The sequence below is a fragment of the Aythya marila genome (genome assembly GCF_965140915.1).
Source record: "Aythya marila genome assembly, chromosome: 5".
Classification (NCBI taxonomy): Eukaryota; Metazoa; Chordata; class Aves; order Anseriformes; family Anatidae; genus Aythya; species Aythya marila.
This window is the reverse complement of record NC_139046.1, coordinates 38,048,361-38,119,969: the sequence shown is the minus strand read 5'-3', so window position 1 is coordinate 38,119,969 and position 71,609 is coordinate 38,048,361. Positions and strand designations below refer to the sequence as shown.

General features: G+C 45.4%; 1 protein-coding gene across 8 annotated transcripts; it reads right to left on the bottom strand.

Annotated features, from left to right (window-relative positions):
• Nucleotides 1-19,946: 19,946 nt before the first annotated feature.
• On the bottom strand, nucleotides 19,947-42,481 carry BMF (Bcl2 modifying factor). Of its 8 annotated transcripts, none has more exons than XM_082761449.1 (5): nucleotides 42,398-42,481; nucleotides 41,749-41,916; nucleotides 40,499-40,819; nucleotides 39,386-39,549; nucleotides 19,947-26,166 (listed from the first exon to the last, which is right to left on the bottom strand). In XM_082761449.1, exons 3-5 carry the CDS (start codon nucleotides 40,812-40,814, stop codon nucleotides 26,065-26,067), a joined length of 582 nt encoding a protein of 193 aa, XP_082617575.1. In that variant the 5' UTR covers nucleotides 40,815-40,819; nucleotides 41,749-41,916; nucleotides 42,398-42,481; the 3' UTR covers nucleotides 19,947-26,064. The 8 variants fall into 8 exon arrangements, with proteins under 8 accessions (XP_082617575.1, XP_082617580.1, XP_082617578.1 ...); XM_082761454.1 differs by having other exon boundaries at nucleotides 40,724-40,819; XM_082761452.1 differs by having other exon boundaries at nucleotides 40,499-40,723.
• Between the last annotated feature and the right edge of the window lie 29,128 nt (nucleotides 42,482-71,609).

Genomic DNA, 71,609 nt, shown 5'->3' with positions numbered 1-71,609 from the left:
AGCATTTACTGAAATACTCCTCTGGCTGATCCAACAATCACCTACTCACATCAGGTGCATTTGTAGTCTCATTTGTAGATAACAAAAAGTTACGTGGCAAGTCCACATGAAGTTGCATTTGTCATTTCAGCCTCTGAGGATGTGCGCTGAGTGGCAAGGGCACAGCAGTGTCCAGAGGAAGCCGTGTAGTGGAGGTGGCATGATAACAACCTGGCATTGAGCACAGCAGGGCTCAGGCTATGCCTCCATGACTGTGTTTCTCTGTGTGGAAAGACACAGAAAATGAGATTCCTCTCCATTGTAAAGGGCTTTCAAAGCTCCTGACAAAAGGCAGTATTCAGAGCTGGAAACTATTATTGTTTTTCTTTGGGGGCATTCAGTTCAGGACAGGTTTGGGATTCAGCAGTAAATGAGGATGAGAAATGCTTGTATTGCCATTTACTGTAGCATACATGTAAAATAAAAGACTTAATTCTCTTCATATTGGTAACTTTATTGACCCCTATGTATCTGGTCTCTTTAAACAATCCAGGTAGTTCCAGTTATGATAATGGCACTAAGAAACCCTGTTTTCTTCCTGTTTTTCATTCCCAGGGTTGCAGTCATTGCAATGTAAAAGTCATGGGCCACAAATAGAGATGTTCCTGCAGTTAGGGCCATCAGAATGGTCCCGTGGCCCTTTGGGACTGAATTCAGAATGTCTGTGAATGGGGGTGGTTTAGCATACAGTCCCCCTTCTTCTGAAGATGCTGAGAAAGCTGTAGTTTATCATTCATACTTCTAAAAATGCTTAACAGTGGGAGTAAGTATCACCTCTCCTTTCACCTGTACTCCAGTACACAAGTGCTAGGCCAATCTGATGCTGCTAACATGTTTACAGCTTATTGTGGCGATGTTGTGTGCAAACACAGGCGTGCCTGTGCGTGGCATTGAGCAGACCCATGCCAGAGATCCAAAAAGCAGGCCTAAATGAACCGAAACACCTGCAAAGCATAGTGTGACACTGGGTGCAGAAAGTAGTTCAGCTCATGGAAAGCTGGACAACTGTGTCAGCAGGGTGTCCGTGCTGGAGTTAGCCCCACTGATAAACCTGCTAACTGAAGCTACTTCTTACACTGAAACACTCACCCAGTGCAACTTCGGGGCTTCCAGGCTCCAAGGTGGTGGTGGTTCTGCACTGGGAGAGACCTCAGGGGTTCTTGTATCATAGTCCATGAAAACAATGCAGCTATAGGGTTTTTTTAGGTGTGGGAATGGGGGCTCACCCCATTTTACCAGCTGTTCACAGTCCTTTACTATTCACATCTCCTTCACTAATGTGTCTGAGTGACAACCTTTATCCAGCTCAGGAAATGGATGGGTTAGCAATGGCTCCTCACATGCATCGGCCTGCCCCCAGGACTTTCCCTCCTTAGCAGACCTCCTGCTTCCAGATTCAACCCCCAGCTGTGAAGAGAAGCCCAGGTAAGTCTTTTCTATACAGAAACAAATCTTGCTCCCTTGCCCAAAATAGCCCTGCCCAGCTTCCTGGCCCGGCCTGGCTGTCCCCTTGGAGTACTACCAGGCCCCATTTGACCCAAAGACACCAGAGTCTCCGGGTGGCTGGCATGGCGGGGAGGGTGCACAGTTGTCTACACAGACAGGCATTTTGGTCAACCACCTCGGTTTGAGATGACAATTTGGATTCTATGGAGCAAATTTAGGGGTTGCAAAGTGGAGTGGTGTGAGCCTGGCAGACAGGCACCCCGTGTGAATACGAGCCACAAAAACACAGCCCTGACCCTCTCCGCAGGCAGGGTGACCAACGCCCTGGCAGCTCGGCGAGCGCGTTGACTCTGTTACCTAATCTCCAGCTGTGGGCCCTGCGCCGTGCCAAGTCTCCTTTGGCTCTGTCTAGTAATAATCGTTTCTGGAGGCCCGCCAGGGCCCGCTGCCAGTTCCAGTCACACTCTGCTAATGCGAGAGGCAGAGTTTATTAATTCATCGCCAAGACCCATTGTCTGGGACGCTGCCTGGCTGTTTATTTACTCCAATATGGTCTGTATTTACTCAGACAGAGCAAGCGAGGGGACTTTGTTTAACTTTGCAAGACCTTCTGCTGGAGGAGACATGTGACCTTACGCAGAACTTCAGATAAATGCTCAGAGCTCGGGAAGGACTTTTTTTTTTTTTTTTTTTTTAAGTGTGGCCTCAAATAACACCGGTAGCCAGTATTGACAAACTGTAGCAAAGTGTAATAAAGGAAAGGAAAACATAACAGAGTTCTCATCTGAAATACTTTTGTGAGTGTTCTTAAGATAAAAGAAAAAAAAAAAAAAAAAAAAAACAAGCTCGTACCCTAGGCCTGAGGACACGAGACACAGACCTGCAGCAAGGGGAAGGGCTTTGCCCAGAGGGAGGGACATGTCGAGACATGTCAGCCTCAGCCCTGCTCCCCTCCTCACCCACCCCATAGCACCCGTGGGCGGCCGAGGGGCTGCTGCAGCGGGCATGGGGCTGGTGGGGTGCCCTCAGGGCCTGGCGGGGCGCCCTCGGGTGGGAGAGGCTGCCTGAGGAGACGGCTGCACAGCCCAGCGGGCCTTGGCCATCGGGAGATTGTTTTTGTTCCCAGCAGGGGATTGCCCTCAGTGGGAATTTCTGCTGGAGTAAAGGTGTCTTCTGCTACTGCACTTGCAGCTGAAGATTAAATGTTATGTTTTCTTCAGGAGTAAAGCCTATTTAAGGAATTCCTGCCTTCTTGCCCTTGCTCTCACCTTTGCACTGCTCTCAGTTGCACCTTCATTTGTTGTGAAATTGTGCTGTAGACAGAAGCTTTGCGAGGATCTCACTTTAAGAAAGAAAATAAAACAAACAAGCTTTTACTCCTAAGCATGTGGTATTTGCTGTCCTGACTAAAGCTCCCTCATGCACATGTACACTGCGTAAGCTCAGCCCACAGAAAGGCTACTGTACCATTTTAATTCTACTGTTTCATTTAATGTGGTAGAAATGATGCATGCATGTGTATGTGTATGTGCATACATGTATACACAAGCATACACCGCACGTGTGTATTTATGGACAATCCCTTTGGGAGTGGGGGTAGGGAAAATACAGCAATCTGTACAGTGCATGCTCTTGTCTGGCTTGTTTTAAGTCAGATCCTCTGTGCTATTGTAACACGGTTTTGTATTTAATTTCCTGTGTTTGTAACTCAAGCCAACTTCCAGTGTTGCTTGTGTGAGTGTTTGTTTGGGTTTCTCTGAGGGCCTTTCTTTTGTTGGAAAGTGTGAGGATTTTAACATAGCTGTTAACACCGCACTAAAACGCCTGATCTTGTTTTCATTGGGGCAACTGCTCCAACACCCTTCTGTTGGCAGCGGAGCAGCGCTGGTTCCTTCCTCCAGCCTCGGCGCGCTCCTGCTGGGGCCACCACAGGGCCCTGGGGAGGCTTCGCACCCGCGCTGCACCAGCACACGACCCACACATCTTCGGGGCAGCAGCGGGCAGGGCTGAGCAGGTGCATTCAGCTCCTGCAGCTCCAGAGGTGTTCTGGCCTCACCCTGGCACCACTTGTTTGCTGGGGAAGCTTCGCAATGGAGCGTGAGGAGAGGGCCGTAACTGTGAGGGTGCCGTGTGAGGGATGGCGCCAATGTGGCGGAGGGGCAAGGCACCCCGCGGCTGCCGTGGATGGGGGAGTGTCCCAGGCCAGAGCGCCTCATGCTGCCTCCTGCCGGAGTGGCTTTTCCAGGTGGTGGGAAGGGGGAAGGTGCAGCAAAAGCTCGGTAACCTCAGGTCTGTGACCTGCTCTGTGTCAAGCTTATCGTCCCTCAAGCTGCGCCTTCCCAAAACACACAGATGTGTGGGGATCAGACCCTTGGAGGTGGACACCTGGGCTGGGCAGAGCCCAGCACTTCTCTGTCACACCTCACTGTTGCCTGTGCTCCTCCTGAGGAGCACCTGCTGGGTCAGTCAGAAGCGTGGCCCAGTGCTGTCAGCAAAGGTCCCCATGTATGTTTTCTTTACCGGCCCACTGCAGTCCAGATGAGTGAATTTTCCATGCTTTTGGGTCCTGGGGGTGGTATTCCCCAGTGGTTTATTTTGAGTAGCATGCAAATCCTAGAGGATGTATAATCTCATGTTGACTATTAGGCCTCATTTGTGTATTTTATTAGTTAATTTTTAAACACTGACCTACAGCTCTGGATCCATTTTGAAATAATCCAAATTATAAATAAACAGACTGCCTAGCATGGTCTTGGAACAATAAATCAAGAGAAAAACAATTAAACACAACAGAAAAAAAATTGGTCTTGAGAGAAAACAGACACTGAAAGAAGAAAAGGCACACCAACATATATTCTAGAGGGAGAGGCAGAAATAGTACGAGACTGAAAGAAAAAGCAAGCTGAAGAAACTTCACGTGATTAAAAAAAAAAAAGTTTTTTTTTTTTTTTTTTTAAGAACAAAAAGAAGGATTGCATTCAGGCAATAAATAACACAGCATTAGCACGTATGCCTCTGTTAGACTTAATTACAACCAATTCATCTTAATGAAAAATCAATACCGTGAGCAGCTCTTAATATTCACCTTCACTGCTTGTGCCTGCTAACAAAGCCCAAGCTGTTTGCTGCAGATAGTGGAGGAAAATGTAAAGGTGGCGTTTCACATGGCCAACTGATCTTTATGACTGCTGAGTTTGGTGACACAGATGGGGGTATTTTGTTTTCCCTTCAGGAAACATGTTTATCAGTGCAGTGGGCAACAGCAATTTGTTGCCATTGTGTCACATTCCGTCACAGACGTGAAAAGTTATACCTACAGACCGTCTGTTTACTTCAGTATCATCTCCTGGCCGTAGCCAATACTTCTTTTTCCAGACAATGCAAGAAGTCTTCTGCAATAACCTGTGCTGAGGAATACTAGTTCTCAATTGCCAATAGCAAGAGTTTGATTTATGCTCTTCATATCACCTCTCTTTAATCTAATGTTAAAAGTCAATGTTCTTGCACAAAACCGCTGAGTTTCATTTACTCAGTCTTGGACTCAGCGATGTGGTAGTGATTCCACAGACTAATTACATACCGCAGCTAACAAACAAAGACAGTGCTTGGCTGGACCAGCAGTGGACTGGTGAAAATGGACTGCTACCAGCAGCAATGAAGGGGAAAAAGTCACCACCATCCCCTTCTGAGATATGTGCACTCACCACTGATCTGAAAACACCACGACAAACTCTAGGTCTTTTTCTAGACCAGTTGGATCAACAAGCAGAGGACATCCCTCCTTTCCCCTCTGCTTTCCCCAGCAGTACTGGCATTTTCAAAGCACCCAACAAGCTCCTTGTAAAAGAGCATCGAGGACTCACTCCTCTTGAACAGGACCTACTTGGTGTTTGCTGCCACAGCAGTTCTGCAGTAGAATTTGTACTGCTGAGACCAGAAGGGGGCCTGGTAGTTGTATTAGTTCTTAATCCACTAAAATCACATATTCCTTGATGTAAGTGGAATACAGCACTGTGTCTTCCCTCAGTTTTCCATCCCTTTCCCTCTCACAGGATGAAAGCCTGACACATCCAGCTGCACTAAGCTCCATGGACAAGCCCAACTCTTCAGATATCCACAGCAGCTTCAGCTCACCCTGTCCCAAAAGCTCCACACTTGCATCAGGGAACGATTTATATCTTCATGGGGCCCACACTGGGTACAGCACATAACACACAGGCTTTGGCAAGGCCCTTGAAACAAGTAATCCTCAATAGCACAGTGAGCAGACTTAGGCAAAAGCGATGATTATCACCCACATTTGCCAAACCCATCTCCTGAGTGCTCCAGAAAAAGCCTTGATCTGGTCTCAGGAAGTAGGAGGGGGGCTCAGGACCCTTTTCCAGCAGTTCATAGCTTGTCCTATGAATCACTGAGCCTTTCAGTGTTGCTGGTCCCACAGCTAAATGTGCTTAGAAACATGTTCGTCTCTTCCTGACTCATTTTCCTAACCTTCCTGCATGAGTCTGTGGGTTTACCTGGCCCACCCTCATCCCTGTACCTTCCAGCAGCTGCACCTCAGTGCCTGCACTCTGCAGTCAGGAGTTTCCACTCAGCTTTCTGAGAAGGAGCAGCTTGTTCTCCAAGCTCTGGCTAAGCAAACCTTTTTCCCAGAATGTCCACCTGTAAGAACAGCTATTTCAGGAGAACGCCATGCTATTGTGTGCCAGACCACACCTGACAGGGACGTGAAGCAGTCAAGGACAGCAAACAGAGTTGTTTCCCCATGTCCTGGGCACTTCATGAGACAACACTTCCCGCACTGCCTGCAAGCAGGGGAATTCCCAGTGGGACAAAGATGGTTATCTCCAAGTCCCAGTGCCTTAACACACAATAGAAGTGGTGCTGCAGGCGGGGGAAGCAGCACCTCAGTGATGGATATGGGATCGGTAGGAGCTAGTCTGCTTGCTCTGGGTTATAGGAACTGAACTGAAGCACCAAAGCCTCAATTTCGGTATTCCAACTGAACACCCTAAATTATATGTGTTGAATAATGAGTTAAATACCATTTGCAAACCACTTTGGGATCCCTCCTGCAATGCAGTGAGCTGTATGGTGCAGCTGGTTTTCCCAAATGTTTAACCAACAGGACTGATAGGAGCAAATACAAATAGGATTTACTTATGTGAAGTCTGCAATTGTGAGGCTACCAAAGCACTTGGCAAGCTGAAGGGCGAAAGAAAGGATAAATCAGTGTGTACGATGGATTCGTGGTTGTTTCCTTCTGAGAAGCAATGGCCTGCCTGTCTTGGCACAGTGCAGCATCTTGGAGCATTGTATCCCAAAGCATGCAGCTATTTCCCTCAAAGAATGCTCTCCAGTGTTAATATCTGTGACAGACTATACAAGGTTTGTCCCTGAGCCCCACAATACAATGCATTTAGCATATTAAATAATTACAAAGAGAGGCTTGAATGCAGAATTAAATGTTCTTAGACACCCAAGGCATGCCTACTCTGCAACCCAAAGGCATGACCAGAGGTTTTGTAGCTGTGCGAGAGCTAGCTTTAATTACCTGGCTCAGGTACTGATAATGCAGCACAGATTAGCTGCTCAAATATTTACAGGTTTCTCAGGCCAGTTTTCCATCCTCTGCTGAGTCCCACATCGCTACCGGTTAGCCTGCTAGTTCTGGCAGCGCCTGCCGAAACAAGCCGTACTCCACCACTCTCCTGAAGCAGAAATGTGTACTCAGGCTTTCGCTTCTAGGTCAATGATTAGAATTTAGTATAACGCGGCATCAAGTACAAAATCATCCGAAAATCCAATCTGCATGCCACTGAGCTCTTCCCATTATCGGTTTTCTCCTTAGTCCTCTCCAGAAGAACTCGGGGTGAAGTTTCTCGAAAGGCAACCACAGGCTTGGCCTTGTGGCTAATGTGATGGCTCTGCCCCTGGCGTGATGCAGCTGGTGCCTTCCACGAGCGCTGCAGTTATGGTCAGCATGTTGTTGGCAGATGTATGTGCAGGCCAGATGGTGCTGGATCCACAGCCCTGTAGCCTGCGTAATACAACCAAAGCATCTCTCACATTGGGCTGTAGTCAGACAAGAGCCTCCCTAAGTCACGCCAGAGTGAAGCAACATTTTCAGCTAGGAGATAACTGCTTAGGAAGCCATTTCAACACCAGTGTCCACACAGCTGGATGCTGAAGGTGCTTCCTGTCCTGACACCTGACAAGGACAAGGCCAAGGGTGTTGTGGGTGGCAAAGGCATTGAGTGCAGCTCTGCAGCGGTGCAGCTGGTGAGGAAAAAGTGCTTCTCGAGCATTCAAGGACCAAACCAGAATAATAAATAACTGCTATAAAGGGCTGAACTGGGGACTCCAAGTACCTGTAACACAATAATGCTTGGAAATGAATGGCCTCTGGAAGCACTGAGTAAACAGGTCAGAAGGTTCAGTGACTTCACGCATTGGAGAGAATAAAAATTGCACATTAAAGAACGAGGAGGAGCCAGATAGCTCTCCTTGCTGACAACCAGACAAAGGCCAAAATGGCAGCACCAGCTTCACGCTATTGGGGATTCAACACCAGGCCTTTCACAGAGGCCCCTGAGCACCTGCTTTGGTATCTTCTAGGGACAGGACTGGTGCTCATTTTCTGTATTTCCAGCTACCTCTGCCGAGGTTCCAACTGCCTCACTTTTCTTGCACAAGCAGCGAGAAGCAGTTATTTGCTGGGTCAGCTTTAGATCCCTGGCTTCTCTATGAATCTCTCACTGGGCTACTTCTATTCTCAAAGAGCCTTCTAAATAACATATACAGTTTCAAGCCAAAAGGGAATTATGCTGTCCAGGCAGCTGTGGTTTATTTGTGTCAAGGTGGGGGCACTAATGTGTATTTGGCCATTCGGAATCACAATTCTTTCAACGTCTTCTAAATCTCAGCTTCATCATTCCTACAGAAACAGTGTCTGGTAACTATTCCAGCAGCTTAACTATTAAACTGCTGGATTCGCTTTCCTCTTTCTCTGCCTTTGTGTACATGTTTTTTTCTCCCAACAGGTAAAAAAAAACCTTGTATGTAATTTCCCCCCCCTAGGATCAATGTGGTAAAACTTACCATTTTCATGCAGCGAGGGACTTTGATGTTAAAAAGTTGTGTGTAAGATTATTTCTTTGAAAAGCTGAAGTTTTTATGCTGCTATCACTTCTCCAACTAATATTTCCTTCTGTTCTCTAAATTTTCTTTCCTTAAAGCCTTCATTTTGTGGCCCTGCCAAGCTGTCTATATTTTCTTAAATTCTCATTTCCTCTGGCACTCATTTCTTGCTTATAGTTACAGTAACTTAAAAAAAAAAAAAAAAGAAAAAGAAAAAAAAATTTGCACTGAGCCCAATTTCCAGTCTGTAATCTTCTTTTTTAATATTGCTTTACCACCCTCTTTATTCTCATGTTTCTGCCTGCTGCAAATTTACCTGATAGGTTTGGAAACTATTAATTCTCTTCATTTTCAGAGCCGTTCAAAAAGAACTAAAGAAGAAACATCCTGGTCAGAGTCCCTTTATTAATTTCTGGTTTCGGTGCAAAGTCTGTTCGTGCTTTGCTCTTGCTGGCTGCTCAGGGTACCCCATCTCTTCTCTCTTTTGCCTTGCTGTGTTTTCCACAGCACCAGCATTTCTGTGCTACTCTGTGTCTTACTTCCTCGCTGCCTCCCCCGGTATAAGCAGGGTGTGTGTGTGTCTCACCAACGCTTAGGGCCAGCTCCTGCAATGGACGGGAGCTTTCTGGGAGAAGTGATCACCTCGTAGCACAGTGCTGAATGAGGTGCTCAGTGCGCCAGGATGGATGGAAAGATCCTTTGTGGCTCAAGATTTTTCTGGGCTACATGAGCATTCCCTGCTCATGCAGGAAGTCGCAGAAAAACAGTGTTAGAAAAGAGCCATGAGAGTAGCACTCTTTTCTTATGGGGCATTAGCAATGTAAATTAGGTCCAAAGATTTCATTTGTAATAGTACTGGTAGCATCAATTTTCTCCTTTAGTCCTAGAAACCTAAAACACTGTTCGAAGTATTCTGTATTTTCACAATACAGTGAAGAAATGACTATACTTCGGTCATTATTTACAGAGATAAGTGAGTCATCAGACGTTATTGCTCGGACTTTCAAAACAACGAGTTCATACTTTGTGCATTGAGTTCTCCGTGTGCTTACCATAATTGCAGACTTAATCACAGCAAGGATACGCGTAAGCAGGAGGCAGAGTCTGGGACACTCCCATTCTCCGAAAACAGGGAGCCCATGGTGCTGGGGGGCTGGGGAGGACCTGGGCATCCAGCTCCCTCGGGGCTCACAAAAGACCTGCACTGCCTTCATTAACGTAATTCTGTGGCCAGCACTTGTGGAAGAGTAGTTTTGCTTTTTCAGTTTGCAGAAAAAAATAGCACCAAGAGTGTGTTATTTTCCCATGAAGAGTAAGAGAAGGAACATAAGGAATCTTGCAGTTTGGCTGCACCAAACCAAAATTACCTGTGACAGATCTGAGGGTGGAGAAGGACACCCCTGAGGGAGAGCAGAGAGGCAAGAAATCGGAGCAGAAATAGGAGATCATCATCTTTACTCTTTGCCCAGAATTGTATCTCTCCCTTCTTTAACATTAGAAATGTCTGGCATCTGCAATACACTTCATCCAGACAAAGGAGCTTATCCTCCACAATGCCTGAGTGGTCCCACCACAGGCAGTAAGAAAACTCTGAAGCAACTCCAGGGAAACTGAGATGTGGGACACAGAAAGGCTGAAGAACTGGAACTGGGTGAGCAAGCAACAGAGATGTACTCTGGTGGGGGAGTAGAGGGGAGGAGAGGCAGAGCAGAGAAAATCCTAATTGCAGAGCTGAAAGGCTGGCCTCCTAGGGCTGTCCTGAGCAAAATAAGAAGCAGGAAATGACCAAGGTGTAACCTTGGAGACCTCAGTGCAAGCAAGAGCAGGTGGCAAGAGGCTGCAGGGTGCCACCACCAGCATGAGACTTTGCTGCCCCATCCGAGGAACATCCCTCTGCTCCTGAGAGCTTGTAGATTTACATACAGCAACTGAAACTCCAGAGCTGCTTGCCTTCAGCTGTTGTGTTTTCACTTCTAGCGGGAGAAGTGGTACTCATAAAGCACGCTGCAGCTTTGTTTACTTCTGACAGTAAGAACGGCTTCTGTTTGGAAAGTCCACCCCAACCAGCCATCCCGTGTATTTTCAGTAAGCTTTTCTGATCAAGAAGTATTAGCAAACAGGTCCAAAAGCCAGAGGTAAATCACGCTGCTCTACATAAAAGAAAAGGACATTCATTTTTGTCTCCATTTTAATATCTTCTGCTCTGGCGATGAAGGAGCCGATTCTGTTTTCAATTTTACATGTACTTATCATCTTGCTGACTTGAACTGTTGCAGAGAGAAAGAGAGTCTAAGCTCCAAGCAGGGAATTACTTAGCAATAGCATCTCCTTTTGGAGACAAATCAGGAAGTCTCTTTAGGGTTGGGTTAGGAAAAGGTGGTCAAGCATAAAGAGAAGGCAAACATATCCAGCAAAGACCCCCAAGGTGAATCCTCCTTGGCTCCCAGCCTAAGTCACAGTGCTGTGCTCTGATGAAGATCTATTACTTTATAAGCACAGTACATTGAAGTTTTCTGAGTCAAACACCCTCAAGCCATCTTCCTGTAACTTCATGATTTTTCTGTGTATATTCTACGTACTGCAAAGAAAGCCAAAAAGCACAGTGTGTAAGAGACTTGTAGGGGCACCCACAAGCTGGTGACAGGAGACACTGCTGGGAGCTGCAGTGCACACTCCTGGGCAGAAATGTTTGGGTGGCTCTCCCAGAAAGGGCTACGGGGACTGTGCAGAGCTGTTCCCGAGAGAGCAGATTTCTGGGATATTCACAGATCTTGATGGGGAGTGAAAGCTTTTGATAACTCTATAGGAACTTGGCCTCTGTGCATTTTTTTTTTTCTCTCTCTCTGGATAAAGTCTTGGCAGCGACTCGGAGTCTATTTTAAACAAAGCCAGTGATTTCTGGAGAGATGGAAAACACATGAAGGGCACAATGGAAAACAAGCAGAAAACCTGACTGCAGGACAGAGGGAAACGAGAGTGATGAAGAACACTGCTTCCTCCTCTGGCAGCAGGGCAGGATGAAGTCCCCTGCACCACACACCACCCCTCGGGGGCTTCTCACCATGCTGCCTTCATGGGTCCTGCTCAAAGTTCAAAGCTTTCCCTGTGGAGCTGCCCTCCCCGTGCTGGGGACCCATGCTGCACATCCCTATTTGCTGCTGGCTGCAAGTGGTGGCAGTCCTGACAGAAAAAGGGAGCACGAGTCACATACAGCAATGCAAAGGTCAGGTCCATTGCAAAAGCTCTGGTACCCCAAACAAAAATATGTTATCTACAGAGAATGTAATTATGGTCAGAGCCATACATCCGACCTAGCGCCAGGAAAGTGCTGTTTATAACTGTCAGTGTGTAGAGAGATGAACCTGTAATTTATGTATGTGAAACGTTATAATTTCTGATCCAGAAGCCTCCTTTCCCGTTGAAAAGCTTCGTCACTTGGATCATGTGGGATATCCACACAGATCCTTTTCCTGAGCTCAGTTTAAAAACATGATGTACGTGAACAGCACAGCCAGTGGGACACACTCGGTGGCCTGTCCTGAGCAGCATCCCTCCTGTCCCTGACACAAAGAGCTCCCAGGTCCCTCCCTGCAGAGCCCAGTGGGTCACCAGGCTGGCCCCAGGACCAGGTGGTGCATCCTCTGAGCCTCCCTTGCCCTCACCTGGGACCTCCAGCAGGCAAATAGTGTGGATAAGCAACTCACAGAGCCTCACGGCTGTCTGTAGGTCCTGTCTACATGATCCATATGGTCAACTGCCTCCGTTGCTTCCCTTACATGCAAAACATTGCTGTTACATGCCGGGTAATTTCTGCCTGCACTGTAACCTCTCTGGGACAGGGAGGCTATCTTTGCTTTGTTTTGGAAAGCACCCAACTTACTTTCAAGCATTCAACAAGCAGTCAAGAAATGATTCAGATGGAGGAGCAGAAACATAACTTGCCCAGGCTTGACAGCGTTTCTTTATCAGTTCCCTGTTCAAATCAGCTTGGGCTGGCAATGACTGAAAGTACTGACTGTCTGGATAGTGTTTGGTAGCCCGCAAAAACTGTTGCTGTTTTGTTATTTTGGTGCAATCCTTTCAGGAGGTGTCCACAATACAAAAAATCCTATCACATCTGCTACTGGTTGGTGTCCACAGACACCATTCCAAAAGGCAGATCAAGGACTGAATAAGCACGAAAACTTTGGAGAGAAGAGCAGATGAAGGATAAGATATATTGGGTTTGGCAACACTATAACCTACCACAAATTTAAAAATTATGAGTCAGACTCAAAAACAAAACAAACAAAACAAAAACAAAAACCACTAAAAAACAAGACTAGAAAATGCTTTTAAGGATCCTTTTTTTTTTTCTTTTTTGTACTGCTTTCCCATTTCCAGTTCTACCTGCCTACTCCTAGGGTCCCTGTCCGTTTACTAACAGTGCCAACTCTCCAGAATTTCTTGCAAGTGAGACAGCTTTGTTGAAAGTCAAACATCAGAAACCTTCCTGCTATTCTTGGCTCCGGGAGCAGATTGTGGTCTAGTGGTTACAAGCACCATGGCCAGCTGAAACACACCCATGTTTGGGTCATCTGCAAGACACGAACCATGGATGTCTGGTTGCAAGAGCACAAATTTCCAATCCTAGGGCTAACAAATCAGTTGCTAGCACAGAAGTAGGAACAAGGTCAAATTGCTTCACAAGGTTTTCTTGCAGAAGGGTGACAACACGGATCGTAGAAGGCCCTAATTTGGGATTTCCTTTTAAAAGGCTATGTAGCAAATAGCTGAGATGCAGTTTGGGGACACAGAGATCTGTATCCTGTTCCAAGTCTTGCTCAAAGTATTCTCAAGTCTCTTAGCAGTCAAGTGGACTGTTGGCCCCCCAAAGCCTTAACACATGGCTCAGCATGCTGAAAGGTGTCTCATGCAGCACAGGTGCTGTAAATGAAACTACGGCTGATGCGGCTCTGCCTGGGCCTACCTCTTTCAATAGTTTGTTCCCCTGCCTGGACTGTGGGAAGGTAAAGATTTTATATTATCATCAAGAAAATTCCTGCAGCAAAGAACAAAACCACACTCTTTATGACAACTGACAACACTGGGGTAGCACAAGGATGTTTGTGCTTGGACTGTCTGCAGTGTGTTTACCTGAAGATAAACAGAAGTCTCCATACTTCCCACCAAGATTGCCACCCATTATTAAGTTGAAAAAAATTACAATACCAAAAGGTAGGGCATCTTTCCTAATGTGTTTTAAGGGCACAGATTCTTAAATGAGGATTTGATGACCCGTTTTTAAACCCACTTAGGACATGTTTTTACTCCATATAGAGCACACATTCCTCTACCTCCTCTGGTAAGCATACAGAAAAGTGTTGAACCTTTCAGTACAGCCAATTAATCACTAGCTGGCAAGATGAAGAAGTGCTCTGGACAAGTACCAACTCAAAAAAAAAAAAAAAAGAGACATTAGAAACCATATCTTATCACAGACAAAGAAGTGCAATGTACAGCAGTAACGTCCCATTATAGAACACTGTCTGTTCCGAGATTAACTAAATCCACTGCCCTATTTTACACAGTGATGAAACGGCAGAAGCACCAAGACAAAGGGAAGTTAATATCCTAACTGTGAACCTTCCAACACTCAACGTTCAGGTGCCCAGCCAGTCCTTCAGCTCCACTGCCCTGGACTGGGCACCTGAGCTGCCCCTCGGGCAATGTAGGGAGCAGCCGATGCCCAAGAGCAGAGGCCACCCCAGCTGGTGTCCTCAGTGGGGAGCCACCTGGGAGTGCCCTGAGGCACAAAGAAAACGTGGATGGTGTCCAATAAAACATTTCTCTCTAGGCTTTGAATACCTCAGGAGGGAGCCTCCCTTGATCAGCGTTCAAAGACTTGAAGCCTCAAATTCAACTGACAGTAAACAGTAACTGGAACATGGATTTCTGTCATGCTTTCCTGGCCTTAAGGTGGTCATATTCACTTTCTTTCCCTGGTCACTGGCCCCAGAAATATCCAAGTGTTACAGCTTCAGCAGGAGAAGTTCAGAGCAACCCAGCCTGACCGGTTGCATGTGTAGGGCGCTCTTCTGGGAGCAGAGAGCACCAGGCTCAGATCCTGTTTGGCAACAGATCACAGCTCCAAATGAGTTATTGGCTGACAGAAGAGAAAAAATCATTGTCCCCTGCATCTTTCCTGAAGATGGTGTACTCTAAAACAGTCAACACTGGCAGATATCTCAGCTGAGAGAGGCAGAGCAGCACAGGCTTGCTAGACCATACAAGACTTCGGCATGAGATTGGTCCTGAGAGGCTCAGTGCTTCCAGCAGAATTTTAGGCATTTGGGGAACTTGAATATAAAATCCAGGGTTAGGCAGCAGCTGAATGAGGCCATGGATGTGGACTTCAGTACCAAAAGGGACAGCTAGGCACCTATGCCACTTGCTGGACCTAATTCTGTCTTCTGTTACAAGAGAGCTTAATAACCAGGGATAATAATTCCTTTCCCCGTCTTCCTTGTTTGTTTGTCATAACCACCCCAATAAAGTGCCAAATAGATTGGCTGGCTCCAGGCACCATTAACTAAAGACCACAATCCAGTGGGGTACCAGCAATTGTAAGCCACATCTAAGCAAGGGGGGTGGGCGGGTTACTCACCTAGACCAGCTTCTTTGGTGGCTGGTGCAAAGCCACGAGCTCTGTTTTGGTTCCTCTTTCCAAGGGTAAGTGGGAGTGAGGATAGAGTTACTGTGGGTGATGCTGCATGAAGGACCTGTGCCTAGTTCATGTGGAAGCATAAGGACCATGGAATGTCAGACCAGCATAACAGCTAACATCATTAAACTTTGCTCCCTCTGGTAAATCCCCAATTGATTTAACATTTATTCATGTTTGGGAAACAAACAGCTCAAGGAACTGTTTGATTTCCCCAGTTATCTGCTCCCAGGAACCATGACTCATGATCATACAGGGAAGAAAATGAAGGGAAATGTTTTACTACATCCAACATTGCAGCAAGGAATGTCACGTTGCTGTTATCGGCATAACCCCGGGCAGGGATGTTGCTGTGCAGGAGCACGGCTGTGGCTGCTGGGCCTGCGGTGCTTGGTGGTGGAGCCAGGTTGCTGAACTGCTCCCAGGGCCTGTGTGCCAGACCTTGCTGATGGAGCATCATCCCTCAGCCTGTGCTGGTCCCTGTAGAGCTCAGCCCTTGCTCCCTGCCCCTTTGGACACTGTTGGTGGCCCTTGTTGGGGTGCCTGGGGCTAAAGAGGTGGAGAAGTTCTCCTGAGGTCTCTAACATGTACGATGGGCCCAAGACTAAGGCAAAGGAAACACAGCCTATGTGAAACACAGCACTTTCCTAAAGTAGTGAGCACCCTCAGGACAGCCCTTCTCCTGCTGGTTTCAGAGTTCCTGGGGCTTGATCCACTGCCTGGCACAGCTCCAGGGCCACTCAGCTCCTCACAGCCCAGCTCTGTGGCCAGCAGCTAAAACAGCAGCGCTGAGGCTCTCCTTGGGGCAAAATGGCCCAGGGCATCCCCTCAGGGACCACTGTCCTCGTGGGGTCACTGCTGACCCTGCTGGGGCAGCCAGCAGGTGTGGTGCTGTGCACCCCCAAAATTCTGCATTTGCCAGAAAAGCTGGCTGCAAGCACACTGAAGACAACAGGAGGCTTTGTCGAGGAGTTCAGTGAGCCCTGAGGAGCACCAGCTATGGAAATGACTTTAGTAAGGCTTCCTTGCAAGGTGACACAAGGACATAAAACTGGGGTATTGGAGTATAATTAAGAGAAAGGTGTTAGGGTGGATATTGGTGAGATACCTCCTGTCAGAGAGATTTATTAGGAGGTACAACAGTATCCTGAGGGAAATAGTAGAAAGGCATTCACTCGGGATATTTAAAATTAGATTAATGGAAGTGCTCAGAAACCCGCCGTAGGGAAGATGCTCATGGTGACAGGCAGGGTGAGCTCTGTGCCCCACTCCTGCTGGAGGGGGCTGTGGGAGTGCCAGGGGAACCGAGCGAGGCAAATGTTGGCTGAGGAGCTCCAGGAGGTGCAGGACGAGCCATCGGGAAGGCACTGAAATCATTTCTATAAAAGCAGTGTCACCGCACCTTCTGCTTTTAACCTCTACAAAACAGTGAAAGGAAAGCGGGCGGACAGCAGCAGGGCAGGGGGGTACAGAGTGGCCCAGCCCTTCTTTGGGGTGGCCGTGCCTCCTGCAGCACCCGCAGGGACCTGCAAATGGGTGGTGAGATGGGAAGGTCTCACAGGCGCGGGTGGGCCTGCTGCTGGGCACCTGCACGTGGTGTGGGCTGCAGGACGGCCCAGCAGTGCTTCAGGCCTGCCCGCCGGCCTGTCCCCAACTTCTGGGGCCTGTCCCGAACCTCTGAGCCCCTCTCACCCTGCCTGTCTCAGGCTGGGCTCATGTGGTCCCACACCACCGAGGGCTGTTCTGATGAATCGCCTACACTAATTAAAGAAAAGGTGAAGTGAAATGCTGGAAAGGAGTTATTTCTTTACAGATTCCATTAACCATTTCCGGCTATTTATTCCTGTCGAATTTTTTTGCAAAAACTCATAATGTTATAAAAAGCCAAGACTCATTGTCCACTTATCAAGAGCTAACTGTCTCCATGAAACATACTTTCATGACTGTTGCTGTCGTGATTTGAGCAGCAGACGTAAACAGGGTCATCTCCAGCCATAGTGGGTGGATGTTTAGTTTATAGCGCTGAGGTTAAGAGTGAAAGCGTGTGACTAAGAGCAGAAAACAGAGGAGCCTTTGTATACATCAAGAGCCCTGAGGCAAAACACAGAGAAGGAGAATGCTGACACAGACTCTAATGGAGAAAGAAAAGAGTCCATTATAAATGTTACAGAGAACATAATTCATTTAAGAGAAATCAAGATTTAAAGGACTTATGCAGGGGAATATGAATATTGACGTCAATGTGTTATGCCTGTCAGTTTGTTGTCTGACTCTGTACGTGTATCGGAGCACTGTGCATCACGTCAGGTGGAAGACAACTCACTGCCAGAAAGTATCGCCCACTCTTTGTTAGGTTCCTGTTGGAAGCAGGTTTCTTTCAATCCAGACTCCGGCCTTGCACCAGGAAGCACCAATATGCACAATGAGGCAATTGCATCTCTTGCATTTTAACACCCATCCATCACCCGAGCGGTCAAAAGTCACTCTAAGGACACTTTTTCTTTCCCAAACCCCATCTCTCCGTAAATAGAAATGGGAGAAGAGGGCAAAGGGAGGAAGTGGGCTGGATTATTCAGAACTACTCGGGTAAAAGAGTACAATGGCAGAGCTGGTTAGTAGAGCTGATTCCAAGCTTGTATATATATTACAAAGTAAGGACCGGCACATTTACTGCACCATAAAACAATGGCTTGAGTGCTTGAAAAATATTCCCCAAACCATATGCTATAGTGGCTTCTAAACTTCAGCAGCCAGAGTCATGAAAATAGAGTGCTTTGTGCAGTAGCTTGCGCAACCGAAGAACTTTCTCGTCCTCGGAGTGCTTTATTATTTTTAACGAGACAGGCTGAGCACTTCTTGATAAACATTTTTTCCTTGAAGCAGTAATCCTACTTAAACTTTTTACCTTGTCCCTACAGCATACCACTAGGAAGTTCGTAACAAAACTCATTTTCTCTTAAAGTGCTAGTCATGGCAGTACATATAGCAAGGGGTGCACTGTGATTGCTGTGACTGGAAATAAACTGGAAGTGCCATGTTAATATGCAGGCTTAGGATTTTAAGAAGAAAACTTTTCAAAAGTATTTTCTGGGATGTCTAATTTCTTTCAAACTAAAATAATTGTATGTATTAATGTCTGTTGTAATGGAAATGTTAGTAGTGTTTGGTCCTGCTGCCTACCCCTGACAATGTTTCCATGCAGCAACTCTACTTTGCCATGGCCAGGTGACAGGCAGCAGGTTGTAACAGATATAAACAAAAAAGCCAAGATTAATCCAGGAGATCTCAGAAGGAGAGCAGTCTGTGCAACTGTGCACTTGCCTTTGTTTTGAGCAAGGTGCAATGCATTCTACTGCCTTGGCAAATCCTTCTGGGGTAGCATTACAACAGCTCATTTGTAAAGGCGATTATTTTCTTTGATACAAGAATTACTAAAGATTTTAAGAGTGAGAGTTTGATTAATGGTAAGAATTTAATGAGAATCAGCAAATTCAGAGCCAACACTCCCATCTAAGTCAAACTCAGTGCTGTCCACGCGTATCAGTGTGCTACAACAGGCTCTTTCATAGTCACATGATACTGGCCAGGGGACACACTTTCAGTAGATCTAATACAATGAAAAGAAAAACTGTCTTTTTCCCCCTGTGGTCTTAGATGCACATGTGGCTTTTCATACCACACACATCATGTGTTTCTGGGAATGAAAGACCCTTTGTGATGGGCACACACCAACAGAGGCAACTTAACATCGATTAGGATTGTTAACTCAGTTTCCTAAAGCCTCCCAATGAACACTGTACAAAAAAAAAAAAAAAGATCACGTTGATGGAGGCATGTGGTTGAAGGAATTGGATCAATGATATTATAAATAATTTGCAATACATACCTCTCATTTCCGCTCTGCCCAGTTTAACTGTCATTATTTAATAGACATACTTTTTCTCTTTCTCTATAGAATGCAGTAAAACTTCAGGAGAGGCCTGATGATTACCAAAACATGTATCTTGCTGTGTATCTTGGATGGCCAAGGCATTCACAGTTTTGTATTTGGAGGAGTCATCACGAGCCCTCTGAAAGCTGCAGCTATCTTTGTCCACTGCCTTTACATCAGAAGCAAGAACTGTACCTCCCTGGTAAGACTACCAAGCAATGTGTGTCTTTATCCTCAAGGCCTGAGGTGCCTCTGAATGTACCTGCCCAGGCAGAAGGTAAGCAGCCATCAATCGAAGGTTACACTTTACAGATTTGGAGAATGCATCCTATGCATGTTCTCAAGAGAAAGAAATTCTCAGGCTCCTGATTTGAAGTGGCAGTGCAGCTCCAAGTTGACTGCACAGCTTCAACTAGCAGCAGTTCTCTATCTAAGCACGGGAATATCCCTCCTTGAAAAAGTATTTAATGACTTGAATTGTGCCCAAGGACAACTGTCCAGTTTGGAAACAAAAACGTGTCTTTGCTGCAGGGCGTGGTTTTAGGATACACATGAAAGGATCAACCAGATATTTTCAAAGTTGAACAACCAAAACTGTATCACCAATTTGGGTAACCCAAGAACTGGCCAGCTGTGGGAATGCCCTCCCATCCCTTAAAAATAAAACAAATAACACAGAGAAAGAATTTAACAATTTTATTAAAAACTGTACCAGTTATTAGAAAAAAAAATCCAAGTATTAAAGTATTAAAAAGCACCAAAGAAAGAAAGCACAAAGCAAATATACTGCACAGATACAAAAAAAAAAAAAAAAAAAGGAGCACTGCCCAGTCACCATTGGTACAGGCAGGAGTCCTGGAGGCACACAACCAGGATAAACAAAATGCTACATTCTCACTGGGTCTCAGTCCATGGCAAAGAAGGTGTGTGCACTTCAGGACTAATCCAGACAGAAATCTCACAGGAGAGCATCAGATTTACTTCTGCAGCAGGACAGTATAATATTCTGGTGAACATTAGAAACCATGGGGAAACCCTCCACTGAGGGTAATAGAAAGTATTAAATACACTGCAAATTCTAGCTCGTTTTACCCTTTTGGTTTTCCAGATGAAGGACTCTGAAGTTTTAAAAAAGAAAAACAAAATGTATCCCATAAAAGTACAAAAGTCATGCAGGAGGAGAAGGGAGAAAATGCGAATCCACATTTCACAGTATTCTCATCAGTGAATTTTACCTAGAAACATGGGAGACTGTACTTCATACCATTGAAGAGAATGGAAGAAGAGATACATGATTAGTTTTACCAAAAACAATACAAAACAACATTCTAGACACCCAAACTCAAATTTAGTGGCAGGTTTTTAAATATACCCAGTGGAAACAGACATTCAAATCCCCTGGGCTGTTTTGAAATTTCCTGATTAGAAGCCTAGCTTCTGACTTTTATTGAAGAAGATACTGACAGTGTTGTCTTCACGTCACACCAGTCTCTCCCCCCTTTGCCATTAAAATTGCCTTTTATAATAGTCTGATAAAAAATGGAGCTGAGGAATCTGTGACGATGCTCTCCTGGAGCTGTGTCTACAAATTAGGGAGACTCCTTTAGATTTAAGAATAACTTTATACATGCAAAATTTTCATAATAGATTTTAAAAACAGTTTAAGAATCTACCCTTCCCACCCCTCCATTCCCCAAAGGCAGCTAAGAGTCTGAAGACAGAACTGAAACATGGCTTTAAAAAACAGCCCACAGACATTAGGTTTCGCTTCCCAGAAACCAACTTCCAGCATGGGATTCACAGGAAGAGACCCTCCTTTCTGTGGCTAGGGGGAAGGTGAGGCACATGGAAGAAAGAAGGGGTAGGGGATGTCAGACTGCATTCAATTTAAGAACACACACATGCACACGCACGCGCACACACACAGGCACACACACACAATTACATTCCAGTGCATTTGATGTGTTTGGTCTTTTCTGCTTTTCCTGGTGGAGAAGAACCGAGCTGTGTAACACCTGCGTGAACACATGCAAACCAAAGAAACAGAGACCACTGAAGTCTATAGGAACTGTAAAAGATTGTTCTGTGATCTTTTATCAATTCCTTGAGGTATTTCTTCTTGCTAAAACAATCAAAGGCAACAGGTAGGCATTTTTGTAAATGATCATAAATGCCAGTTTGAAAGACAGACTCTTTTCAATGACATAATTAAAACCTTTGTTGTCAAATTATGCTAATACTCTATAGTGCTTGGTCCATGTGCAGAGCTCCCATGAATATGGATGAGCAATCCATGGTCCTTTTACTTATAATCCTGAAGTAAATATAGCTGGTAAAATAAGGCAAGACCTCCACATTTCTGCATTCTTGTTTGGCTTCTAGCACATATGTTATGTGCTGTCTGTATTTTTCCCTTTAAAAATACCCTCAATAGCACACCATCCAGCCTGTCACAGTCTCACCATTCCCACAGCTTCAGCAGAGATATTGGTCAGGACCAGTAGCAGAAGGATGAAATTAATTTTAGAGAGTTGAGGGGGTCACAATGCAACAACTGCCTCAAGTCATTTTCCTTTTCCTTAACAAAGAAACTCCCAGGCCTACTAATGGGCAGAATCTGCAGTTTCCCAGAAGAGTGCCAAACCCCAAGCTGAATGAAGTTCAGTCTTGGGTACAGCTCCAGTGACTGCTATGGAGCAACTGCTATGGAGGACTGTAGTAACCTCACGTGCACACATCTCATATAACTTTAATCCACATTTGGGGGGACAAAGCAAACAGCCAGTAGAAAGAAGTTTCTGCAATCACCCTTTCTTTATCAAGAAGGACTGGGTTCCTCTCCTCTCGTCTCTTGTTGATACCTGTCTCCCAAGCAAAGGCTGATAGGGATGTTTCTTTCAGGCCTCTTCTACGGAAAGTTTAGCCAACAACCATCTAATACCAACCAGCTATTTATACTGAGATATGTTATGCAGGAGTTCAGCACTACCAGAGATTATCAGCACGTTGGGAGAAGTCTGCAGCCCCACATACAAATCTAATGGCAACCCCTTCTATGCAAATTCATTGCCTCTTCTGCCTCTGTTGTATCCTACTTATGGCAGTTTGCAGCTATCCCTGGGCAATCACTTTGTGATTAGTGGCTCAGCTTTCAAGAATTGCAGGAAACAAAAGTTAAACTAACTATTCCCTACTAGCACCAGGCCTACCGGATCCCAGGATGGCCAGGGTTACAAGATACTCATAAGGGTAGGAAGCTGGGAAGGGATGCTAAGACCTTCCATCCATCTCTCAAGGAGAAAGAGCTGAGGTCTGAAGCTGTTCTGGAGATGTGTGAAAGGCAAGCAAGACACTTCAACACTGCTGGTATCATCATCAGCAGCTCAAGCTTTTTCTTAAGAACTGCTTGTTAAAATTAGGAATCTGTTTTAGAAGGAAGATCCGACTGTTCTCTCTGAATTGTTAGACTGTGGTTTTACAACAGAGAGAAACAGTATCCCAGTCCTTTTGCCAAGACAACCTACTATCAGAAAATTCTAGCGTACTCCTTCTCCAACAGGACTTAGTCCACATTCCTTGGAAGTGGCTCCCCAAACAATCGGCCTATGTCTGCGCTCACACTATAAGAGGCTCTCTGAGGGGAAGATCTCAGTGCACGCTGAATGGTGCTCACTAACATGGAATGGGTGACAAACAAAAGGGTGATCACATGAGGGATGTGCATCTGTGTATTTGTTGATAAACATGTGAAATCTCCCCACCCTCCAGAGAAGACAGAATCATCTGACCAGGCCAGAAGGAAAAACGAAATAACAAATACCCACTATTTCCTCAAGTAGGTGAGACTATAAGCATGAAGCAGCTCCTTTTCCTCAAGTAAATAGCCAGCCTGCCCCTCAAAATCTACATAAAGCAAAATAAGACTTTTGGGTTGACAGAGCATATTTCCTTTCTCCAAGATATGCAGATATGGAATATAATTAAAATATATTATCAGTGGTTGCAAATCTCTGGCAACAGTAACCACCATGCATATTGCAGGAAGTCAGCTTTTGTCTAGGATTAGCCCTATGTCTCCAATGAAGTATTGTTGTTCAAGGAGGGTTTAACTTAAAACCCTGGCATGACCAGTTTTGATAAGTTTGTTGTTACACTGGGAAATATGGACTGGCAAAGATGTGTCTTTCCCTGAGCCAAATGATTCTATTCAGGCAGTCGGCCTGACTGCGGAACAGTTCCAGGTATTTGTTTCTCCACCTTGAGAACGGTCTTATCCTAGATAAGCTGGTAGGGTTGCACCACCAGAAAGTGCCAACACCAGATCTATCTTTCCAGCTTATGTATCCAGAGCAGACACTGGCATTATTGGCCTGTTTGGTAATCAAGTCAAGGCAGAAGGGAAGGAGAAAGCTCATGATGGTTTTTATCTGTCAAGATGCACTTGCTGAGTCTTTCCTAGTTTGCAGGGCTGTTAGGATGAAGCTTTGATCTACTGGTCTGTGACTGTGCCTGATAAAGAGGCCCTGGCATCCAGTGAGAAAATGCAAGCATCATGTCCTAGAGCATGCTGGCAGGCAGCACTGCCGTGTTGCTACCTGAGCCTCAGCGCTTCCACTCCAGCCTCCTTAAGACCTTCCATTTTCAGAGTCCTCTCCTTAGCATCCAGCTTCCCAGGGGGCCCCAATTCAGTCTGTGCTTGCACTACTCCTCAGGCTTTCCCCCATCAAAGTTCTCGTTCTCCAGTGACCAGCGTTTACTCCAAGCAGACTGTGCAAGGCAAGGCATGGAAAGCCTCATCTCTGCAAAACGTGGGTCGAGAGCGGCTTCCATGCTGCCGCAGCATAGTCGGCAAAAGGTATCACTTGTATCCCTCTGGGTAACTCTGTAGTGCACATGCTTAAAGAAACAATACAAAAACAAAAACAACCCCTCTCCCCCCAAGAACCTCCCGCCCTCCTAAAACCCACCCCCTAAAATATTACTTGAGATTCATTTGTATGAATTATTAATCATCCTGGACAAACATATTACTCTAGCACTAGCTAGAAAAATAACATAAGAGGAGAGAAAAGCTTTTCTCACACAAACTCTCATTATGTTAAAAGAGAGTGATTGGGAATATATAAAAGTGAAAAAGGCTTTGGGACCTCTCTCATGGAGCTAAAGCACATTTTGCCACAGCAAAGCAGGATGCAAATCAAGAAAACGGGGCTGGGAAAGAGGGAGAAAGTCCAAATTTAACTGTGTTCAGCAAATTGTTACCAGACACGACAGTGCAATGATGAGATTATACAAAATACCAGAGAAAGCATGAATTAGAGAAGGATATGCAGAGAGGGGTGGAGAAGAAAGTGTATGTGCAAGTAAACTACTCTTCCCGTACAGTAATGCTTATTTTTCAGAGTGGACCAAGAGCAGAGGAATTTCTCAGTATCTGAAATTAACAGTTGTAACAGGGCTGAAGAACAATTCTCTGGACAGATCTTCCTCAAGCTAGTTTTATAATTTCAGATCTACAACAAGTTGCAGTGGAAATATGGAAATGGTCTGAAAAAAATAAAGTCTGTATTGGTTTTCTGTTAATATTTTACCGTAGTTACCAGTGGGCTTGTGAATTAATGATACTTAAGGCTACACAGAAGTAGCCTTAGATCTTTACGGTTACTTCCTTTTGGTAGGGAAATTTCCCTGCACTGGTCCAACAATGTCAGTCATACGGACAAACTTCTGAGTGCATACAAACCAGGAACTGCAAGGAGATCTCCCTTGAAGTAATATTATTGCTGCTAGTCAGTATATGCTTACAGCAGCCTTCAAACATTACTTAGTGGAGTAATGGATAGACTGTACAGTGTATGTGTCAAACTAGCTGCTAATTAATTTCCCTGCCAAATCCTGAAGCAATTTTACCAGATGCCTGGGACCTAAGCCTTCCTGACCAACCACATTATGGTAAGAGGAAAGAAAAGAACAAAACAAACACCCATCATAACACTAATAAAAGCATATACATTAGCACTGTAGAAGAATGATGCTTGTGTCATATTCCACGGTTTTCAGTTTCTTGCTGGCTTATGGGCATTGTGAAAACTCAACTGGAAGTACACAGTGGTGGAAATTAATAGCCAGCACTAAGTTCAGAAAGGCTTTTAAGAATGTTGTACTGAAACAGTTTGGTCTATCAGTGGCCACGACAAAGAACGACTTCATGTGAGAGAGCTGGAACTGCTGCCCAATGGAAAGATTTAAGAGATTAGATTTCATTGTGATTTTCTCTCACATAAGATACAAAGAAATAAACCCACTCAGAAAACAAGTAAGCTGCTGGATATAAGCTACTTGAATGCTTCATTGCTAAAAAGAACTTTCTTCGTGGAGGAATCAAGCACCTCTGCTCGTGAAAACACCCACAGTGTGTTTAGAGTCATCAATTCCGACATCACCTTTAACTAGCAGCCAAAATGACACTCCTGCACTCTATCACTGACTAACGAACAGGGCAGAGGAAGCTGTTAGCCTAATACCTGCCTCTCCTGCACAGAGGTTACCGGTGCGGGGACCCAGCAGCAAGCTTTACCAAACACACCCACATTCTGGCTTTCCTTCGACAGTGTTGGACAAGAGCTCCCTGCCTCGCAGGGCAGGGAGCAGCAAAGAGGAGTCCATAAAACCTCAAACTTGAAGACGAGTAGAAGAATTTCAGAGTCCTCACATCCGGCCGGCGGTGTGCATGTCTCTCCCCCGAACCAGTGTTTGTTCAGTGCTCCCTGCAGACTGGATGTGGCCTGAAACAGGTGGGTGAAGCTCACCTCTGCCCAGTGTGGTTCCTGTTCGCCTCCACGTTTAAGGCCAAGTTGTGTAGAAAGAGAAAAAGCTGCCACCACACTTGATTTCTGTTCTGCTGATGCTGTAGAGAAGAACAGTTGAAACGAAGTTATTTATATTTCTAAAATTGCAACATACCACTTCTCTTTTCCAATAACAACTCAGTTACACTTTTCAAGAGCAGACACTTTAATCCCATCAGCATAACAAGGGGGTGCAGCAAGGGATGAGGGGAGAGAGGGAAATGATAAGTTCTCCAGAAATAATTGTAGCTCTAACATTACAAAAAGAAAAGAGCAGACCCTTTATGCATTGTGCACAAGAGGATTAAACTTTTTTTTTTGCTTGTAGGATTTTGCAGAGTTTAGCCAAGTGCTGTTTTTAATCAGATTGGCTTCTGAGCCTTTCAAAAGCCCCAGCTGCATGAACAAACAACCTTTTTTTTTTTTTTTTTTTTAAAAAAAAGCCCCCCTTCACCCCAAAAGTAAAAAAAAATAAAAAAATATAACTGGTGATCCATCTGTAAGTGATTTGACACCGTGAAGGTCAAAGGGTTAATCTTCAATTTAAACCACACTGCTGAGACAGCAAAACTCTGATTTCATCTAGTACAAGAAAACACATTCGTGCACACACACACTCCCCCGCCCTCCCCCCACCACATTTTCCTTCCCAGCATCTCCAAGATAATACTGCCCTTTTTATAGCCACTTTTGACAGTAAGCCATAAATAATCAGCCTTGGAGCCCTTTCCTACTGACTGGAGCCAATTAAACCTTAAGCAAGAACATACTTGAAAACACACAAAAAACCCAAACCAAGAGGTTATTTCAGGTCCCATTGTCAGGGAAGAAACATGGGAGTTGAGTTTCAGGGGGACACCAGGCTCCATAATGCAGCTTTGGGGCAGGGACACTGTTCCTTCTTTTGTTGTGTGTAATCGCCCTGCAAAAGTGGCTCCTATTATCCCCCCACCTTCCCGCACTTTAATGGCATCTCACACAAACAGGTGGGTTTCTCTTTACATTGCCCAGCCTGGGATACTATTTCACCTCAATAACCACCCCTCTATTAGAAGTCGGGCTTTGTTTTCTCCTCCAGAATTCCATATTTGCTAAGCAGGACCGATCATTTCTGGAAAACAAAACAAACCAGCCCCAGCCCCAGTCCCCCCACCCCCATCCCCAGCAGACAAGGAAACAGAAGACTGGCTTCCAACAACTCTGCCTCAGTACACAGGAGTTCACGAGAGCACTGAAGCACATTATATGAACAAGATGTTTCAACTTAGAGTAGCCCAACAGGGCAGAACAACACGGTTGCAAGGCTTTCTTTATGTAATCACAAATAAGAGAGAGTTGCAACTGGAGTTAGCATACTGGAGACGTGTCAATAGGCAGTTCTTCAAAGCCCTCCCCAGTATTGGTCATGTTCATATCTCAGCATGGGCAGATCCGTGCCCACACATCACAAGCACACACCAGACAGGCTTCAGAAAACCTGTGCTCACCTTGCATCTTAGCAGTGGTTCGTTCTGCTTACCCTCAAGACCGAATGGTTGTCTCCTGGATTTAGAAGAGCTCACACAGCTCTAATCACACATTTCGACACCCGCCTGTTTGGAGCATAGCCCACAGATGGGAACTCTAGAGCCTGGTATCACTTATTTCAAAGTAACCGGCCCCGATTGTCCAGACATGGCTAGGTTTAGACGAAAACAAGTCTTTCATAAACTGTCCTCTGGGGCTGGGTTACCAACGCCCGAGTTGTTCTCAAAAAGCAAGATGCTTGTTGTTTTGCCGCTCACCTCTCAGTTTGACCAGGCTTGTCCTCCCTTGTCAAACTCAGAGATTTTTCTCACCCTCTTCCACACTTCCAAGCCTGCTCAAACACGCATGTGGAACCACAATGTTCTGATGACATCTAGATACCATGTTTTTACCAAGCTATTGTGGCTTAAGCTGAATAATCCTTAAAGGGAGATCTTTGGTGTAGCATGTCAATGAAGCAGCCCGCAAGCACAGTAACTTCTGCTGCAGTTTCCACAAACAGCGAACTATGCTAGGAGAACAGGATGGACAAACATACTATAGGTGCTCTGAAGGCAATACCGTCACTGTGGCAGATAATTTCATTCCATTGGCAGCCAAAAGGGTAAAGAAGGGTCTTATAGGGAGCTAATATAGGAAACGTAAAAGGAAGTTTAAAAATTGGTATCTAAATCCCTGAACTTGAAATACATCTCAGCTGATCTGGCATGCACAATTTCAACTACCCTGTCAGAAGGACAACTATGTGCAGGAATCCCTGTATTTAATGTCCCACTTCACGCAGGAGGCTGCTTTGGGCTTCTCACACACCTTAATACCCTCTCTACTCCTTAAGTTCTAAGTGTCACAATGTCACCTTAAAAGCAATGATTCTTTGTTCTTCGCTGTGATAGCTTAAAAAAAAAAAAAAAAAAAGAAAGAAAAAAAAAAAAAGAAGAAAAAGGTCGTGTTCGGGGAAAAACAGTGGAAGGAGAGAGCTCATCCTCCTTTTTATTATTTATTTATTTATGTAAGAGGAAAAGGACTTTGAAAGAGCATTGGATTTTGGTTTTGTTTGGTAAATATGACTTAGATATTTACTTTCAGAAGGGCTACAGACTTGCAAGAGAACCAGTGGGATGTGGTATCACAAGCAGTAATTCTGAAATTCTTTTTTTTTTTTTTTTTAAATATTCATACTCTACCATGTTAATTTCACTGCCTATTTAAGCTACTTTTTGGGTACAGCATTTTCTTCTTTCTCCAGTTAAAAATGCTTCCTACTATTTACCTGAGACAGTCAATGAGATTTCCATGCAAGGAAGAGCTGAGTACGAATTACTTCAGCCTTGTTTTCCCTTCCTTATAAAAGCTTAAGATCTCAAATCACTTTGTGAAGGACATTCATACCATTAATTCTGTTTTGAAGTTAAAAAATGGAGCACTAGGCAACCTATTGCCTACAGACTCTAAGCAGGCCGAGGGCAGCTTTCTAGGTTTTATTCTTAGACTGCAGGGCTTCTATTTTCCTGGGTCCATATTTAGCCGGCATTTCCTTCCATGGGGTTGCAGTTCACACACACTTTCACTGGCTTGCAGACTGCAGTAGCCTGCTTGCACTGTCCTCTCCTTGCACTGGTGCTGGGAAGTGAACCAGAGCAGGAAGGTGATTAAGACCAGCACTAACCTGGCAAAAAAGCTACCTCTACTATTGATCAGCTCATCCCCAATCCATCTGATCCACATCACCATGTAGTCAAACTGATGCTTGTGCCAGCACAACAGAAAGGCAGCCTGAGAAAAGAGGAGCAAGCTGGACTGCTTCCATCAGTGGCAAGCCTAGCTACCACGGCTTACAAAACTACGGCTTCACTGCTGGGCTGAGCTGCTTTCTGCGGCACCAGTTCAGTGTGGGACAGGAGCCGCAGATATTCTTTGCAATAGAGATAGAGAAACCAATTTATAGAAAGATCTGTCTGAGCCTAAAAAAAGTACTTTTTGCAAGTTTCAGTAGCTTTTCCCTAGATATGCCTCTGCCAAGACCAAAATACTCAAATATCTCAGGACTGTTTTCTTTTTTTTGAGGGGGGGTGTTTGGATTTTTTTTATTATTTTTTATTTTTGTTTTTGGTGTTTGTGGTATAGTTCAGCTGCCAGGAAGGACAGAAAGCCCAGGAGAATGACTCCATGAATTCAACATCTGATTTTTTTCAGTGGTATGTTTCAAGTCAACTCTTACAGACTCAAGGCTATTGTGGCACAGGTTTATGTTTTTCCTAAGCTTTGCTATGCTGACTGCACCCTCACCAAAGCATTTCAATCCTCAGACTCACTACTGCAGTAAGGTATCAAGGATGAACTCTTTGCTACCTCCTTGTAGTAGTAACACAAGGAACATTTCAAACCTCCTTTTCCAAGATGGAAAGAAACCCCTTTTGCCCTCTATACTACTTGAGACTGAAGAAGACTAGAGTTGTGAATACAGTAAGTCAACACAAAGCTGGAAACACATAAAAACATTTCCTATCACAGCTGCGGCTTTTTAAAGGGGATATCCTTAAGAGACTGTCTGTCTGAGATGTTAACATGAATGCTTCAGTGAGTCACAAGGAAAGGAAAGGGCATTTTACAGGAAAAGTGTACTATGCAGAGAAGTAACAGTACATTAGCAAAGCCTACTCCATGAACTGTGCTGGTAAAAGCCAGAAAACTGGTAAACAAACACATAAAAATTGCAAGAACCTTCCTGGAAACAAACAAACAAAAAAAGAGACAGAACTGACCTGACATTTGTTCCTTCCCCATAATTATTACTCCTAATACATGTTTAACACTGTCAGTATACAAATATACATCTGTCAAAAACCACCCCAGATATCAAAAGCTTTTTGCTCCTTTCAAGCCCTTGAACATGGTGCTTAAGGGAAGAATAGCATGGCTAATACACCTAAAAGAAAGTTCTGTCCCTCTGCCAGCTCCTTGAGTCCTTAGGCATAAAGATTTAATAAATGAATAGGATTCACATTTCCCTCTGACGGACGTGCCATTATATCTTTGAAAAATAAAGAATACGTTCATCATATACACCTATTGTATGTGGGTATGGCACATTTCTATCACACATACTGAAGCATGCACCTGTCTTCCCTCTTCAGCATACGGGCGGTTTTTGACTTCGCTTCATGATTTACAGATCATTAAGGGTCAAAGTCCGATCCTGTCCTAACTGGAAAGTTTAAAATATGGACGTAAATGGCAATATTATAGCAAAAGAAGAATACTGGCATATGTGCACATAAAAACATCATTCTTCCTTTAATGACTAATACAAGCATTAGCAGTAAGTTGTTGGGGTTTTATTTATTCACTGAAAACAAAAATACTCGCACACCGGGAGCAGTTGCTGACTCATCGCTGAAGGCTGTTTTGGCTGCCAGGTGGCTGGAGGCGCATTGTGCTACCACAAAATATGCTGCAGCTCAGAAAGACTAGAAAGTCACAGTCCCCAAGGCAACAGAGGTTACAGGAGGTGTCCCCAGTTGGAGAGAGAAACGCAGGCCCGTAGAAGTCAAATCCAGATCTTTCCAGCTGTGATTCCGAATGACTGAAGAATAATGCATGCTTAAAAAGTGAAAAAAAGGAAAAGGAGACAGCAACAGAGAACACATGAAAGAGGAGCTTGGCAGCACAAGGCCCTTCCCGCCTCGCAGAGCCCCTGGCTTGGCTGCGATGGGCAACATTTGTGGTGGAGGGAGACTTCTCCCAGGAACAGCTCCCTTGGCCACAGCCCCAGCTGGGCTTTGTGAGGTGAGGTAAGCAACACGTGCCTGTGAGGAGAAGGATGCGCAGGAGTGTGTGCAGGGAAACCTGGAGGGGAGGGACCCAGTGCAGGGCAGAGACCCACCCAGGCGGGGCGCAGCAGACCTCAGATGGGCCCTGGGCACAGTGGGGCAGGTGAGCCCTTCCCGGGCCGTCTCGCAGCTCAAAAACAAGCAGGCAGCCACTCGCTCGCGCCTTCCTCTTGTGCCGAGGCTGCAGGAAGTGGAAGCAGACAGGCGCCATGGCAACAGGCAGCTGACTGCGAGCTGGGAAGGGCAGCCACCGGCCAGCGCTTTCCCAGGCCCGCTGCACCGGCCGGGGGCACGGCGAGTTATTTTCCACCGCAGGGATGGGAAGGGGGAGGCAAATAAGGGTCCTGCACTTCCACAGGCCACACCTGGGACTGCCTCACCGCAGGACACTGCCTGAGGAGGGTTTGATCCTCATCATTGCAGAGGCGAGGGCACAGCAGAGACGCCCAGGCCATCCCTCCACTTCCGCAAGGGCTGCAGAGAGCAGCGCAGCACCCAGCCGGGCAGCAGAGGCACATTTATTTACTCAGCGTTTACCCCAACTCCAAGGCACCATCCTGCATGGGGGTGATCCCCCTAGTGACTACAGCATACCTCAGGGTTTCGGTCAAAGTAAAACTTGGGAAGTTTTGCAGGACAACACCCCGGCGGGGCGAGCGCGCCGGGGGAGCCGCGGGCAGGCAGGTGCAGCGCCAGAGCCTGCGGGCACAGCCGCCTCTCGTCAGCAGCTCGGATGACTCACAGGCTAAATTTAGCGAGCGATATAAACACGGCAGCCGCAGCGCAAACACTGCCCGGCAGATCCCTTCTCACGCACGGCGCCCTCAGCCCACGTCTCCTCGCTCGCCGAGGTCAGCGCGGCCTCCGGGGGCTTGGGGCTGCTCGGAGGGCCCTGCCGAGGGCGGCTGCAGCTCCCCAGCACCAGCCAGGGGTAAGGGGTTACATCAGAAGGCCTCATTAGGGTTAAAGGAGTTGCCTCACCACTTTATTTTTAGATTGCTATTCTTTCGGCTGCGGTGCGGTCCTCAGAAAGATTACTTTGCCATTGGCGAGGGTAGCTACCAAGGGGAAAAAAAAAAAAAAAAAACACAAAACAACAAAACAGAGACTATAAAAGGCTAGCAGGACATTCCTCTTCAATGGCTTGAAACAAAGGAGGACTCTGCAGTTGGGCCCTTGCTTCCCTGCCTTTCCACCATAAAACTTAATTGAGTAAAATACAAACATACACACTCCTACCATAAATAATCAGTCCCAGCATCTCATCATCCCCCTAAGAGATGGCAGTATCTTAATAAGATCAACCAATCTGAGCGTGGACTGGAGGCAGAACTACTGGGTTCCAGTCAGTGATCACTGCATGATCTCAGACAAGTTATAACCTGCGTTTCCTACTCTCCCACACTAAAAAATAAGTGGGATATTACCACAATTATTTCTTAATTGAAAAATAATTTCTCAACTGTCTGACTGCTCTGAGTAGAGAGCACATCACCGCTGCTGTGGTTCACGTGGTACTGTGAGAACTGAAGAAATGTAGCACAGCCTGCAAAGAACACTGGGATTTTACAGGAGAACAAGAAGTACTGTATGTTATTTAAAGCACACCATGAGACTGCAGGTGATGTCAGAAATACTGTAAAATAGTTCACTATATATCACTCGTACTGCCCCAAAGGATTATTCCATATCCTTTAGTAGCAGCAGTTGTGATGTTTTAAGATTGTAGCCCCACTGCCTGAAAACACACCATGTGAAGGATTCACAGCAGTCTGTTACAGAGTCCTCATTTCTCTCCTGTCACCAGGCTCCCTTATCCTCTGCCCACTTCCTCTACCAGAGTTAGGCAGGAAGTTTTGCTTTTTAACATTATCCACTTTTTCAAGCAGGAACAAAAACCATAATATATTTAAATCTTTTGTCAGATGAAAGCACAGAGAAAAAGAATAGATTATGCTGATGCAAAAGTTCTGTTTTTTATTAAACTAATGCATAATGGTTGTATGCAACTACCACATCAGGAGTTCATACAGCCCAGCCTCCAACAGCAGCCTTTTGTGGCTGCCTGAGGAAAAGCAGAGGGCAACTATACGCAATAGCTCCCCCTAATACTCTGTCAGCATCTAACTATTTTGAGCTTACGACTTCCTGAGTCAGATCTGGTTTCTGTTTACCTAGTGACCCTTTCTATGGCCATAAACTTGTGCTAGTTCCCCCTGAACCCAGGTAAAGAACTGTGATGCACAATGTCTCTTGAAAAAGAGCTCCAGAGCTATTTATTGCATGGAAAACAAAACATCTTATTTACTTTGTGCTGGCTCCTACTAGGTTGATTTGATTTTGCCTTTGTACTGGGATAAGCAGGTTTATCCATTCCTTCACATCAGTTTTGATTTCTGTTTAATATTGCTGCCATATCCCCCTTGCTTTCTGTCTCTCTTAGCCTTATCAGTCCTAGGCCATTTTTTCTTTACACATCTGGAAATTTCATCTTGCCTTTCTCTGAACCTTCTACAGTTCTGCTGTATCATTTTTAGAGACAGAAAGGAAACCAAAAGTGCATGCAACATTCAAAATGTAGGAGAAACATGGATTTATGTTCTTGCTCTTCATTTCCTTTCTTAACACGCCAAAGAATTTTATTTCATGTCAGAACTGAAAAGGTCAGGCAAGTTTCTTTTAACCTAATGTCAAGTAATCAGCTCCACTGGCAGCAGGATTTGGGAAACATCAGAACAGGTGCAAGGCAAGGGCCAACAGGTTGCAGTGTCACTTACAGACATGAGGGAAGGTGCACTTCTGAGCCCACCACTTCCTTCACTGTCATTTGTCGAAATGGAAAAAAAATTTAACAAAATTAAGAAAATATCTGTCCCCACTTTCCCTTATCTAGATTCTGATTCCACTAACTGCATGAACGCCTCTTCCCCACTACAGCATACTCAATTCCTCAAGCCTAGTATCCCAGTTCTACAGCTTTGCCTCTCAGTCTTCCCAGCCTCATACCCAGCCTCTCCCCTGCCCTCTAAACTGGGCTCACCCACATAGGGAGTTCTCAGCCTGGTTCTTTCCCATGCCACACTCCTGCATCCTGAGCCAGAAGCTCAAGTTCTGCACCAACTGGCATCCCACAGCCAGCAGAGCTGAACAGAAGATCCCCTGCTTTGCACAGCAACACGGACCAGCCAGAAGCAGAGATCTTGAGATGCACTAACCTACTCTGGAAACAAATGAAAGAAAGCACTTACCCCAAGCCTCAAAGAGACTGCAGGTACAAGTAAGGAGTTGCTGGTGCTACAGGCTGAGCTGCAGGACAGTTTGGGAATCTCTGCATTACATTATTATAAGTTTTTTTTTTTTTCTTTTAGTGTATAGTCGTCATAACAGACAGTTTCTTGTAAATAATTTCAGTTAAAAAATTTAAAAAGTAACCATTAAAAATTCCCTGAATGTCCTCAGTAGACAATGGAGAAAGCCTGGTGGAGTTTGGGATGAGCATTGCACATGTAATGCCTTGCGCCCATCATCCTGCAGTGACGAGTTTCTGACAGGACACTCAGACTCCCTGTTGCATAAGCAGAAGTGTCTCAGAGGATGCCTCAATAATTCTCATGAGACACAGAGGGGGAAAAATATGCAAAACATAACAAGTTTCACTTTCAAAGGAAAATAACATTTCCTCCCGGACATTTTCAGTGTCATTAACTTGAGGCAATTGGGTATATGTCTGGTAGCTTGTCCATAACTGGTGGTTATAGGCATCCAGACTCCACAGGCTGCTCGGGCCCACGGCACAGTGACAGCACGAGTTATTTGCTGAACCAAGTGGGGAATATTCAAAAACAAAGTTTTCTATAGCGAGATTCATGGAGGCTATTTGAGCATGGTCAGCATATCTAAATCAACTGCAGGATTCCTGATGTGTTGGAAAGGGGCTTTGTTGTTGTTTGTAATGCACTTATTTACTCAAGAAAGCTCAGCTCTGATTCAGCATCTGGTTCTCATTGAGGCTCAGCTTTTTTTAAACCAAGCTTTCCAGATGGGTTGACTGAAGCACAAGGAGGTCAAGAGACTTGTCTGAGGTCATACAGCAAGTCAGTGGCTCTGCTTGGACTGGAGCCCAGAACTGTTCAAGGCTACCACTCCTTGGCTCTTAAAGAGACAATTTTATCCCCTGTGAAGTGATCTTATCACCATGAAGAAGAAACGTGAAAAAACAGTCCCCTCAAAGCTGCAGCCTGCTTCAAAAGAGTTATTCTATTTGGAAGAAGCTGTAGCGTTCCAATGCCTTGATGGACCAGGTCAAACCAGAGGGGTGTGATACTGATGTACGGTGTCACCCATCTCACGCTTATGTAACCCACATGCTCCTGTAGGGTGGCTCTGCACCACTGCTGCTGCCTCTAGCTTTCTACTCGCATTCCTTCCAGCAGTGCATCAGATCACAAAATTCACTGTCAATTGAAGCTGAAACCTCTCCTCAAGGCACGAGAGGTCAAGTGCAGTGAGGACCTGAGGAAGAGCCCAAGCACTTGCTGCCATGGCCTGGACAAGGCAGCCCAGGCAGCACATCTCTGCTGACTGAGCAGCAGGCACACAGAGCCCAGCTCTGCTCTCCACAGCGCTGAGTGTACCCTTCGAGCTCAGTCACAGGCTGGGTTAGAGTGAGCAATTCAGACAGAAGGCACACAGATCCCATGGCAGAGGCACGCTTGCTCCAAAGCAAGAAAGATGGGACAGGTACTGAGGTCTCCCTCAGAAAGCATGATTTGGCTCTGTGTTTGTTTTCCAAGGGCAGAGTGAGAAACGCATAATGGAGGAAGCATTGCCAGGGGCTACACAGCCTCAGACAGGTAAAAGGTACTGAAGAACTTCAGAATACATAGGTGGTCTCACGCATCATCCAAAGAGCTCTGTGGAAACTGAATCAACTGCTGCTACTTTAGGAACACTGAGCTTTGCTCAATCCTTTCCTAATAAATTAGGATCTTAAAAAGATTAAAGTCACAGAGTGCTAGGAACATTGTGTTATTGCTCTAGCACTGTTCTAAGGATGAAAAGCCAGGTTTTAAACTACCATATTCTGTTGAATATATTAATAGGAAATAAAACCCTGAAAATGGTGCACATGCCAAAAGCAAGCATAGGTGCAGCCAATTTTCTTATTCTTACAAGATGCATACCCAAAAATCTTTTGTATAGCCAAGAACCACAAAACGAATACCACATAGCTCAGGGAGCCCAGGGAAGAGATAACAGTGACTCCCCAGGGTTCCCAGTGTGGGATGGGGTTAGGCAGTGTGTGTTGCCGAGTCCAATGACAATTCAATGACGTCAACCTCAGCAGCTATTGCCCATTCAGTTCCCTCTCGCAGCCAGGGATGTACAATAACCAGCAGCCTTTGTGTCAACACAGCCTTTCTGCTGCAGTAGCAAAATGAGAGCCATACCTGAACTGCTGGAATGTTTCACAAAACTCAAGAGCCACGTGAGGACAACTCTTCAGCTGGCCAGATGATTTACTCCAACACCAGAAGTCTCTCCTAACTCCTCCTGAAGGAGCATGTACTCCTTCTTTTCACAGGTTTTCAGATAAGATGTTTTGTAGTCTCCAAGAAGGGGCACAGCTTGTTGAAAAACAGACTCGCTCTCTCTCAGGACTTCACAAGACCACACTGGTGTGACTAACTTTGTGGTTTTCTAAATCTGATTCAAGACACCACTCTGGAAAGTTGGTTTTGACCAAATGGTTGAGATGGGCTGGAATGGGGCATCCAAATCTGGGATTAGTTTCACAGCAAGCTAAATGACAGCCCAGTTTTCCACGTCTCAGACTGCCACTTCCAAACCACAACACATTGTAAACCAGTTCATGTGTCTCCAGAGAGACTTGCTTTCTTCTTCAGCAATCAGCTGGGAAGAGTCACTGCACACAGGACAGGGGGGCTTCTGCACGAGAGATACATGCCAAAAGCCAAAGGAAAACCTCCACACAGGGTAGGGAGGGAAGGGACTGGGCATAACAACAAAACACTCCGTGGGGAAAAGTGCCTTGGACACTAATTTGTGCCTCGGTACTTAGTTTTCCTGGCAGACAAGAAAGAATCCCTTAACAGCTCCAAATGCCAAGGCCTATCCCAGGGTCAGGCTGTGGAGAACCACTGGCTGAACTACTCCATCCTTGGTTAAGGTTCTGTATTTTTGTTTTGTTTTCAAATTTAAATGGCTGAACAGCTCCCCCTCCTTTACTACTTGTTGCTCTTCCAGTCCAAACAAAGACAGCAGAGCTCCTCCTCTGCTGGCTGCACGATTGGGTAGTGCAGGCGGATGCTTTTGTTTACTAACTCTCCCACATGCTTGGCTGACGGCAATTCGGCTGGCCGGGCAGTCCTGGCTGCAGTCCTGAGCGTGGTACTGGGAGCCCCTGCTGCACACGCAGCCGGCAGCTCACCCGCGGCTGCAAAAGCCAGACCAAGGGCAGTTTCAGAGGGTTTTGGGTGGGTATTCTCGGATGCCTTCCCAAGGCACAGCCATCAGATAGGTACACTCCCCGAGATGAACAGGGTCAGGTTACAACCAGTTTCACCACTTCGCTCCAGGGCTCCTCCACGCCAGAGATGGCTAAACCTTCCCTTAGCTGAGAGACCCTGGCTGTAGACAGCGGGCCCTTCAGCTACTGTTAGTGAAAAGGTGGCACTGGGGAAAACCCCATTCAATCTAGTAACATACAGTGAAAAGCTTGTGGTGGTTCATTTTCTGTAGTTTGCAAAATGACATTCATAGCCCTATCTACATTTCAACAGGTTAATCTTCCTCTTACAGCTTCTTTAATAGTCATGCTGTTTGAATATGAAGAACCCCGTTTCCCTCATGTCTTTCATGTCACAAAGAGAACCAAAACTTTGCCCAGCCACAGGCCACATTCTCTGACCAAAACAAAGATCCTCACTTACCTTTGAGAAGAATTGCAACAGATCCCCACAGTTACAGGGCACTGACTCACTTGGAGTCACACTCTGAAGTCAGCAAGAACGTTAGCTTCTTCATATGCAAGCGGGTACACACTCCACAACACCTTGTTGGACTTGCACACAAGTAGAAAAGTGCTGCCTACTGCTAAAGTTTGGTCACCTGTGCCAAACTCTATGGCTGGGATTTTCATTTCTTCACTATTCAACAGAGGAAGGAGGGCAAGGAAGAATCTGGGTTTTTAAGGATGCTGGTGTTATTTTGTTTCTTTGAAAAGCAGTGTTTCTTCTTTTTGTTTGTTTTGTTTTTATAGAAAACAAAAACAAGATTCTGGAGTGTGGTTTTCAGACTCGATGGCATCTTACAGCTGTCTTTTGTTGTGAGGAAGTTAGTCACAAGTCTGAGACACTAGCTAGGACTGTCTCACAGAGGAGCTGCTAGCAAGTCTAGCACAATCGAAATACACTGCAACACGTGAGACAACTATCCCTAAACAACAAGGAGTGTCAAAACAGACTCTGGGCTTGTTGTCATCTCCAAGATGAGGAACTGATATAAGCCACAGCCAGCCAGCTGTGCCACAGAAGAGACAATGCTGGTGGTGAGGAGGGTAGAGGAAAACAGTAAAAGCTGTAATAAAAAGCAAGGGGGAGACAGCTGGAGAAAGTACCAGTGACCCTGCTGCTGCTGAACCAGAAGAGCTGGAATAGCAACAGCAACCTTCCCAAGCAGCAAATCCAATCCCACACACGCTCTTCTCTCCACTTGCCAATCTTTACAAAGAGCCACCAAACCAGCATAAGCAAAACACACAGGGATACCACAGCTTTCATCACTGCTGGCAGTCTGCTGCCTCAGGCAGCAGCCTGCTTGGCTGATGCCTGGAGCCAGGCTTCAGGAGCACCACTCCTGGATAAGTAAGCCCCCACCTTCCCCTTTGGAAACACCCTACCCTCTGTATGTGGAGCCGGTGGAACTGGTCTGCAATGCACTGCAACTTCCGTGCAATCTGCACCTCAGCACGCGCCTCCTGCTGACCTTCCTGAGGCTCCTCTTGGAGGTGTGGATCCAATGCAAAGCCAACTGGAGGGACGTGTAAACGGTAACCAGCATTCCCTACAAGACAGAGATCAGAAGAGTTGCTCTCCCAGCACAAAGAATAGCTCTTCTATTCAGTACGCTTCATGCACACTGAAAGAACTGCACATAATCCTGAGTTTCTGACTCTTTTTAAAGTCCAGTTTCTGAAGCCCAAACAATGACCACGTACTGTAAGCATGCAGTAAAACATTTGCTCAGCTTTTAAGTAGACATATCCATTAAGCAGAACATTGTGTTGCTTCCCCTAATCAAATGACTGATAGGATCTTTGGCACTTGTTGTTTTTTTTTTTTGCTTGTTAACAGTTCAACGAAGTGCTGAGGTGCTGGTTTTGTTTTTTCTACACTTTTTCCAACATTTCTGCCTCAAGTTGTCACCCATTAAAGATTGCTGCATCTTTTCTGTCAGACTTCTCAGGAATTTAGTTGGACCAATATGAAATAAGGCTGGATCAGATATGCAAAGCTGAGTAGTGTCCTATCAGTTACTTATAAAATACTGCATGGACATGCTACATATTTAGCAACTTGAACTCCATGAAAGAACCTAAAAGCTGTCCCACTAAGTGGGGATTTTTGCATTTCCATCTCTCCACTGAAAACTTCAAGGAGTCTTCCCATGTGGATGAGACAGCACAAAAGGTTAAAAAAAAGTAGGCAAACGGTAGGGTATGAAGGATGGTGAACACTTTTATGTCTAGCAATACAACAAAATGTGACAGAAGTGAAAAAGAAAAAAAAAGGGAGTATCAAGTACAGCAGAAGCACTGAGCAAGCGCCTAGATCCTGCAGTGACAAGCAAGGGTAAGAAGATACAAGTCATCTCTCCTCAGGGAGTATGAGAGAAGCAAAATAATTTAAGTCCTTCAATTAAATGCCCTAATGAAAGAAACTTTGCCTGATTGGGGAAGTGCTGAAGGGACAGTTTCCTTGCTGAAAAGCTGGTGACATTGGAGTGCTCTTACCATAGAAGAGTCTCCGGGGCTCTTCAGTGACTCCACAAGGCAACATAACATCCTGACTGGAAGAGGACGGGCTGAGTGTTTGAGTTGCCTTGTCCTGCTGCTCAGGATGCCTGACACCGGGACCACAGCAGTGTGTGAGGGGAAATAGTTGAAACCTCCCCAGAAGGCAGCTGTAGGACTGGTTCTGTGTGAAAATGCCTGTTGCAGTCATCTCACCAGGCTGACCTGCAAGTCCAAAGTCATCAGAGTGAAACACGTCATCGTCCAGCCCATCCAGGCTAGAATAGTCCTCTTCCAGGTAGCTGGGGCGATCCATTGCTCCTGCAATAAAGGGACATTTGAGGAAACAGCTAAGACAAGAATCACATCCAGGAGACAATGCCTTCTGCTCCAACAGTAAGGCACAGGTCCTTCTTTTGTGCCTGTCTGCCCCCCTCCCTCCCAGCACAGCCCATCTGCATGGGCACGAGAGGCGAGTGACTCAGTGGCAAAGATCAGGGCTTTGTGGAAAGTCCTCGAGTGCCTGGCCAGAGAGAGCCAAACTTCACACATCCAAGACTCCACCCACGACTCCAATCCCACAACTGGTCACAAGGAGGGAGCCAACCCCTAGCCTCAGCACATCAAGAGACACAGTTGTAAAAAGCAACCCCAATCCCTCAAATTATCCTGTGCCAGTCAACTTCTCTGGGGTTTGCTCTGCTTTGGCCTGCTGCATTTGAACTTTATGGTATGCCCCATTCACTTTTTCCCCGACTGTTGATGAAGTAAAGCTCATAATCACAAGGCTGCAAGGCCAGGCTTTTAAGAAATCCCAGTGGTTGCAAAACTCACAAGAGCTGGCAAAGCTGTGTCTGTGAAGCTCTCTCTCTCTAACTTCTCCCTGAACGGGCCAACTTTCCCTTCGACTTCCCATCTCTTCCCTCAGCTCAACGCAAGACACCTCCCAAACTTGGCAACGCAGCCGCTCCGTTACCTGTCTCACCCTGAGGTCTATGCACACAGTCAGTGCATGGGCTCATCCTACTGCTAAAGGAACAGACACTTGCCAGCATCAGGGTTTAAGGCAGATTTCTGTAATTGCCACAGCAACAGCTCCTGAGCCCTGCTGCAGCACAAAACTGGACAAAGACAGGAGAAGAAAAACCACCACAGAAACAAACCCTACAGCACTCCTTCAGAGCTCCTTGCCAACACACAGTCATTAGAAGCAGGTTTACCAAAAAAGCCACGAGTCCCTTGACTGTTACCTGTGCATCTAACCCCATTGGAAGACAGTCTCCTAAGAGATCCATCTCCAGGATTTCCACCCCGTTCCAAACCAGGCCGTGAAATTCACCTCTTCCCATCTCTTCCTTTGCTCTGGCTTGCGAGGAAGCACTTAACAGAACGGAAGACTAGCGAGAGGAATTTCAGGCCTGAAGGAGACAGCAACAACAGCTTCGTGAGGACGTGCTCGGCGCCCCCACCTCCCCCGGGAGCCCACACCGGTACCTGCGGGAGGGGAGAGAGGGGGGCCCGGCCGCCTGTCACCCGCAGCCCCCGCAGCCCGGCTCTGCCCCCGGCCTTTTGCTTCCTCCTGCCCGGCAGAGGCTCGGCCCGGCCCGGCCCGGCGCGGCCCCCCCGGGCTCCCCCTGCAGCCCCGCAGCGCTGACAGGCGGCGGCGGGCGTGCAGCGGGGCGGGCTCGGCGCACACGTGCGTGCCAGCACCCAAACAAAGCTGAAGCTGAAGCTGAAGCCGGCCGCCAGCTGCGCCGCGCTCCCCGCCGAGCCGCTGCCCCCCGGCACCGGCACCGGCAGCCGCGGAGAGACCGAGCCCGAGCCCGAGCCCGAGCCCCAGCCGCCGCCCCGGGGCACGCTCCCTGACCGCCGGTAGCGGGGCCGCAGCCCGGCACTCACCGCGGAGCGGGACCGGCCGAGCCGAGCCGAGCTGCGACGGAGCGGAGCGGAGCGGAGCGGAGCGGAGCCGAACCGGACCGGACCGGACCGGACCCGGCTGAGCGTCCCCCGGGGCCGCCCCGGGAGCGGGAGCCGCCGCCGCCGCCGCCGCCTGCCCGCCCCGGAGTGCGGCCGCCGGGCGGGCCGCGAACAGCTGACGGCGGCGCCGCCCCCCCGCCCGCGGCCCGGCCCCGCCCGCCGCCCAATGGCGCTGCGCGAGGCAGCGGGGGCGGGGCGCGGCGCGAGGGGCAACGGCCGCAGCGCGTGAGGGGAGGGGGGGGCGGCCCGGCCCGGCCCCTCCCTCCCTCCCGCCTCAGCCGCCCCTCGCAGCGGGCCCCGGTCCCCCGGGGCGGAGCGGAGCGGAGCGGAGGGCTCAGCCCGAGCGGCCGCGCTCTTCAGGGAGAGCGGAGACAAAAGTGGCTAAAAGCGGGGCGCTCCGCACAGCGCTGCCCCTCCGTGCCCGGGCCTCGCAGGTAACACAGCTCGCCCCGTGCCCGGCGCGCTGCCCGCAGCCGTTAGCGCCCAGCCGAACGCTGGGTACCCTGAGGGACCGCCCGGCGTGCGGGCACTACGCAGAGCCAGCACCCCGGCTAGCAAGGATAAATTCCCAGCCGTGTCACTGTGAAACCCCCTCACTGAGAAGGTTAAGACAGACAAAAACCAACCCTCGCGCTCCAAGCAGCAGCTTACCCTTTTTTCACTTACTCCACCGCTGCTCGCACCCACAGGCTGCGGGTGCCTTCCCTGAGCCCAACAGCAAAATCTCGCCGAGCTCAGGGGCGCAGGATCGGGCTCCTCAGCGCAGAGCAGCGCCCTGTCAGGTTGCCTTTAAAGTACGTAACAAGAGCACTTAGAGAGGAGATTTTAAAACCCAGCTGGCAGCTGAGTAATGGTGATTGCTGTCAAGCCTGCCACACGGTTACTGAGGTTTGGAACTCAGATGCAGGAGAGGGGCCGGGTTGGACACTGACTGGTAGCAAGGTGAGGAGAATTACTTTCCTCGGGTGACACTGTCCTGGTGCGGCTCTGTGAGCCTCCACAGGTAAATGCTTCGGAGCCGCTGTGATTTTGGGTGAGGTATTTACAATTGTTGTTAACAGATCAGCAGGCTAGTAACATGCATCTTCCCCAAGGAACCTATTTCTTTTTTGATTCACGTTCATGAGATCTTTTTTGCTCTTTAATTTGCCAGAAAGGCTTTTTTACAAGAAGATCAGTGCATGTCTGACTTGTACATCACCATCAAGTGGAAAAAAAAGGGGCTTGTTTCTTCTGTTTTCAGTAGGGGCCTGGATCCTAAATTAATGAAGCCTAGCTGCCCACTTTTCATAGTCGAGGGAGCTGGGAGTAGGAGGGGGAGGGAGTACTATCAAAAAAAAAAAAAAAAGGCAGCAAAAGGCATTCTATATCTTCAAGATGTTCAAATTTTGTCACACTGATGGTCAGGCCCTGGCAAGATGCCAGATGCTGGAGGGCTACTTCTGATTTGTATGTGCATTGCTATAAATAAAAAATGAATGCACTGCAATTCCAATAGCTTATGTCTTCCAGACTGAGTAATAACTGCCTGCTGGTTAGGCTCATTAACAGTAAAAACAGTACCTGATCGGCTTTGTTTTCATCTTGGTGAGTCGCAGTTGGGGCCACACTTTATATCCCCAGAGGCTGCATTTTGGGAACTCCTACTGTGTAGAAAATGTATGGAAACTGAAATCTATGTACATAATCAGGCTGGATGGTAAGAGAGCTCAGGAAGGATATTTGTGCCTTTCAATGATTAAAAAAAAAGATATGGCAGCATTTCTAAGAGAGGGGACTCAGAGGGATTCCTTGAGGAAATTAGACATTGTTAAGAAATGGCTCCGAGTAAATAGACCGAAACCAAGACAGAGACAGTGAGTCTGAAATGGAAAATTGTGAACTGAGGGCAAGTTATACCACCGAGCTCACTGCATGCTGCAGGGAGAGTCTCTACAATAGCACAGAGACGAGCGTCGTACCTGGGGACTGGAGCCCCGGGGACAGATACTCTGCCAGCATTTTGTTGCTCATTAATGTGCATGGTAGTCAGCTCATTCAAGAGATTAATCTAAAATCATGCGCAGTAGTGTCCCACTGACATCTGTGGAGGGAAATGTCATGCCAGCCTATAACCCCTTGGTTAGCTTGCTGTGGCGCTCAGAACAGAAGAGAACAAAACTGCTTGTTTCATTTAGTTCCTCCCCCCCATACATATCCCCTATGTGTCTTCAGAACTATTTCTTTTTATTTTACTGACAAAATGCTATTGTCAGCACTGCTCTGTAATTGCAGAATGCGTTGTAATCTTAGGCACAGGTTTTGCTAGCTACTCTGCCTGGGTGGGCTCCTGAAAACCTCACAGGGCCAACTTGACGTTGGGGGGGTAGTCTTTGCTAAAGTCCCACCTTTTGAAATCAAAAGCCTGTGTCATCATCTCTGTTTTCATTTCTATTTTTCTAGCTCTCATGGTTGGAATAGGGAAATTAAGAGTAGCCTAATGGATCATAAAGCAAAGCATGACCAAGAAAAACGCTTGGGGTTGATTGTGTTTATTTTATTATCTTAAGAGCATGGGGTCAATCCGATGATTTTTCAGGGAGCTCTGAGTGCTTAGGATTGGAAAACACTGTATTCTTCCCTTACACATACCATCAGGCCTACCAACTCTGTTCTACCACTGCAGAAACATTTACTCTTGTGTGACGCAGAAAAAGCCCAGCCTGAATTTCAGGTTTTGACCGTCCTTGCACATTCCTCATACGAGCTAACCTTGCGGAGAAAGTTGGTGTTCGCGGTGACAGAAGGGCTCGCAGGGTTCAGCAGGCCGCGCTGACAGGAACAAGTGTTGCACATTGTAAAAGGTGTATTTGAGAGGAGAATCACTTTCTGGCTATAAACAGTACAGAGAGGATATTGCTCTTGGGGTTTTCTTCTGAAGGGAACAAATTTTAAGAAAGCTCACTGCAGCTGCTCCTTTTAATTTCTCTGAGAGCAAAACCAAAACGCTCGGTTCTCCCCGGATAATGGCAATGTCTCAGGAAAATGCTTCATCCTCCCTCAGGCTTGTGTTTGACTCTTACTGCAAGCTCTGAAGACAGGAGTTTGCATTTTCCAGTCAGTGGTTCCTATTATCAGCCCTGCAAATTCTCTCATGGCCTTAGAGGCAATGGGTTGAGGGAAACACTGACAACCAGGGTCGAGGTGTGCAGGTCTGCACATCACTGAACATGTTCTCATGTGTTGGAGACATACTGATTTTCTCTTCCCTGCCTATTCTTTCCTTCCTTCCCCTGTCCTCACCAAGTCTTGCTGTAGAATTTCACTTTCTCCAAGGAAGAGCCCAATCCTACAGAGACTTTGTACAGAACAGGATTTCTACAGCATGCTAATGACTTAGGGGAAAGTTCCCATGAAGATTTCTCTTCCCTTCTATTAAAAAATAATGAGCCCAAAAGAATTATTTGGTCATATGCCTTTTACTGGTAATGTTAAAATAATTTGAGGTTTTTTTTTTGGTCTCATCTCTAGGTTTCTTTCACTGCTAGCCTTTTCCTTCTGAGTATGCACTCTTATCCTCTCCTGTTTTTCCCTATCTCATTCTTATAACTTTTTGCTTCCTGTGTCATTTGTGTCCTTCTCATGTTCTGGACCAACTCTTGCAGCATAAACCCACTCAGATGCTCGACTCTGCTACTGGGATTTCATGAGGGGACTATACTAGATATTAACACAAAATACAAAGTTTACAGCATCGCAGCCTCATTCTGTAAAGGTCTGAGCCACTCCCTGCTAAAGGCAAAGGAAAGCTGACTTCAGAGGGCTGTGATCTGACTCTAAAATACCAAGACCATTTGTGAGCATTACTGGTAACAGACACAGAGGAGACTCAGGACTCACCAGGTACGCTCGCTGCCTGGCAGAATTAGGTCTTTCCCCTGTACTGCTGCATGAAAAATTACATTTGCTGCTAAATGTCACAGCTGCCGCGTGTGTAACCTCTGGAGCTCTTCACTTTGCTCACAAGGGCTCAGTGCCTGTATAAGCTTGTTTGACTCTGCGGCTAGAACTCTGTTATAATCTGCTTGGGTGGAAAATCCTTCTTTTGAAATAAAAAGTTTAAAATATCAAAGTGATATATTTTAATTGCTTTTCTTTAAAAATCCCCAGTCTGTTTTCCCATTGTTCTTTGAATTAATGACAGTAATAAAGCCTGACCTGGGACACATGCACATATTCTCAATTCCCTGATTTTTGATTATTCTTAGTGCTACTCTCAGAATATAGAATAGAGCAGTCTTTGCAGAACCAGGTCCTAACAAAGTATGTTGTATGTGGTCCCAGCAGAGCACTGAAACATTATCATTCCATCCTATGGAAGAGGAATACCACGTTAGTGTCGTGTGTTCTGTCAAAGAACTGTCAAAGATTGCACATTGGGCTAAGTGGACCTTTGGCTGCAACCAGCATACCGTATTACATTTATTTTGCTAAATGCTCTGTGTTACTTCTTGAGGTTTGACCTCAAAAGCATTTATATTTGGATGGAAAAGGGTGGAAAAATAGAGCTCGACTCTCCTGAATGTGAAGATAAAGCAGAGAAACTTGACCCCTAGCGCTGAGGGTTTATGTGTTCTCTTGCAATATGGGACCATTGTGGGTGTTCAGCACAATGGAGCGTTAAGTCCTAGATGCAATAAAATTTAAACTCAGGCAAGAAAGTAAAAGTGGGAGTAAAACCAGAGTTGCCTAATTCTGCCAATAATTCAAAAGGAATATCTAGTGCTAGAACCTGCCAACTGCTTGACATTTTTATCTACTTATTTGGGGAAAAAGAAGAAAGAGAGGGAAAGGAAAGGAAAGGAAAGGAAAGGAAAGGAAAGGAAAGGAAAGGAAAGGAAAGGAAAGGAAAGGAAAGGAAAGGAAAAAGGAAAGGAAAGGAAAGGAAGGAAAGGAAAGGAAAGGAAAAGGAAAGGAAAGGGAGAGAAAGAAGGAGAAAAACGAAAGAAAGGGGGGAGAGAGAGAAGGAAAGGCAAGGAAGAAAGAGAAAGAAAAGAAAGAAAGAAAGAAAGAAAGAAAGAAAGAAAGAAAGAAAGAAAGAAAGAAAGAAAAGAAAGAAAGAAAGAAAGAAAGAAAGAAAGAAAGAAAGAAAGAAAGAAAGAAAGAAGAAAGAAAGAAAGAAAGAAAGAAAAGAAGAAGAAAGAAAGAAAGAAAGAAAGAAAGAAAAGAAAAGAAAGAAAGAAAGAAAGAAAGAAAGAAAGAAAAGAAAGAAAGAAAGAAAGAAAGAAAGAAAGAAAGGAAGGAAGGAAGGAAGGAGGGAAGGAAGGAAAAGAGAGAAAGAGAAAAAAGAAAAAGAAAGAAAGAGAGAGAAGGAAAGGCAAGGAAGAAAAGAGAGAGAGAGAGAGAGAGAGAGAAAGAAAGAAAGAAAGAAAGAAAGAAAGAAAGAAAGAAAGAAAGAAAGAAAGAAAGAAAGAAAGAAAGAGAAAGAAAGAAAGAAAAGAAAGAAAGGAAGGAAGGAAGGAAGGAAGGAAGGAAGGAAGGAAGAGAGAAGGAAGGAAGGAAGGAAGAAAGAAAGAAAGAATACAGAAAGAAAATTACAAAAATAACTTTATTTTGTTGCTTCAGTCACAGGCTCTCCTATCAGTTTCATAAAGGGTTTACAGGATCTTGAATATTCAGGCAGCTCAGAATATCTTTGAGCAGAGTCCCTGAAACTGGAAACCCAGTTGTTTGTAAATTCAGGTCCTCTATTTTCATGCATAAATCTACATTCTGTCATTCTGTTTCAGCACCCATAGAATATCCTTTCTGGTGTTTGTTTTTATTTTCTTCAGCTAATGATGCTAATAAACACTTCATGTATTAAGTTTTTTTTTTTTATAAAACACAAAAGTTAAAGATAGCTATGAAAGAAAAACAAAACAAAACACTTTGATTGGTGGAGGTAGATAAATCTCCTTTTCCTTCTTTGACTTTTTGTTTTCCCTGTATTCATTGTAAATATAACATTTTCTGTGTGTATACTCGTTAGGACTCACATAAAAAACTGATGATCTGATTCATCTCCAAGTGAATCCAGTGGCAAATCACCTCTAGATTCTGGTAAATGAATCCAGTGGCAAATCACCTCTAGATTCTGGTAAAACCAGAGTGGCTAGACTTTACAGTTTTGGTAGGAAGCAAACAAACAAAAAACTTTCTGACAAATCTCAAAACCTGGAAAACAAGTCTGAAAATAATTTGGCAGAACAGGATGCCTTACAATTTTTCCTGGAGGAATGTTTGCAACTAACAAGTCCCAAGTCTATCAGAGCACTTCTAATGCTCCTGAGAATCCATTTCCCCCACCAGCCTGTGGAGTTGCATCAGGCAGTTTTGGGAAAAGAGTTTTCTTTGGGTTTGAAGTCTGAATGTGCAGCTAAGCACTCCGGGTAGTGAGCACCTCAGAGAAAACTCAGCACTTTTGTGTGTGATAAGTAACAAGCATCATAGCTCACCTATTCTCTTCCGTGTAGTCGGATCCAGCCGAGCTGGTCCCAAGATCACAGGGAAGCTTTATCTGAAAGGGTCTCTTGGTTTGGCTGCTTTTTTCCTCTCCCCTTTTTAACAGCTGGTGTTTCCAAGAACTGACTTGAAAGGCTGAGACAGATTTTCATTTTTAATAACTGAGCTTCAGGTTCCGCGGGGAAAAATGTCCTCCACTGGAGACAAGAAGGTCCTGTGTCACCCAAATTCTTTATTTATTAAAGAGAGAGATGAGATCCTCTTACAAAACTACACTAAAGTCTCTTCTTAAATCTGGAGAGGTGTTCACTGCTTCTTTCTTACAATCTTTGTTTCACTTTTATGGCCCCTCAGGGAAATCTGGCAGGTCACCCACTGCAGGGACCGAGAAGGAGGGAAGCATCGTCTGTGCTGCAGCCGGCAGCGACATCAGGAGGGGATGCCTGTGCCCTGGGTCTGCTGAGGACACTGCACTGCAGAGGGAAGCCACTTGGCTGGTGTGTGCTTCAGGGCCTACAGCTGTTCAGTACAGGTAATACTTTAGCAGAAAATGTATAGAAATCCCCTCAAATGTGCTGGCGGGTGGCATTGACCATTCAGTTAAAGGGAGGTTATCTTCCCTCGTGCTCACCCCCCTCGCTCCTGGGTGCTGAGGGTGTACAGAGGCAGAACATCTTGACACATGCGGAAAGCTCATAAGAGAACATGAAACTCTCTGGACCCATTTTCATGATTTCCTTCCAATTTTTTAAAATGATCTGTTTTTGTGAAAGGAAAAGAAAATTGGGGGAGTGCTCACTGAAAATAGAGCAGTCTGGAACAACAAAATAGTGAAGTACTGGAGTTGTCTCCTCTTTAAAGGGAGACAAAAACATAACAGATCCAAAAAATTCTGTGGAAAAAGCAGTTTGCAATTGGATAAATAGCATGCTTCATTTCAAAGGACTGCTTTATTGGAAAGTATCAAACCCTAAGCGTCTGTGTTTTCAAGTGTCTGCCTGTGTGTACCTTGGGTACTGAAGTCACACCTGAGCACGGCCACAAATTTCAAAATTCTGCCCAGAATGTCTGGTTTGAGGAAAAACTGGGGGGAAAACAAAGCTTTCTCTTTACTGACATGAAGACTTCTTGTAACAAGAAAATGCGAAGGCTGAAGGCCAGCTGGGTACCAATGAACTAGAGGCAATTCAGGCTTTCATAAGGGTTTCAAGTGGACAGCAGGCTGATTTCAGGGGAATCATGGGGAGAAAAGACAGAGGAGGAGGAAAACAATGGTGCAAGCAGGGCTGGGTAGCTGGTTGAGAGGGTAAGGCTCTACCTCCCAGTGGTTAGCAGGAGGTAAGGAATAGCTTCAAGGGCGAAAGAAAAGCAGGCACCTCTCTCTCTGCTTGTGACTCGCAGCCTGGCAGTTCCCCAGGGAAGCACCGCAGCCTGACTCACCGCTCCCCTTCCCCAGGGGACCAACCCCGAGGGCCACTTCTGGTTAAACCAGCTTTCGTATTCTTTTCCCCTGCTCTTTCATTACAGTTGCCTGCTACTTCTTCTTTCTTGTATTTTTGCTGTTTCTTAATGCTCTCTCCCTTCATGCTTTTTCTCCCATCGCTGCTCTGCCAGTCTCCTTGCTTCCCATCACCTGGCCTCATTTTTCAGTTGTTGCTCTGGTTCTCTCCTGCCAAGGGAGGGGACTGGAGACACCAGCCCCAGCTCACGCCATGAGTGTTACTGCCTAGAGCTGGTGTTTTCTGTTGTCAAAGCACTTCACAAACAGTATTGTTATGGGAACTGAGAGAGGCCGGCAAGCCAGAGTCAGACCTACTTTATAGGCAGGGAAGACGAGAGAGCTGCCTCATCTGCCGGCTTAACGATTGCTGGTATCCAGCCTGGGATGCTCCTAAATCACAGGGCAGGTTAGCCACTTATGGTAGCTCTCTGTATGTTCTCCTTAAACACCTGTTATTTCAGTGTCAAGCACTGTCTGATGCGTCTGTCTGAGGGCACTCAGTGCCTCAGCACTGGAGCGGGATCGTTGGATCCCTTTGTCCAGCCTGTGTGAAGCGAGGTTGAAAAGCACCCGGCACTGGAGTCACCTCCTGCTCGGTTACAAGCACTGGCACTTTCACGGGAGCCGGCCCACTAGCCTGCAAATCCAAACTGCTGAGTCATACTATTGTGTTTTGGGCTTTTTGTAAAGCACTATACTATTTTGGATGGGAAATCACAATGGAGGGATATGTGCAGGGCCCCCTGGGAAAGCCGGGTCCCTGCAGAACGGGGCTTTGCTTTGTGTTGCGCGGGTCTCGAGGAAGCCCCCACAGCCGCAGCCCAGAAGAATGAGCAGCCTGCTTCGATATTTCCTTTCAATTCACTGCGGCTGGGGAGCAGCGATTTAGGAAAGGGCTGGATTACAATATAGGAGAAAGGTTACATCTCGTGCCTTTTTGTGTATTGGCTCAGGGCTGTGCTGCGATAGCAAATTTTGAAAGGGTATTTGCCTCTACTTGCACACACAGATTTTATGTATATTTGATGATTCCCTCAAAGCTCCTGATCCCCAAACTTCTACTGAAACCCGTTGATTTCTGTAGGAACAGACTACGTGAGCTCCAATCCTTATTCATTTATAGTGTTATAGTTATAGCAGATAGAACTTCGGAAGTTTTTTTCTGAAGAATTCCAAGTAAATGCAGTGGTTAAGTGAAAGTAAAATCAGATGTGACATGAGCAGAAGGTAGAACAAAGGAGTGAAAGATGGCCCCTAGCAAATCTTTAGGGGATCTTAGGCAAATCACGCTGCCAGCCTCAGGACTCAGAGTCTCTATTGCTAAAATCTAGATGTTATTTTACACTTCACCTTTATAACTCTTTGATATCTGAAGATAAAGTATATTAAACAAGTGAAAAATGGTATTATAGAAGTAACTCTTCTTAATTTGAAATCAAGCTTTAGATTGTATGTTTCTTTACCCTAGTTTTATGGCCATGTAAAACCACTGGCTTAAATGAATTTAAGTTATGCTTACTGAAGAACTATGGCCATGGACTTATGTTTTATCAGTAAAGTCCACGCCATAATAATGCCCATGGTCTCAGTTTATCCATTTCACAACACACTGCTTCTCCTCAATCTGTGAAGTCTTTAAGCAAACAAATGTTGCCTACATTCCAGCAGGATGTGAGAGTTTCTAAGCTTAAATAGTGTAACAGCAGCTGTTGCAGCCCAGCTTTATGTTCTTGTAGACATTTCTCTTGAAGTCTACTGTTTTCTCCAGAGCGTCCTAGATTTAGGAGTATCCTAAAAAGATTCTGCATGTATTTAATGTATTAAGATGCTAAAAGAAACATAATCCAGCCATGCTGATCCCCTTGTATAATGATTTCCTAGTAACAAAGCTTACAAAAGATAAATTTGAAGCTTTTGTGTTTGACTATCCATGAAAAGTAGATAACTACTCTTCTTCTGAGTACTTACACCAGAAGTCAGACTAAGTGGCCTACAGAAATAGAAATAATTCGATCTTTGACATCAAACACACATACCTACATGTTAAACAGAATACTCCTCAGCATGTAAAAGAGGGAATCTGAGAAAAAGGTGCCACTGGAAAATTTCAACCAAAAATCAATTGTAGCTATTGTCAGATGACATTCTATACAAAGGACCAGGGCTAATTTTCCTTGCATTAATTTGTGATGAACTCCTCTCTACCCTTTAGCACTCGCAGGATTCAGGTAGGGCGCTCACCAGCCTGCATGGCAAGGAGGATTTTTGGTGTCTGAAGAGTAAGCACCCTCCAGCATGGACCTGAGGGCTCAAAGGACCCCAAGGGATGCTAAAGAAATAGACATCGTAGCTAATGGGTTGGAGGTGAATTGGCATGTGCCTGGTAGAAGTCTTCTAAATATGAGGAATATGCTTACATGAGGGATAAACAGGATTTGTAAAAACAAACATAACTACAGGCAGACACATTAAGCCAAATTCATTCCTAGTAAAACTTGCCTGGCTTTCACTGCAGGGGTGAATTTGGCTCGGTGTGCGACCTTATCTAAGACTAGAGCCGTGACATCTAATATGTACAGATATTAACACTGTATATACTTGGAGTCTTTCATTTATAAATGGATTTTCGGATAAATTCTGTCTGGCATATCAAAGTTGGGATTCTCTCAATCTGTGTGCGTGTGTACGTGCCACATGGCACAACCTATACTCTCTGTTTGCGCCTATATATAGAAAGTAAATATACGCGACAGGGTAGGGGGGCAGGGGAGGCCTTGGCCCTGATCCATTACACCTGGCCTTTCGAGCACACCATTAAAATTTCATGTTGTTTTCCTCCACTGTCTCCTGCAGTCTTTGTTCCTCTCAGGCCACTGCTGACCAGCACGCCTCCCCAGCCAGGCAGGGAGAAAGCCACGGGCTCCAGTTTGTGTTTTGCTGCTCTTGCAACTTCTAATGAGCTGTCAATCAATGGCCTTGTTTCTTCGAAGCTTATCTTGTGACTGCTGAGAGGGGCCAGGACTGGGGGTACGTGCAAGCAAGAGGCAGAGACAGAAACAGCATATTTAAAGTGCTCTTTAGTTTTACAACCAAGATTTCTCTCCAAATTATTGTCACATTCAGGCTCTCACCGTAAAAAAAAAGTCACTTGGGATTACAGCACATAAACAAACTGTTACTTTATTATGAAGGAAGAGCACTAATCTCTATGCCTTATCAAAGTCATCACATAAACAGGACAAATTACCTTGCGTCAGACTGGCTTGCAGGTCACCTTTTTTGGCAGAAAGAAAGGAAGCTCATTTCTAGAGATGAGTCAAAAGTGGAACCGTGTTTCAACCCACAACAGCTTTGGAGGGTTGGTTAGAAAACATGATCTAGTTCTGCTTTAGGCACCTCTTTGTTGTGTTGGTAACTCAGCTCCGGTACAGACCCGTAGGGAAAAGTGAAAGAGGCTGAAGGGAGCTGCAGTGCTCTCAGAGGCAGCCCAACGCTGTCACCGTGCGGGGTGTGCAGCCTCCCTGCCTCTGCTTAGCTGCAGCCTCTGCAGTTTCGGTTTGCAGAGCAGAGTCCTGCCGACAGATTTGGGGTGTTCTTCTCTGCGAGGACACCAAGCAGCCTGTTTGAAGGCATCACTACAATGTTATACCTGAATTTAGGTGGCACCGCAGATGTGCACAGATAATTCATGTGAAGTGCCAGGATCTGAAAAGGTCTTCCTGCTAATTAATTCAATTTGATAAATTCTGAAGCCAAACTCCTGCTTGTATCCTACTTGGCAGTATCTTGGTAACCTTTTTTCATTAATGTCCCTGAGGGAGAGGTGACTGAGAACTAAACTGGAGGGCCACAATTTCATGTTAATCAAGCATCTTCCTTTTATATCTGGTTGAAGATGCTCATTCAACTTTAGTTTTGGGATAAAATGAGGAAAAAAACCCAACAAATTAATATTTCCGAACAGCAGCAGAAGAAAGACAAGCAAGGCTTTTATACATGTTACTGTAGTAGAACTGAGTTGTAGAGTTCTTCTTGAAGGTGGGGATATTTTACTTAGTACCCTAGGTTCTTAAATAGTTCTAAGGTAACGTGTAATTTCTACTTCTGATTCCAAAATAACCCTAATTCTCTGCTACTTTGACCTTGTGGAACAAATCTTAGGAATCTTACTGCTCCCACCCCATCTCCCTTGCCACATCTCTCCCCCGCACCTTTGTGCAATGAGGAGATGCCCCAAGTTTTACAACAGCAAGAAACTGAGGCCCGAGGAAGCCAAGTGACTTGCTCAAGGCCACGCAGGAAGCCTGTGGCAGGTGGGGGACCATGCAGGTGGCTAGCACCACGCAACCTTCATTACTTTTGAAATGTCAGCTACCATTCCACTCTGACAATATTTTGCATGCAATCCAGATCTTTTTTGTGTGCCAGGTTTAAATGCCAAATAGTCTTATAAGCAGCTGAGCAATATTGTCAATTCATACCATGAACTGAGAGCCTCAAGATTTCTAGTGGTTTTTGGTATGAACAGCTCACGGACCAAAAATTTTATTTTTATCTTTTGTGATGGAGGAGAAAAGCTTGAAAAGAAGAGTCTCAATACTGGAACGCAAGCAGTCAGATAGAATGAATGAACCCTACACACTTACTGTGTTTTAAAAACGTGGATCTTTAAGCAAACTTTTGCCTTTTTGTGATTTGAGTAGTGATTGATAGATATTTGGTGTTGCTAATACTGATATTCCCTCATACCACCATGATGAAAACATAATGTGAGCAAAACTGCTGCTGAGGTTAAAGTAGAACACCAGGAGATGGCCAAGTGGGAGGTGTGAGGAGCAGCAAGATGAAGTGATCAGATAGGCGTGTAATACATGAACGTGAGTGTGTTACCAATGAGTCTGTACTTTTTGTGTGTAACCTAAACAAGGCTGACTGGACACACAGATTCTGAAGGGCTGGAAATTTAGGAAAAGTTGTTCTAAGAGTTCAGTTCTTCTTGTACCTGCCTTTGTTCAAAGTGCAGCCTCCTTACAGGTTGTGCTGGAACAGACTTGAGCAAGGGCCTTTCATGGCCTGACCGAGTGCAAGGCCCCATGGCTTTCACATGCTCTGCATCACTTTCAGGCTCTTGCTAATCTATGGCTGGCACACAGACTTTGTAGGAGCTGTGGAGATGTGCAGTACCAGGATTTAAGCCCACTGCTCTCTGTTCCTCGCTATTTCCTTGTTGTGGCAGCTAACCACTAGCCGTCACACACAAGGCACACAGCAATCTGCTCTTCCAGCCTTTCTTTTGACAGAAAGTGGTTACAGCTCCTGTACTTTGTGCTTTGCTATAATAGCAGGTTGGTTACAGTTATCAAGTGAGTGCCTGATGAGTCGTAATTGAGTCCCTTTGTGTCCAAAGGGATGACCACAGTTCCAAAGGGAATAATGCACAGGCCCTGAATCCCCTTTGTACACAGGTGCCTAACTCAAGGCCACAACTAAATGCCGAAATCCTAGGAAAGGGCAAAGCTCCACACGTGCCCCAGTTTTCCTCATTTGCTTCCTGATTTCCTTCAGTGTTCCCTGGCTCTGCAGCCTGCCTGCTCTGTCTCCTTGCCAGGAATCAGCAGTTCCAGTGTGTTGGTCGCCTCTCATGACCTGAAAACCAAGTGCCCAGAAAGCAGCTGTGGAGATGTTCGGCAAAAGCAGGCCTTGGTGTGCCTGGGCCTTGGTGTATGAAAATGCATCTTTTTTTCAGCTAATGTTAGTAACTACACAGAAGAAAGGCTGCCAATATTACTAGCACTGGTATGGCTGCTGCCAGCCAGCCCCTTTTATCCTGCAAAGCTCTGCAGAATTTGAACACAGCTAAAGGCTGCATGATCTACTGTGCTGCTGACCCCACCTGCCCTAGCAGCCTAGCGTAAAACAAACAGCACCCCCCACGCTAACCATGAATACTACGGCTAGGAGAACGCAACCTTTCCAGGTGATTTGGGCTCTGCAGCCCCCTCCTCACAACCTGCCTTGCCGGTCACGTGGATGCGGCGGTGGCAGGTCCCGACGCTTTGTAATTGATTAGGCTCAGGCACCAGAGGGGTCATTCAGCTGTTGGGCCCTGTGCGCGCTCCTGACAGCTGTTCTCCATTTCCAGCAGAGCAGAGGAATTTTCTGTGGGCAAAGCCTGGCCCTTGGGCTGCCAGTTTCACCCTTTATAGGTGAAATCCGAGACTTTCTGGGACTACAATGGAAAACCCCTTTCTAAATGTCATCTCTAATTATTCTGTTGCACAATTCTCAGCAGTCCAGAATGACTCTCTGTCTGACTGTTTGCACGTTTGGAAACCCCAGACGCTGTCAGCTGTGCTGCACAGAGCTGGCTGCTGCTTTCTGGGTTGCAGCGAGGGGTCTTCTCCAAGGTGTGCGAGCATCAGAGCAAAGCTCAGCACAAGCAACCCACAGCATCCTGAAGCACAGGCTTTGAACAGTTCAGTTTGGATCCAAAAGGTCTAAGAAAGTGAATACTTCAACACAAAAAGCAGCTTTACCAGTAAAAAGTTTTGTGCTTTTAAAGAATAGAACACAGTATTTTAACCCTACAGAACACCGGTGCCTCACAACTCAGGTGTGGACCCCAGAGTCCCCAAACCTTAAGGGACAGACACCAGGGATTTGCTCATGTGTAGTGGTCAGATCAATTTACATGGTGCAGGTCTCTCCGAATGAGCTTAACCAAAACTGTCTCTGGTGTTGCCTCTAATACCTTACAGCAGATTTTCTTTTCAAAAGGGTAGGACCGAGAACCCCACTTAGAGTAAATACATGTCAGCTCCTGAGACCTTTCTCTGTGGTTGGAGGAGAGCGTGTCTTATTTAAAGGAAAAGTGAGATAGCGAGGCAGCCTGAGCGGCAGGTAGCGCACCGCAGCCCCCTGTGAATAATTGAAGTGGAATCTGGAATGCACACCGCCGCGCCAGGACTTCAGGAGACCACGTCTCGTCGGAAGAACTGACTCTTGCCGGAGAGGTAATGGAGAAGGTGCTGGCCCAAAGCTCTGCAGTCTCAGCCTGAGGTGGAACAGAGACGCCAGGGTCAGAAGGGGCACTCCTCGTTGCACTGAGTATATGGGATTTGAAAACCGGGCACTGGTCCAAGGCCTAAACACCATCTCGTAGAGAGATCATTCAGCGATGCCAAGGGCAGACAGAAGCTTCCCCCTTGAGGAGAGGATGCGAGGATTTCTGAAACTGTGAGGTGACAGGAGGTGAGACCCTAGAAATCCCTTACCTACTTCGGCATTGACCGTCCCAGAGCATAGCCAGCTGACATAATATTAGAAGTACTTTCACTCGTTGGCTCTGCAGCTTTACAGACATTACAGACAGCAACGCAGCCTTGCCAGCATCACAGTCAAGGGACGTATGGCTACACTGGCTGACAGCTTCTTCAGGTAGCTAATGACATTGTGGCTGTGCTGGCTTGGTGTAGCCAGTGTTACCATGATAGCTTCTGTCAAAGTCTTCCTGGAAGCTGGTTATGCTTTTCTAACTACTGATCAAAATGAGATCAGTATGACCACTGAGATGGGGGTTTAAATCCCAACAGACTGGTACTCTTCTGAGCTTATTTAGTGCTAACAGCCTGCTGACTACTTGTGTTCTGTGGAATCCATTCACCAAGACAAAATACACATCAAATCCTTTCCAAGGCAGTGGATTATTTCATAGAACATCAGCAGGTTCAACCTGTTAGCAAGAATAAACTTTGCAAGCTTCCTAACTCTATTCCAACATAATGGGAACTAGAATACTCATTCTCTGTAATTTAAAAAGGGATACCATTTTCCCTTAGGATTTTTTTTTAAGTTTCACATGTGCAAATTTGCATTTTGCTACCTAGTCCCTTCAGTTTAAATGCAGTTTTTCAACAGCCACACCAGGTAGACAGAAACAGCAAGAAATATTATACCTGCAGAGTCCCAGACTGCTGCCTCTTGGGGATAGAGGAGAGTTTAATGGGATGGGGGAAAGCATCTGTATAGTTGCAAGTGTAGGGGGAGAGAATGGTTTATTTAGTTGCTTCTCAATGACATATCTTTCTTAAGTGTTTCTAGGATGCCCATCACATCAGTATCTGAGCTCCATCTCAACTGTCTGGAGGGTAGTAACAGAAAACTGCTATTTGATCTCACTCCCTTATCTAATCTCATCTATCAAGAGTATGCTCAGCAGCTCAGTATCTGAGCAGCTCAGAGAAATTACATGAAGTCAATAACCTTCTTTGGCATCTCCTTTTTGTATTGGAAAAAAGCAGTACTTAAGAAGAAGGAAATCTGGATCGGTGCTGTGTGATTTAGCCGTGCGCACCCGCAGGGAGCGTGCAGAGGATGAACAGGGGGAGCGTAGCTGCGATGGGTAGAAGAAGCTTCACTTTCTGTGGAAGTCTTCCAACAGCCACATCATAACCACCCATTAATTATAACAGAGCTGATACAGAACTCTGCATGTTCGATGTTCGGTGCAAATGTCTTAAGATGTTTAACAGATGGTGAAAAGTGAACTGCAGGTAAAATGTTGGTCCCAGACTGCTCAGATAGCAGCAGAGCCAGAGCTGCAGTCCTTGGGCCCGGATCCAGGACAATAAATTGTCTGTGCTGGACTCGAGGTAGCCTGGCAAGGAAGGCTTTATGCCTCAGTGAATTGGTGACCCAGACTGCCCAAGAGGCCCTGGTTCATCATGGTTCATCATGGCACTAGAAGCAGCTCTGTTGTCACAGCTGAAAGAGGAGCCCAGGGATAAGCACAAGAACGTCCTACCAGAAGGAGCATTTGTCAAATTTTGCCAAAGTTCAACGCTGGAATATAAGCCCGGATACTGATGAGAGGGCTTGTCTCAGCTGCTGCTGATAAAGCTTCTGCAACATGGCCTGTTAACAAGAAGTCGTTTGCTACATAAATTCTCATAATTTCTATACTTCAAATTCATTTTAAGGTCTGCTGTGATAGATGGCCTCCTGAGGAATAACAGAAAAGTTGATTTATGTCCTTACAATTACCTCCGTTAAGTAGTCACAGCATTTAAGGAAAAGATCTTAAGAGTGGCCAAAGGCTATTCTGTGCACCTTCAGGTCCACAGTTCAAATGCCACATAAAGTTTAATTGCTTTCCTGATGGCGGCTGATCGGCCCTGCTCTCTGCAGTGTGGATCTCGCTCCCTCGCTTGCTGTCAGTGCCAGCTGAGCGGGCCTGGAGCCTGTGCCACGTTATCTCAAGTCAGGCTGAGCTAGCGGTGCCTGGAATTAATAAGGGATCATGTGCTCGAGCTCTATGAATAAATGAAAGGGACAGAGTTATCCCTAGGAGCCTCGTCACCTTTTAGGCACTCATGCATACTGTAAGTGCACTGGGCCAGCACAACAGCTCAGGAACAAAATGAGCAATTAATTAAACAAATGTACAGTAACAGAGGTAATGGAGTCGCTATCTGCGCAGTGGGAAAGCTTCCCAGAGCCATGTCACCTGACCAAAGCCGGGGCTAGGAGAGCAAGGTGGAAAGGAAATGAGTAAAGGCGAGCTGAGTGGGTTTTAAAAAGATCAGAGGCTGTGACTGAAACTCGGGAATACCTAGCTGTGTCCTCAGGGTACAGACACATTAAATCATCAAAGGCTGGGGAGCTTCCAGTGCATCAGCTGCTTCCCAGAGATGCCTGTGCACACTCTCCTACAGGAACGTGAAGTGACCTGAGATTGTTTGGCCCTCAGAGAAACGGGGACAGCGACCCCGCTCTTGTGGTGGGCTGTGTGGCGTAACTGCTTACCCTGCAGCTGATGCTGGGTTCATAGCCAAGTTCACCGTGTTTTAAGCTGGTGTGTCCCCATCCTCATTTACACCAGTGCACTGGTGAAAATGTTGGCTGGGGCTTTACACTGCAGTCATGGTTAGTTTTCTGCTAAAAGGGGGATCGTTACATTGATGAGCTTTATTAAGTACCTGGGGTGCAGTATCTCCTGTCAAATAATGCCCGCAGCAAAGCATGATGCCTCTGGGCAAAATTTTCACTAGGTAGTGGAAATGTCCTAGCGAAGGATTAAGATGCCACACTGCACGGCTGTGAGGCATTCTTCTGTCTTTGGAGCAAAGACATCCAGGTATCATTCACTGAGAATCAGTCCTAATAGCCCCAGAAAAGCTCCGCAAGTCTCAGGGTCTAATATACATGTAAGGTGCGAAAAACATCCAGTCATTTTTTCAGCCAAAGATGAACACCAGCACTAATTTGGGAAAAAATGTTGCAGTATTGGTATCAACAGTGTTTAAGCTCCTCCAACACTCAGTTTGGCAGGATCTTTCCCAGCGGCTCCAGGTAATATGATTGAACAGTCCTGAAGTGGAGTGCATGTCGAGCAAGTGTTCTTTAAAAGTTGTTGATAACTTTGTTGAAGCGGCCATTCTGGAAAGCATTGATTGTTTTTCTGGAAAATGCGGATTGTTTTTAGCTGTGTTAAAAACAAGCAATGGTCAGCAGTGTTAATAGCAAATACTACCTAAAATGACCCGTGGAATTAGCTCATTTCCAAGTGTAGATGTGAGTGCAGGACACGTGTATATTTCTGTGTGTATGTAACCTCAGACAGGTATGAACAACTAAGGAAATGTGTGATGAAACAAATAGTTCCTAAAAATGTCTGGTGGGAGTGAGAATTCAATACCTGTTCTGATAGTCAGTTTTGTCTTGTGCTCTTCACCTAGAGACAGGTGGAGTAATGGTTAGTCTTTGGGGAAATGCTACTTAGCCTAACCCACAGGAGAGCCAGAATAAGCCCAAGAGTTTCATTCTCCACTCCTGACAGTGTAATTCCACAGTGATGCTCTTGCCTGTATGGGAATAGATCATGATTCACAGTGCTGTGACTCAGAGGACTGTCAGTCCCTAGGCGTGATATTAATAAAGGCGTTTTTTCTTTGATCCAGTAATAAAGCTCATCTTTGTCCCAGAGCTGCAGAACCTGACTGGGCCGTATCTCCCATGATGGGATGTTCCCAGCGATACGAGTGATGCACGCTGGATGTGACGACATATCTAATTGTCACGGGGGCTCTGCCTGGGAGCACTGGGGTGTGCTGTACCACTCAGCTGCCTCTTCACTGACAGAAGAAACTAAGTAACATGCAAAGCAGAGGAAGCTTGCTGATACTGTGATCTTCTCTGTCATTAACGGCAGATGGAATAAGGCCCGTGAATTCGCAGCAAGCTGTGTTGCTGCTGCCCTTTATCTCAAGTTTATAAAGGGAACATGTGGCTCTGATTTACCTTTCCCAACACAAATTACTGCATGGGGGAGTAGCAAGGGAAATAGGAGGCTAGACATAAAAATTACTGAGCAGTCTTTGCTATGTCTAAAGAAGCCCTCTAAGGGAAAAATTATAAGAAAGGCAGAAAAACTGAGCAAGAAGGTTGCGATGTTATGTTAGGTACATGCAAAAGCAAGAAAACGTTAGGGCAGATCCTTGGCTGCTGTAAGCAGCTGTAGCTTCATTACATAAATGGGGCCAGGTTGATTTACACTATAGGGGATCAGTTATGCTATTCAGCACCATTATAATTTCTAATAAGTGGTTTTCACTGTTATTAATTCAGCTGGTATTACTAATTTAGCTTTTGGACTGGCCAAAATAAGCTGTTTTAATCATTAAGAACAAGATTCCATACTGCCATCTGAAGTTGTCTTTTGAGCCTCGGAAGGGTGCTTTTGAGGACTGCCCTGACAAAATGCCTCAAGGCGGATCTGAATGTCCGCTTGAAAGTCCCGTCTAGACAGGGAAAATGAGCAGCTCTTACAATGTGCTAATGGGTACATATAGGTTAGCACGTTTTAAAAAGCAGGAGAAAAGGAAGAAAATGCTTGCTCAGGGTGTAGCTCCTTGTGCGGCTGAGCTAGGTTGGTGTCTTGCCACTGACAAGGCAGGGGGAATCCTGCTCCCTCTTCCCTTCATCCCCACCATGCTGTGCCCAGCTGTACCAGCTTGCTCGCTGCTTTAAAATGGTGCATGATGGACCCTTTGTACAAAGCCATTCACTTCACTAAGCCAGCAGAAAACCGGTGATAAGAAAGAGGATATTGTTGTGGAGGTTTTGTGAGCTGCATCAGCTGATGGAGGGGCGCAAACACGTGCCAGTGCTGAGTACGTGGCAAGATGCAGCGGGGAGACAGGGAAGAAGGGAGAAAAATCACCTTGCTTCAGCAGTGAGTGGCAGGGGGCTCACGATGCCTCGTCTGTCCTTGGTGCCCATGCTGAGCCTGGTGAGCAGGAATTTGGGTGACCGTGTGGGCAGGTGGCCTCAGCTTCACATGTGTAGAGGCTGGCTGCCTCAGAAAACACACGTTGGACATGAAGCTTTAGTATCAGTCTTAATCCCTCCTTCTGCCGAACAATTTCCAGATTCTTAGGCAGAAGCCAGCTTTTGCCCTTTACCCATGACTCTTCCCAGTTGGCGTCAGACACTTCTGCAGTGTGTTTGCCTGGCTCTGTGCGGGGTGCGCTTGCCTTTGACCCCACGCTGCCCATGTCACCCATGCAGGACACCCTAATCCAGCTCAGTCTGTGTCCCAGCTGCTCGATGTCTCCCTCCCATCCTGCCAGCCGTATTTCTTCCCTTTTGAGCTACACCAACTCGATGTCTCCTGCATTTACTCTCTCTGCAAGCCTAATGCCTTTCTCCTCTACCTTCTGGGATCAATGTCCACTCTCTGCATCAAAGCTTCTTCAGTTTGGGCCATATTCACCTACTTCAGATCCCTGTCCACCCCCTCCAGGAGCTCAGGTTCACTCAGCCCCTGGCTCCCAGGCTGTTGACACAGCTGTCTGCATTAGTATCTTTCTTGCAGACGGATAAAAGCTGATCAAGGCTTGGCTCTTGGTGAATTTTTGTAAGGCATGTGGCCTATTTTTCGTTATGGTAAGTGTGTTTGTTCTGTTCCTTCTGGGTATGATGGTATCTTACTTACTGGGATGCACGGTGCCCCTGTTCTTCTTGGCCTGGCTGTCTGCATTCAAAACTTTTTTGCAATAGTCAGAAGTGGAGGGGTATAAACACCTCGCCTGGGGCACAAGCTGTTAGTTCAATATAAGGAGATTTAAGTAGGAGCAATGGGAGAAGGAAACAGGCTGAATATCAGGAAAAGCTCCTGCCAGTGAGACGTGTTTGGCTGTGAAATCTTCTCCCAGGGGAAAGAGGTCAAAGCCTCATTGTTTGGAAGTGGAGCTGGTCAAAACTGCGTGCGGAGCAGCAGCGGGAGTGGTGGAGGTGGAGAGAAGGGCGGCAGCTGTGCGTGGCGGAGCAGCAGATACACCAGAGGAAGTGGCTGGATGCACGGCGAGGAGAAACAAGGGGCCGGGAGGTTGCAGAGTGGAGCAAGGCACAAGGGAGACAACAAAGGGAGTAATGGAGGCAGAGCAGGGAGCAGCAGACAAAAGCTGGAGAATGCAGAGAAAGCCAGGAGGAAAAGAGGCAGGAGCAGCAGGCACGCAGGATGGGAACGGTCGGTGGAAAACACGAGGAGCAGCCCTGAGAGTAAGCGGGCAGGGATGAGCAACAACAGCAAGGTCTCGCGCCTTTGTCGTGAACTCGGTGGCCTTGGCTAAGCAAAGCTAGAAGATGTAAGGGACAGAGACAAAGAGATCAGATTTTTTTGGTGACGTTATTTAACAAATCTCTTGTCCTAGGACACTTTGTGCAGTTTTCTCCTTTCTTGGCAAAGCCAAGGATGGACAGTCTAGAAAAGTCACAAGCCCAGCGTTTTAGGGCCACAGAACATGAAGGATAGGCACAGGCAACATCCTGTCTTCTTGCTGGTATTTGCTTGATGATATGAACCGGAGGAGCCTGTCAGTGTTAATATTGCACCATTGTTTATTGGCTACTAACTATTTTTTGTTCTGAAATTCCACATGTTCAGTGACATTTCATTCCTCCCACAGGAGTGAACTCCCCACTAAGCAAATCCTATTATAATATAAATTAGCTGAGGTTCTTCAGCCATCCCTACCACATGCTCTATTAAAATTCATCATAGTTGCATGGTGTTCAATGACCTCTCAGAAGCTCTTCACTGGTTCAAAGAAGGAAATTCCCATCTTGGTTTCTTTCACCATAATGTCATTAGTTTCCTTTAGTCTGAAGCAAGCTACTCTTTTAATTATGCTGAGGTCTGCTATGTAGTTTCTGTATAGACCCGCAACTCAGCAAGCAATGCATAACCTCCAGTTTCGGCTGGTCTGCCAAAAACTTCACATGCTTACCTTTTCCCCAAGAGATCGGGAGAAGGGTGAAAAAATACAGGATCTTCCCGGGAGCAGGTGACACTTTGTGGGGCTAGAGCTGCCTCCGAGCCTTGACAGAATTTACCCTGTCTCCCAACCCAGACCGTGCTTCTGCAGCCCTGCTCTGAACACTTACTTTTAATTCTTACAAATCTTTTCAAATGCCAATCCACAATGAATGTTTTGCACTGAATACAGGACTTGCCAACTTAATTTGAAGAAATTGCTGATAATGACAACATTAATTGCCTTCTCGTTCTGCTTTTTATCTTCGCTGTTAATCCTTTCTCAGAAAAGAAACCCTACTTGGATTACTAATGACAGTCTCTTTGTTCTCCCTATTTTTTTTTGCTTTGTTTTGTTTTGTTTTTCTTAATTGCCCTGAGAGGACTATTTTAAAAGAATATTCATGACAGAAGTACAAGTTGGCAGCGATGTGATTAAAAGGAAAAGCCTTCTGTAATCTTATCTCTGGCGCGGTGACCAGGACCTTCAGAGTAAAGTAACTAAGCTGCCAGTTTCAAGGCTGGAAGAGTTTTGTGGTAGTTCAGCACAAATGGAAGCAATCTAATATAAATCTGCTGGAGCTACTGGTGCTTTTTTCGCTCCAGATTTACAGCAGCGGAGTTCAGGATCTGATGGCCTAGTTTGTCGGCCACTTTCATGGAAGGAGCTTGCAGCGACACAGATAAATCGGTGTTGTTGAAGGTAAAATTTGGGGTCTTTTTGAGGAACGGAGGGGTCGAGGCCTGGCAGCGAGGTGCTGCATGGTGCCCCGGCTGGGACCAGCTGAGCAGCACCAAGCAGCCCAAGCGTGCCCGTCCCCCTCAGCTCCCAGCAGAGGAACCCCCCAGCACCTTCCCAGCTGCGAATAAGAGGGGACCGCCACACAGCCCCCGAGGCCACCGCATCCCCGCTTCCCCCCAGCCCGCACAGCGCCCGGGTGCGGGGCAAATCCCCACGGAGCCCGGGCAGCGGGGCCGGAGCATCTCTGCCCCGGAGCCAGAGGCAACAGTGCCGCTCGCCGGCGCCGGGAGGTGCAGCAGGGGCCGCAGCGCGGCTCCCGGTCCTGGGGACGTCCCGCAGCCCAGGGGGCAGGGGGCGTCGGGCAGGGCGACAGGGAGCTGCCCCCCGGGGGCAATGGAGAATGGGAAAAAAAAAACACCTCTATAGACAGGATGCTCCGTTACTACATGCTCTCAAATCGCCTGAGATCGCAACTGGTAAAGAGGTAGCAGTGGTGTTAGAAGCATGCCACTAACAAACGCTTCCTGAAAAGCTGGATTTCAACGTGAGTCAAACTTACTGAGACATGCATCATATTCACATAATGCTTCACATTGCTTCTCACTCCAGAAAACGCTGTGTAACTTTCTCCTTAGCAGTTGCTTCATTCCAGCTGCTGAACCTGATCTGAAATCCTCAAAGCACTGCTATGCAGTTAGCACTTGAAAGAGCTGGTGTGTTGTTTCAGCAGGAATATGGTGTTTCACAGTACAACAAACCCTGTCCCTGATGCTACAATACCAAAGTCATCATAGATAGGACTGAATTGACTGGCTATAATATCACACCACTGATCAAACTGTTCTCTGCATTTTCATTCTTCCCGTGTGCCTTAAGTGACACCACTGGCATAATGCTCTTTCTGAAGAGTTACAGTGTGCTGGTGAGCTGCATTTTTGCACGGAGGCAGTCGCTTTTGATGAATGCAAATGATTTCAGCCGCTCAGGGCAGCAGGCTGGGTTGGAGCTGCATCTGGTGGCCAGCAAGGAAACTCCACAGCCACAGCAGCAGTGTGCTGGAGGACAGCACCCTCAAAGGGAAAGGAAAATTCACACTTAAAGAAGCAAAAGAGCAAACTGGTCAGGTGTGCGCCTCCAAGGATACAGGAATTATAAAAACAATTAAAAGGAGATGTTAAAGCAGGGTTAAACTAGATGGGTTTTACTGAATGTTCACCACCTTTGCTGCAGTAGTTCCTTCACCTTAGCTTTACTGAGTATAACCAAGTAGCCAAGCCTCGTGTGAGGAGGCAGCAGGATGCAGGCAGCAGGTTTATGAGAGATCCGATGAACCCCAGGGATGGGAGACTTCTGGCTGCTGCTCTGACTGCATGTTCCTAGCCTTTGTTTCGTGTACTCCTAAAATAATTGCCAAGTAGGGGACAGAAGCTATTTTAGGATCCTTGTGAATGCCACATCTTAAGTCAGGTAGCCAGCCTGACTGATGTCAAATGTGTTTACTGGAGAAAAAAAAAAAAGTTCGGATCACAATAAGCCATATCAGGCACCACTCGTCCAAAATGTAAGAAATGTAAGAATTCTGACCTCCCAACAAAGCTTTTTCAAACAATGCAAGGCAGTGTGTGGAAGACTTACCTCACTAACAAAATGCTCACTCAATGCTCACTAACTGTCAAACTTGCTTTCCTCAGAAAGGTTATCCTCAGTTTCATGTTCTACATTTCATTTTGCTTAAAGTAACAATATTTGGTTATACAACTGGTAATTGTCATTGACCAAAGACAAGCAGAAACATTTGTATATAGATTGTGAATAAATACACATGGAATATATCTGTAGGAGTATGTATGTATACATATACATACTGACACATTTAACACGACATGAGATTTTAAACTCTTTGGGGTGTTTTTCTTTTTATTATTATTTTTTTAATGTATGATAAAAAGTAGCTTCATTTACATAGGTAGTAATGAATTACCATGCTGTAGTAGAGGGAATTAAAGCTAAGAGCACATTTACTATGGTAAGACTTCCCACAGACAGCCATTTCTCACAGACAATCCCTATCAGTTCTATGAATATTTAGCTCATCTATTTTGTGAAATGAGACAATCACAAAAGTTTTGTCTCGGCCACAGTCCAGTACTGGCATAATAAGCATACAAACCCAGCATGTACAGGAAAGCCTCCATATAAAATGAGGTAAAACTTAAATCTTCTTTCATAAAAAACTGCTCACTTCAGAGAGTCTCCATTTCTACTTCAGTATTGTTATTGTAAAGGTTAATAGGAATTATTTACATTCTTTGATCCAATGTGTAGGAAACTGATCCATGAGGGAGCTCTGAGCTTCAGTCCCAGGGCTGGGAATGTAACTAAAATCAGGAGTTACGCTACTAAATTGTATTAAATTCAATTGATTAAACTGAAAAGCAGTCTTGCTCCTGGCAGGGAGGATGGCCACTATAATGGAAACATATGCTTGGTGTACAGTGCAGTTCAAGAGGAAAGGGATGATCTGATTTGATTAAACTCTAGAGAAACAAGTATCCTGAATACAGAGTGAGATGGTCACCTCCAATTACTTCTGAGGGATGAAAACACTCCGAACTTTATTTCTCATTAGGCTGGCTAGACAACTTTCTGCTGTTTGTTCATTTTTTTAGCAAATTGTACTTTAGTTGCATCATAGCCTGGGTGTCAGATGCAAGGTAAAGTGTTGCTAATCAGCAACAAAATCCTGACAAAACTGTCATTGCAGCTCTCAAGTGCTTGTGGCTGCAAGGCATGGAGGTGCTTGGTGTGTCTCTGACTGTGCTTTGCTCTTGTAGCAGTTCCATGCTGTGAGAACAAGCAGTACATCATTGTCCCAGATGGCTGGGTTCGCTTTGAAAGGAGAAATGGAACTGTAGGCAAGAAGGAAACTGGTATTCACCTCCAGTGATGACAACTGAGAAACCAGGGCTGCACCCACTTGAACCACAATCTGACACCTTTTTCTTTTTTTCTTATATTGCTAAACATTGAGATCAAGCAGATTCCAGATTTTGGGGAGAAATTATATAAACAGGAGTGATAACTTGCTTTCTCTTGGAACAACATCAAACCCTTTGTGGATAAGACATCCAATTCACTGCAGCATGTGGCAAAGCATGACAATATCTTAGGCAGGACGTGTTCCAGTAAAGGTTACACATACATAGCTCAGTTGAAAATCAAACCTTAATCTGCAATAATAACAAACCTTTAAAATACTATGATGTGACGGTGAATAAAAATTGTAGTCACTCCTTTCTCAGCAGAGTGACTATTTCCCAAGAATTTTACAGACAAATAACTTACAAGTATAACTGTATTTTATGTAATACATATTCTACAACTTCTTGTTTAAATTGTGGTGTTTTTTTTTTTTTTCTTGGTTGATTTTTGTGCTTTTTTGTTTGTTTTGTTTTTGTAAAAACTTTAGGCATATTGTAAAATGCTCATGTCAGCCACTTCTATCAAACTCCATCTAACTTGGTAAACATCCTCATAAGGCCTCCTCATCAAATGGCATCCTATAACTTGCAGAGAAGTAGAAGATGTGGCTGAACACACACCAGCTGTGTTTACATCTAGGCTCCAATCCACAAGTTGATAAGGAACCAAAATATTCATTAACTTCAATGAGCACTTTCTGTCTTTAGAAGTGCATAATCAAAGCTGTATGAACTATGGCCCAGATTTTTCTGAGTGGTTTTATACATCTACCTTCCAGTCATATTTTATGATAAGTCCATCTATTTAAATCTTTTTAGTTGATTTGAAATGCTAAACTGTTAGATTTTACCTGAGAAAGGATTAATAGTAATTGAACCATAGAGTAAACATTCAGTACTTTTGGTCATCCAACCACTGAGACCAGGCTGCTCGACAAGATCTGCTGATATATGTATGGAAAACGTGGAATCTGGATTCAACAGACAATTTGCATTATGATGATTTTTCTAATTTCAGTCTCTAACTTATCTTGAAATTGGTGCTGTTCTGTCTTGTCCTGTAAAAACAGAAAATAACAACAACAAAAAATCCATAGCTGGTATAAGTAGCTATTGGCTTGCTTTGGGGGCATTTTTGTTAGCGCTGAAATGGAACAAGATCTTCCAGATCTTCCAGAAGATCTTCAAGATCTTTTTGCAGATTGGAGATAAGATCTGGAAAAAAGATGGGACAAAACTGACAGAAAAGCACTGTTTAAAAAAATCAAGAAAGAATAATAAACAACACTAATACAACTGGGGTTACCCCCCCCAAAATGGCATTGTGCTGATTTGGATTTTACACTGAATGAAATTCTTTCTGCTATATTGCTCTAGTATTAAGATAGAGGTTTCAACAGGACAACAGTTCTTGTGTCCAGATTTGGGCACTCTTTTTACAAGACTTCCATGGATCACCTGGAAAAATCACAGAATGGTTTGGGTTGGAAGGGACCTTAAAGCCCACCCAGTTCCAACCTCCTGCCATGGGCAGGGACACCTCCCACCAGACCAGGCTGCCCAAAGCCCCATCCAGCCTGGCCTTGAACACCTTCAGGGATGGGGCATCCACAGTGTTGCAGGACTGCATCTGTCCCAAAGGCTGAGTTGCTGAATAATGGACACCAAAGGTATGTGGTGAAACTGTGTTCACCATATAGAGCACTTTCACATATTTTAAATTGCAAATAAAACTTTCTTCTGTTATTTGTTTTGTACATGTCACATACACAGAAATAGAGAATTTGTATTGGTATCTGTAAATATAGAAATTGAAAATGGTTTTATGACATATTTAAGGGATTAAAAACATTGGGACCAGTTTTTAACAGCAGATGTAATGCTGTCTTTTGCATCATCCAGCATGCTTGCAGCAAGAGCAGTCAGGGGCTTCGCTGCTGACAGAAATTGCAGTGACTCAGGGATGAGATGCCTACCTCAAACTGAATATAAATGAAGAAGGTTGATTCATTACATATAGATAAATTTAGATTCAGTCTCTAAAATTAGTGTACTATACATTCAAACCCAAAGAAGAATATAATTGTGTATTCCTGATAAAATCAGAGCACTTTATCTAGAAAACTTTTTATTTTCAGTAAGAATACTATTATTTCTATTAATTAGGGAAGGGTTAAAAATATTTGGAAACATTTACATGATCAAACACAAATAAATGCTTTTATTCTTTCTTTTTATGAAAGAAGTAAATTACTGACATTTCTTAATTCATGTTTCTCTCCTCATGGCATGGTTCTGGGTAGCACACTTCCACTTTAGGTTTCTTACACATGCTTTAAGACCAGTCTTACAAACTCAAATGCTTAAGTACTAGTTACCAGTACATAAATAACAGTGTTTAACTAGTTAACAGTAGCCTGTCATTAATTAAAATAAGTTGTTGCTCTTGTAGCAGTATGACCACAAGAGGGCATTTCTCCAGTTGTGAAATGCCTGATAACATCTCACTCGTGTTACGCTGCTTCATAGAATTGTTTATACCTTTAGTCTTTCCTCATCACATTGGGAATTTTGCATCCTTCTTTTGTTAATTAAATTACATACTTTTACAGGCAGGTTCTTATTCATCCAATAATTGCTATCTCAAAGCAAATAAAATGAAGGGTGAAAATTAGAAATTATCATCAAGCTATTGAGCTTGTTTCCACTTAGTAGAGGAATTAAGGAATTCATGAGGGACAAACAGATAAGGAGGACAGAAAATATATGTGGAATAAATAAGATTTAAAAGCATTGAAGGGAATTGAACAAAAAAGGGCATGGCAAATCAGGGAAAAAAAAAAAGTGTAATAGTTAAAATTCTCATCTGAAAAAGTGTTAATTATATTATCACAAAATAGGAATTTATAAGCTTCTGAAATGTACAAAATAAAATAAAATAAACAGTAGTTTGAGGAAGAAAAATGTTAACAAAGTGAATGCATGATTTTCCTTAGCTATCGTACATGATTTTAGCGTGTCAGGGGCCATAGTAAGAAGAGCTGAAGAGATGCATTCAGGTGTTATATTCATCTGGAAATTGTAAAAGTTCTCCTCTCTGACCTCTCCTCCCA

Coding starts and splice junctions, on each gene's coding strand:
- BMF (XM_082761448.1), bottom strand. Junction 39,550..40,498: donor GCCCCGGAGACTCTTCTATG/GTAAGAGCACTC, acceptor TCTGTCTTGTAG/GGAATGCTGGTTACCGTTTA. Junction 26,167..39,385: donor ACCGGCTCCACATACAGAGG/GTAGGGTGTTTC, acceptor TCTTCTCTACAG/CATCAGCAGAACAGAAATCA.